The sequence below is a fragment of the Lissotriton vulgaris genome, chromosome 6 (genome assembly GCF_964263255.1).
Source record: "Lissotriton vulgaris chromosome 6, aLisVul1.2, whole genome shotgun sequence".
Taxonomy (NCBI): Eukaryota; Metazoa; Chordata; class Amphibia; order Caudata; family Salamandridae; genus Lissotriton; species Lissotriton vulgaris.
Window position 1 is genome coordinate 1,067,213,045 of NC_141694.1, and position 72,089 is coordinate 1,067,285,133.

Below are 72,089 nucleotides of genomic sequence, written 5' to 3' on the forward strand. Positions count from 1 at the left end.
TTCATCTTTCTATTATATCCACAAACTGGGGGAACCAGGTGAAAGAACGTAGCAGTTCTGGTCAATAATCTCTGGATCTACTGACTTGTGAGAATCCTTGGAAATTGTAATATGGTTCTTCATCTCTGTCACCAACTGGTACACAAGGAACTTGAGGAACTTTATTGACATCCTACCAGATACATAGGTCTTGCAGGCTGACATACACCTACCTTTGGGTGTGTCCTGAAAGTGGACCTTATTGTCCTCTGTCTCACCTGCCAATCAGAATGTTTTGTGAATTGGTACCTGGACCAAATGCTTAGCAATGGACGCCTTTCTTTAAGACTAGAGACTCTCTCTTTGCCACACACAAGTTCACCTTCTCCACTTTTTCTGTATTCATGATCCATTTTTGCATAGATATGATTAAATATTTGAGATCCAGGGTGGATGAGGGACACTGAGAAGGTTGTCAATGATGGTGAACAATGCTCAGGTGTTGTTATTTGTTAAATTAGATTTGTGAAGCTAAAGTTCTAATGGTTGCTATTAGATTTAATCCACAAAGTCTCAAATAAAAGCAAGCTGCTCTTGGATGAATGCCACATCAATCTTAGCGTCCACTCACTTAAAGGAGAAATGAACTGCACTGGCATTAATAGCCTGTTTTAAGACTCAAGTGATAGATTCAACAAACACATTAACAGCATGCTTTCACTTGACATGCCCACAACAATCCTACCTCAGTTCCACTTAGATCAGTGGTTCTCAAACTGTGGCCCGTGGACCCCCCGGGGTCCATGACATATTCCCAGGGGGTCCACAGCCAGCAGTTGTAAAAGCACTGCAAAGTTCCTTGTTGAATGATCAGTTTTTGGTCAACAATAAAGTGTCAAGATAACTCTGTTAACTCCGGTAATTAATGTACCTGCTGGAGAAAGATGGGAGTTTTGTCTAGTGGCCGGTTTGATTCGTCTATGGTAGCGCAGATGCTTAATATGCCTGCTGCAAAGATTGTGCACCATGCATTTTAAAGAACAGTATTTTATGTGCATAGCTCAAGGGGTTACTGCGTTTGTCACAGAGATTCTTTTGTTACTGTACAGTTCATAAGATACAATCGTAATCTAGTACAGTGAGCTATGAACTGCCAACACAGAGCTGCATGAAGATTGCATGGTGCAAGTCAGTAAGTTATATTTTTTCCCAGACTTTTATCCTGATGCTTCTTAAAAAGGTTTGTTTGGATAGAAATAAATTCTTATTATGAAAATCAACGCTAACTACTGTGTTATGTTCAGAATCCTGAGTTTGTGCTTCTCCAGACCAAGCACTCTTAAAATGTGCTTGCCAGTATGGATGAAATATGAATCCTACACCCTGAAGTCTCCTCTGCCTTATGTGACATTTTCTATACACTGATTTACACGTGTGATTCATTGTCTCTGTATGTGTGTGTGATGTAAAGTGCTCTGACACCCTACAATGGTATGAGGAGTGTTATAAAACAAATAAAATACATGTGAGAGATGGTCTATGGAGAGATGAGAGGCACTGTTGGAGGGTTATAGTGAGGGAATCATTGAAGAGTCCTAGCTTAGGGGGTCATTACAATGGCGAAAGAACCGCCACCGCCAGCCGTGCAGTGGCGATCTGACTGCCATCAAACGTGGATTGACCGCAGGATGGCGAGCGGATCCACACTATGACCGTGGCGGATGCAAAGACTGTCCGCCACAGAACCACCGCAGGCAATCGGACTGATTGCCTGACGGACGGTCCGGATAGGGTAAAATGGTGGCCTAGCAGGCACCGTCCACCATATTACGAAATGGGCGTCAGCAAGCCTTTCCATGGCAGTAGAACCGCCATGGAAAGGCTGGTGGGGATTGGATTTGGGGGCCCGTTGTGGGTCCCTCTTGGGTTGGGGGAGGTGTTGTTGTACTGGGGGGTACTGCGTTTCCCTGCACTGAGTGGCAGGCACTGCATGGTGCCTTTCACACAGTGCAGGGAAATGGAAAACGTGCATTTTTACTATTGTGGCGGCTGCTGCAGCCAGCAGCACCCGCTGCAATGGTAAACATGCACGATGCGACTGCCACCTTGGCAGTCGCATCATAATTGCATGTGGGGAACCAGCATATTACAACATATATATCGGAGGGTCTACCACACAAAGTACGCTCAATATGTCCTAACAGGGTGCCCTATAACAACTTCAAACTATATGTATCTAAAAAAGGATCATCCCCATGGTGATCAAGGAGGGATGCCCATCAGTCACCACACTGAACCGCCCTTCATCATTTGGGATTCCACCAAGACCACTACTGGGATAGCCAGTCAACTATCACGGTCGGGGTCCAGATGTAGGAAGGAGCTCCACCGCCGATCAGTGAGGTCTAACTCTGGTCTTGCTACTCAAGTTCTGAGGATTTGAATATCAAAACTGGGGGACTGATGTTGCAGTGCTCAAAAAATGTGTAATATTTGTATTCACTATCACCTAATTGCAGTAGCTATTAGTAAATATGGTCCTGAAGAAAGCAACAACGAATCTGTCATTAGTTTGCTGAAACATGTCGACCACATAGAACATCCAGACAGTCTATATATTTTTGACTGTCACTGACAACTACTTTTTAACATTGGAAAGTTGGGTAACACCTGAATAAAGTTATAAGTACCCCCCTATCCTATTTTATATTCACAATTTTTTCTTATTTTTCTAATTTTTCACATTTTTTGAGCACTGCAACATCAGTCCCCCAGTTTTGATATTCAAATCCTCAGAACTTGAGTAGCAAGACCATACAGACCGATATACATGTTGTAATATGATTGTAGGGAACGTATTGGAGCCTGGTCTTTAAAATTCCCATTGGTCCTTATTACCTGTTTATTGCTTGTGGGGAACCTTCGCAACGATGGATATCGGATGAAAGTCCGACCGCCATCCTAATCGGCTCCTTAGATTGTCGAATCCTGGTGCATAGTAAGGTCATTGTTTGCTATGCTTTATAAACGAATACAATTCAATATATAATGACAAATGTGTTGTATAATATGCCATTGGTTCCCAAATGTTCTTAGGAGGAGAGCCCTCCAAAGCCCCCTTTGTAGTGTTCAGGTTCACTTGCTGCACTTGGTGTGTACCGTTTGAGGAGCGACCTGACAACATTTTCTAGGGCTTCTTTGGGTTTCGAGTCCAACCCTGGCAAGAGCAGTAGCCTCATACTGCGAAATTAAAACCAAACATTGAATAGTTAGTCGCTGAGATGCCACACCAACCTTCCCATTACAATTTTTCGATTTTTGCTGTTTTTTTCAATATAAAATACTACAATCTTTAATGATTAGAGAACTTGTTTGGTGTGCGCACATGTTTTGTTTTTCAAATGCCTGTCTTAATGTTTGAAATTTAAATCGTACAAATTGCTTGGGGGTCCCAGGCTTCCAATAGTTACTCAATGGGATCCTCAAGATTTCAAAGTTTGGGAATCAATGGACCTCATCATCAGGTCTTCCTATGCGCTTAGAATTAAAAATACATACTTTAAATATCTCAGAATCTGGATATCGATTGATCCTTTGACATTCTATATGGGCAACCTAGACCCACTGCTGCAAGATCTTAGTGTAGAGATTCTGCAGTAGAAAATACTATCACTCTCCCTGTTGGGGCATGCAGCATCCCAAAGGGGAGACAGCACTTTAAAACTGTTTGTAGATATTACAAAATATGGCTTACGCCATATCACATCATTTCAGATCTAGATTATCTCGTAGAATTGTTAATGTGGAAATAAGACATCACCTGTATTACATTGGCAACACTTATAAGAAATACCTTTGATTGTGGGGTAACCATTCCTAACACTAGGACGCACTGTAAAGCAGCTCTGTTCATAGCACCACATCACTGGGCATTCACCTCATAGGATTACGAAGCCTTTAGAATTTACAGACAGGCAATAGGAAAATAGGGATATACCCCCTTACTATATGGGGACAAATGCCAAATGAATCACCATTAGGCACAGAATCTATGATAAAAACCTAGACTAAACTCATAAAGGAGATAGACTTGAAAGGGAAACTGACAGCAGAAAACACTGTTAGCGTTAGGAACTAGATGATTCATTATTGGCATATCCACATTAGGAGATTTGTGTGGCATCACAGATGTCACACCATTTCGAAATCTAACGAGTAAATGCTGAACAACACTCAAGCGTTCCAATACATGCAGAAAAACACTGATCTTCTTGCATTGGATGAGAGAAAGAAACACACTAGGGCAGTTACCACTGGAGGTCAGGCTACTTATCACAAAGGAAGAACTAGTAGGCCTTATCTGTCACTGGGGAGAAAACATAAGCAATACAGAAGATGGAAAATGAGAGGAGTACTCATGCATCTCTTAAGTATAAGTGAATTCAGGTGTCCAGCTAATACAACTGACGATTCTCCACAGAGTAAATCTTGCAAGGGTCCAACTAAGGGAATTCAACTGATCTATAGAGGCAATTTCTTCCACATTCTTCCAGGCTGTTTGATTATAGAGACATACTAGACACATGTCTTCAGGAAGGTAGTGCTAACCGTGTGACTGCCACTAGGAGATTGGACTCCTGCCACACTACTGAGGTATATAAGAGATTTCCAGGTACCGGAGATCATTCATTAACCAAGGTATTATTAAGAGAGATCCAGCACATCGCGGGAGTGGTCCTACACCCCTGTAGATGGATGAATGGAGCTTCAATATGGACTGGTGTATGAAAGCAGTCAACTGTAAATGTAGGTACGTGCAGCCCTAAAAAGATTTTATAGAGGGGGATGGCTAAGATGATGGCCGAGTAGGACCTCACATGCTTTGCTCCACAGCCCGTTTGCAACAGCAAGCAGTTGCCGCCAACCTGCCGTTTCCACACCAACCAACTGGTACAGAGGAACATCTCCAGAATCCCACTGGCACCTGGTGGTTATCAGGCTGCTCCAGCTCAGCGATTACAGACACAAAAGCACACCCACATGTGTGGCCTGCTAGTGATGTGACAGTGGCTTCCAGGCTGGTACACGGAAGGGATTGTCCTTATCTTGGATCATCTCTGCTGGGACGAATCCTCAGGAGGCTGTGTGTACCTAAAAATAGAGCATTCCATGATATCAGCCTCCTGGGGCAGTGCGATCATTGGAGGAGGGAGCTTGGCCCAGCATTTCAGGCTGGTGACCAGGGGAGGCCTAGGAGCACACCCAGGAGGGAGACACTTGCCAAAGCAGACATGAGCCCACATGCACCAGACAACTTCATTGCTACCACTGCCATCTGCTGCCTTCCACACCAGATGACCATTGCGGCTCCAGACATTGTGCACGGAGGCTGGAAGTGAGTGCATCCTGCAGCATCAACCACTGAACCACAACAAGCATTGGTCTCTTTCAATTGATCAGGCTGTTCCTGGTTTATATTGGTGTAGGCACCCAACTAGGCCCTCCCAACCTTGGATGCACTCACAGCAAAGCTACACTGGACTTTGATCCTCTTCTGCTGACGACCTCCGGGGACTGTGGTCATGTGCTGGGGGTACAGCAAATCCAAATAATTTCCCTATAACATGCGCTGGCAAACTCCGACCACAACTGCAGGGCCTAGATGTCAGGAAACACACAATTGCCTCAGTCCTGCACCAGCAGTTACACACTTCTCAGAAAAGAAATGGAGGGATTATCAAACCCAGTGTGGAAAATCTTTGATATAACATCAAATAGACAATCACCCATTACAAGATGGCCCCTGCATTTGTGGTAATTATGCACTCTTAGAAAACGCCTGCACAGTCTAGTTCTCAAGGGAAGTGCGCGCAATTCTAGCTGCTCACTTCAACTGAGTTTTGTCACCATTAGCATCTAGTAACCGTTTCCCTGTGTTTTGTGAAGAACGGTTTGCATTATTAGAGTTTTAGGAGCGGAGGAGTTATTCCCGCTCTTCACAGGCTTGAAAACCTCAATTCAGGGTTTAGAGAGGTTTCGAGGAGAATTGTATTTGAGAGGAATTTTCACCTTCGTCACTCGTTTGCTGTCTCAGCAGACTAAAGATTAAATTCCCAGTTAACCCTAGGGAAAAGCTTCCCTCCCTGCTTTGGAGACGCCCGTGGAACAAACTGGATAATGTCCCGTTTGAAACCAGACTGAAAACATTCCGTCCAGTCTGGCTTAGCAACATTGAGGAGGCCGACATAGCTTACAGGGAATGGATAAATGAGTCACTTGACCATTTCATCCCTATGAAACGGTCGAGGCCCAAGCGTGTGCAGTCCAATCCGTGGTACTCTGAGGCACTTGCAGCAAAAAAAAGCAATGCAAGCTACTGCAGCGCACCTGGAGGCGATCATATGATCACGGGGCCAAAACTAAATTTAGATCTGCCACTAAAGAATACCAAGTTCAAGTTCAAAATACACTTTATTCGATTTGGTTAAAATCATAAAAGCCAATAAAAATACAGTAATATTTACAATTTAAAAAAGTACATACAGATCTTCAGGGTGTGCAACACTTTAGACAGTCATGGATAACGGAACAGAGATGTCAACAATCAAGTTACAACGTTACCCTTTTTCAACCTCGACTTGATTCTAAATGCAGCGACTAGAAAACTAGCCACAGAGTATGTAAGAAAAATATTACCTAAAGACTGTAGGTACAACATAGCAGGCCTGACTTGTATAAAACCGGCATCCTTTAAAACAGGTACTAAATATTTGTTTCTTGGCTCCCTAAAAAAACTGCAAAACATCATGAAATGCAACGTGTCCTGTGTTGAAAATTCATCACATTTACATGGGGCTCCAGATTCTGGCGTGCTCCAAAGGTGGAAGCAGCCCAGCACGTAGGGAATCTAGTTAAATCTTAATTTAATAAGAAGATGTCTATGTAGTGGTTCGGTAACAAAGGTAAGATAGGGCTCTATGGATGGGGAGGATAGCAGCATATAATGTGATCTTACTGATTTTTTAGTCAGCTCGTGTTCCTCCCGGGCTAACCTTGCATTCTCCATAAAATATTTTTTAGCCCATTTTATATCTTCAACCCTAATAGAAGATGGCAGGTTAAAAAGGCCTGGGCGTCCTAATTTTTCAAACGCCAGGCGCACGTATTCTAACCAGGGAATATTCTTCCTTTGATCAAGGGACATGACATCTTTCAAAATAGCATGATTGAGGGATAATTCTTCATTCAACCATAAGTTTAACCAGCACGTTAAGGGAGCCAATTTCAGCTTATCAGAAATATTGTCTAGACCCAACTCAACATGCAATGAAAAAGTGGGTGTTGATTGAGGAACAGAAAGTAATTGACGAAGGAATTTGTTTTCAGCCCTTTGTAGTAGATCATTGGACAGGTACCCCCATAGGGCCGCGCCATATGTAGCTATAGCAATACATTTTGCGTTATATATTTTTAGAATGGCCTCCATTGGTCTTCCTCCCAGCCTGTTTGTAAACCCTACGAGAGCTGAAGCGGCTCTGGTCATGGCCAGCTTTTTTATCTTGATCTGTGGACCCCAGGTGCCCTTTTCGTCAAAGGTTACGCCCAGATAGGGGAACGATGTTACTTGGGACACAACCTCACCTTTACATTGAAGGGACATAGTTTTGTGCTTCTTACGGGACACCACCATGGTATGGGACTTCTTAGTGTTGATCTTAAGGTTTAAATGGTCCATAAAGTTACCAAATGAGTCTAACAGGCGTTGGAGGCCCACCCCGGTTCTGGCTATCAGGACTGCATCGTCCGCGTATAGGAGAGCTGGTATTTTCCTCTCTCCTACACGCGGAACGTCCCCCTCCACGGCCATCAGATGTTTCTCAAGCCCGTTTATATAGATCGTGAAGAGGAGGGGGGCTAGGATGCAGCCCTGCCGAACCCCTCTCTCCGATCTAAAACAGGTGGTACACCTGCCCTCCTTCGTCACTCTCACTTTGGCAAAAAAATCCTGATGTAGGGAGGCTATAAAATTCACCAAAGAGCCGTCCACCCCCATCTCCAGCATAACTGCCCAGAGTTTTGTCCTATTGACCATATCAAAAGCCGAGGAGAGGTCCATGAATGCAAGAAACAAAGACCCCTCCTTGGCGAGCGTATACTTAGAAATCAATAGTTGCAGGTTGAGGCATTGGTCCACAGTTCCCCTCTTATCCCTAAAGCCGTATTGTAAGTTTGACAGTCCCTCCCCCTTCTTGATGTTTTCTCTCAGTTGGAACAATAGGACTCTGCCCAGGATCTTGATCGCAGAGTCCAAAAGGGAGATGGGCCTGTAGCAACCTGGGTCCTCGCGCTGGCCCTTTTTAAATATTGGCACGATGACCGCGGTTGCCCAACTGTTGGGAAAAATGTTCTTATTGGCTGCTTTGAAGACCTGACTTAGGACACCTGCCCACAGTTTAGGAGCGGACATGTAAAAATCACCAGGCACCCCGTCCGGGCCTGGGGCTTTCCTTTTAGAGGTCTCTAGGATAGCCCTTTCTACTTCTCCTACAGTGAAGACCAATGGGTCACACACCAAGGGTTCCCACATTTCAGTTTGATTGGTCATCTCCCCAGAACCATAGATTGTGCCAAAGTGGGATAACCACTTGTCATCGGGTATCACACAATCCATGGGACAATTTTCTGACTCCGAGAGAAATGGTTGGTTCACAGTGGCCCAAAACAATGAGCTATCCCGGATAACTACTGATGAAATTAAGTTATCCCAGGCTGCTTCTTTGAGCGCTTTTTTCCTCCCAATAATAGATGCTTTATATACCCTTCTTGCTTCTGAGATTTTATCCCTGTCTCTCGGGCAACATTTAAGTGCCTTCATGAGTGACCTATGGGCTTTTGAGCACTTGTCATCAAACCACCTGTGGGGTTTAGGTGGACCATGGGTGCGATTAACAGTCAGAGCGGCTGAAACCTCTGAACAAATTGATTCGAAACTACTCATAATAATTTCAACAGGTGTGCCTGCCTCCTGACAGATCGCTATATGGGGCCCAATCTTTGGTAGGATTTCCTGCATGAAATTCTCAGGGACCACGTTTGCCCATTTTAATCTGCGTCCTTGATCTATGGGACGTACTGACAGTCCCGGGACATCCCCTCGTGACTTAGTATGCAGCCAGTCTGCCCCCTGTATCATTGGAGGAGGGAGCTTGGCCCAGCATTTCAGGCTGTGACCAGGGGAGGCCTAGGAGCACACCCAGGAGGGAGACACTTGCCAAAGCAGACATGAGCCCACATGCACCAGACAACTTCATTGCTACCACTGCCATCTGCTGCCTTCCACACCAGATGACCATTGCGGCTCCAGACATTGTGCACGGAGGCTGGAAGTGGGTGCAGCATCAACCACTGAACCACAACAAGCATTGGTCTCTTTCAATTGATCAGGCTGTTCCTGGTTTATATTGGTGTAGGCACCCAACTAGGCCCTCCCAACCTCGGATGCACTCACAGCAAAGCTACACTGGACTTTGATCCTCTTCTGCTGACGACCTCCGGGGACTGTGGTCATGTGCTGGGGGTACAGCAAATCCAAATAATTTCCCTATAACATGCGCTGGCAAACTCCGACCACAACTGCAGGGCCTAGATGTCAGGAAACACACAATTGCCTCAGTCCTGCACCAGCAGTTACACACTTCTCAGAAAAGAAATGGAGTGATTATCAAACCCAGTGTGGAAAATCTTTGATATAACATCAAATAGACAATCACCCATTACAAGATGGCCCCTGCATTTGTGGTAATTATGCACTCTTAGAAAACGCCTGCACAGTCTAGTTCTCAAGGGAAGTGCGCGCGATTCTAGCTGCTCACTTCAACTGAGTTTTGTCACCATTAGCATCTAGTAACCGTTTCTCCGTGTTTTGTGAAGAACGGTTTGCATTATTAGAGTTTTAGGAGCGGAGGAGTTATTCCCGCTCTTCACAGGCTCAAAAACCTCAATTCAGGGTTTAGAGAGGTTTCGAGGAGAATTGTATTTGAGAGGAATTTTCACCTTCGTCACTCGTTTGCTGTCTCAGCAGACTAAAGATTAAATTCCCAGTTAACCCTAGGGAAAAGCTTCCCTCCCTGCTTTGGAGACGCCCGTGGAACAAACTGGATAATGTCCTGTTTGAAACCAGACTGAAAACATTCCGTCCAGTCTGGCCTAGCAACATTGAGGAGGCCGACATAGCTTACAGGGAATGGATAAATGAGTCACTTGACCATTTCATCCCTATGAAACGGTCGAGGCCCAAGCGTGTGCAGTCCCATCCGTGGTACTCTGAGGCACTTGCAGCAAAAAAAAGCAATGCAAGCTACTGCAGCACACCTGGAGGCGATCATATGATCACGGGGCCAAAACTAACTTTAGATCTGCCACTAAAGAATACCATAAACTTATTAAGTCGACCAAAGCAAAGTATTATACTGACTTGATCAACTCCAGCACCAACCGCTCCAAAACTATCCTTGCCTTAGTGAAGGACCTGACCAAGGCCCCGAAGGGAACAGGCAATTTGATAGTATCGGACGCACAGTGTGAAGAGCTATCATGTTTCTTCCTGGATAAAGTAAACCTATATTAGTAAACCTATATTAGTAAACCTAAAACTACGACCCCCAGCCCCACCATAGGTCCAGTTGCCCTTCCATGTTCACTTCAAATCCTGCCACCTATTGAGCAGATTGAGATGGAATCTCTGGCCTTTAAGGTAAAGTCCGGCTCCCCGGAAGATCCCGTAAAACCTGATCTGTTCAGAACTTTCAAGGACTCTATCTTGCGGGAGGGGCTGACGCTGATCAACAACTCACTTCAGTTAGCAGCCATCCCTAAATCTTGGAAACATGCTAAGGTAGTCCCCCTCTTAAAAAAAACAACGTTAGACCCCGCTAGGCCGGATAGCTTTAGACCTATCTCCCTACTACCATACCTTGCTAAGGTGGCGGAAGCCCATGTGAATTCTATTCTGACCACCAATTGGAATCTAACGGAATTTTGGACGAGTCCCAGAATGGATTCCGTGCCAAACACAGCACGGAGTCTGCCTTACTTGCTGTTACGGAACATCTAAGGGAGGTGCAGGACCAGGGCGAGACCTCCTTTCTGGTTCTGCTGGACTTGAGTGCGGCCTTTGACATGGTCTCCCACAGGATCTTGCTTGAGCGACTGTGGGAGATCGGAGTCAGAGAGAGTGCCTTGGACTGGTTTGTGTCTTTTTTATCTGACCGTTCCTTCCAGGTGCATGCCCCGCCGTACTCGTCCAGCAGGCACTCTTTGGAGTGTGGGGTCCCGCAGGGCTCTGCGCTCAGCCCCACATTGTTTAATGTGTATGTCCGCCCCCTGGCTTTGTTGGCTCGAGAACATGAGATTAGATTAATATCGTATGCGGACGATACACAACTTATTTTCACCTTCTCCAAAAACACAGAGATGGACCAAACCAAATTCCAAGAAGATATCCTGGCCATATCAAACTGGCTGTCCCAGAACTGTCTTCAGCTAAATTCCTCCAAAACGGAGGTTCTTTTAATAGGTAATGAAACTCAGAGATGGGACAAACACTGGTGGCCCCCCACACTAGGACCCCCACCCATTCCTAAGGAGGTAGTTAAAAATCTGGGTGTGATGTTGGATAGTTCACTCTCTCTAGAGTCACATGCAAAAAAAGTGTCAGGCACCTGCTATGGTCGCCTAGGCTCCCTTAAACCCATTCTTGACTTCTTTGAGCCTCCCACTCGCCAGGTTATAGTCCAGGCTTTAGTCTTATCCCATCTAGACTATTGTAATGCTCTTATGCTTGGCTCTAACCTGACAGTGATAAATAGGCTACAAAGAGATCAGAATGCTGCCGCTCGTATTCTGTTTGCATTACCAAAAACCTGCCATACCTCCCCGATTCTTCGACGCCTGCATTGGCTGCCAATTAAACAACGCATCCAATTTAAAACTTTATGCATAACTCATAGAATTCTGTATGGCTCCAGTCCACAAATTCTGCAGGGACTCTGTACCCTGTATGCCCCTACGCGTGCCCTCCGCTCAGCGGATCTGTCTCTCGCCGGCACAATCAAGATCTGGAGGAGTAGAGCCGGTGGCCGCTCCTTTAGGTACCTGGCTCCGAAGCTATGGAATTTGATCCCCCTAAAGGCTCGGGACACCACTAACCACATGCTCTTCCTGAAACAGATCAAAACTTGGCTGTTTTCTTCCATTTAACTCTCTCTCACTGACCGCGCTGTTGCACCTTCTGATATGTCCATAAGCGCTGGGACGCCCCGTTGCTGGGGTTGCTATGCGCTATATAAATAAAATTAACATAACATAAAGGCAGTCGTCAAGTGATACCTCAGAGTAGTTCGAAAGAAGGACAGAAGCTGCATACTTCCTTCCGACCGGAATACCAGAGCAGCGAGATTGGAAACTACGACTACACTACACCAAAAGTAAGACCTTTCTGGAAATAACAACAATATTCTACGCCATTATAAGCTTGGCAATTCTGTAATTGCGATTTCCCTCTTGGCGCTTTTCCTGTTCCTTTCCTTCCCTTTCGCTCCCTCCCTGTACCTTCTTGCGTGCACCTTAGGAGGACTTAGAACTGGCAAAAGACTAATTCATCGTCAAAAAGACTATCGCAAAGACTAAGAAAGAATTATAAAGGATTAGATTCAACGTGGTATTGGTAGAGATATGAGGTACCCGTCAGGCAGTGCACACATAATAGTAGAGAGTTGTTAAAATCCCTTGTTGTTTCCTTTGCAGATAGTGGAGTTACTCCAACACGACACCATAATACTCACACACAATAGAAGAGAGGCTAAAACTTCGAAGACTGCTGGTAGGAAGAAAACTAATTTAGAGTCAAAACATATTCTAACTGCATAGTAGGCTGTTGTGTTTATGTTTATTCCCATCTGTGTATTAGGCACCCATTGCGCAACCTGGAGCATTACCACAGAAGAATCCTGCAGTACAGTGAGGGTGGTAGCTGTTGACGGAGTGTCTCTTCTTTCTATCCCATTCCCCTTTTCCCTCCCTATTGGTGACGTTGCTTGATTCAGTAAAGCGGTACAAAAGGGGGTGGTGATGGACGGAGCATCTGAATCAATCAAACACTCACACCCAGTCAAAAGATCTGGGTTTAATCCATCACCGTTCTTTAGCCCACTCTGCCACCCCAGTTCAGACATGGCTATATGCAAATCAGTCTGACCCTGTTGCCTCATGGGAACAGTCCAGCCCGAACTGCAAAGCCATGTCTTCCCTGGACCGGAAACAAGCTTCCGAGGACCGGTTTCTGGCATTCCAGCCGTCTTCAGCGCGGCTTGCTTGAATCCAGTGGCAAAGTGAGCAAGGGACTCACGTCTGAGTATACCCTGCCACACTTATGGTGGCCAAAAGCGGTACAAAAGGGGGTGGTGATGGACGGAGCATCTGAATCAATCAAACACTCACACCCAGTCAAAAGATCTGGGTTTAAACCATCACCGTTCTTTAGCCCACTCTGCCACCCCAGTTCAGACATGGCTATATGCAAATCAGTCTGACCCTGTTGCCTCATGGGAACAGTCCAGCCCGAACTGCCAAGCCATGTCTTCCCTGGACCGGAAACAAGCTTCCGAGGACCGGTTTCTGGCATTCCAGCCGTCTTCAGCCCGGCTTGCTTGAATCCAGTGGCAAAGTGAGCAAGTCATTCTGGGACTCGTCCAAAATTCAGTAAAGCGGCAGCACCGGTGGGCGGGCATAGGGAACAGCATCTATTCTGCTTCTGCAAAGACTGAACGGTTCCTGACACTGGACGACCAGGTTGTAATAGCGTCAACATGCAACAAGGCCTCCCATGCAATAGTTGCCCACACAGCAAGGCTGCGTCCAACACCCCCCCCAACCCCCCCCCCCCCCTTGGCTGCCTGTTGTGGTTGACCCATGAAGACTACGCACAGACAGCAAAAGGTAAAGACAACCCAGATGGCGGTGCATAGTACAAAAAATGATCCAACACTAAAAGAAATGCTCACCAAAGCATCCACCAAGAAACCTGACCCATTGTAGGAACCCCCTATGGATGAGCAGTCTTAACTACCTATCTCACAGTCCAGTGTAGACCACGATGACTCAGAAGCCCCAATAACACAATCCTTCTTTGAAAACCTCTACAGCACTCTTAGACACGATTTTGCCACTCTGAAAGATAAAATAGCAGTAGATATCAAAGACCTTAAATGCAATATAGTGGAGCTGGTTCAGCAACTAGCTTCCTTTTCAACACTGCTGCTCCCTCAGGGAGGCAACTAATTTCTGATGTGAGAAGGGAAACCAGTGCAGATAGGGGCCCCCCTTCAACCTCACCTTGGTCTGGGACAAAGAGACATGCATGATACACACAATGGAAGAAGCTTGATCGATCCTGGGCCTCAGCGGACCAGCTGAGGACACAACTCAGCATCCAACGCGTGCATGCCATCTGTGATTAGTTGTTGTTCCTCGTGGGCCCAAAGCCTACACACCCTCCGCTGACAAAAGCTGCAGAGAATGCTTGGTGGTTCTGTAGCAACTGCAACAACGCAACCGTACACCAGCACTAGAAACCTAAGAACTCTCCTGTGGTGGCATCTGGTCACCTCCAACCCATCTCTGGCTAGATGTCCCACTTTAATAGCCGCTGAGACTGTAAGTATATTTTGCTTACAATTATGTTGGTGCTTGAGGAGCCCAGCCACACAAGTTAAATTGTGGCTTACCACCCAACCCCAAGCCACAGATCCTGCTTCAAGAAATGTCGACAATCCCCCCCTGAGGACTTTGAGTTACCCTATTCACCCCACACTCCTACTCCTTAAACTATGGTAAGTCCATTGCAGATCTACCCAGACGATCCACGGCAAGCTTCGCAAACACAGGGTTGCATGGCACTTTGATGCCGTGACTGGCAGTTAGATCCTTCCTACCCACACCCCTATGGTTAAGATTCTCACCCCCCACAAAATGCCATGCAGTACTTTCACTACTGAGGGACTCAAACTACGACATCTACATATTGTAGGAAACCCACATGCTCAAGACAGATTGGAAACAACCACAGTCCAAGTGCCATTCCACCCAGTATCTTTTGTGGGACCTAATAAGAGAGCAGGTGTTACAATATTTCTTGCTCCCAAATTCAGCTGACAGGATTTGAGGGACAGTCAGAAATCCTGGGCAGACCCCCCCCCCCCCGCAGATATCCGTGGGAGCATGCTCATTTGTCCTGGGTACTCTCTATGTCTCTTATTTACACCAGAAGCAATTTATACTCTAAACCTTTAGTTGATTACTCTCCACCACAGATAAACATTTTATTATAGGAGGTGCTTTCAACCTACAACACCCTCTCCTAGGTAGGTCGATCCAAGGAACCAGACATGGTGGTGCATTTTCTGATAGAGGCCTGCAATGGCTTCGAGACATGGGTCTGATTGATGGCTGGCGAACATGTAGCCCCCGCAACTAGAATGTTCACCTTCTTCTCTATCTCACATCAGTTGTGTGCCAGGCTAGACTATTTTCTTGTCTCACCCTACACTATGGCAACAATCAAACTCATTGGCATTGGAACTGCTGGCTTTCGGATCACTCCCCCATCACACTAACCTTTACAACACCCAGACCATACTACACTAACCACCCCTGAAGACTTAACAACAAGCTGCTCACATACACCAACACGCAGCAGGAAATTCGAGACATCATTTAGCAGTAATTCCCAATGAACAACACAGCAGGCACTTCTGTCTCATTATTGTGGAAAATGGTGAAGGCAGTGGTCAGAGGAACACTATTGCTGTCTCCTCCTGGTTCAATACAATGAGACAAGATAAGTGCCCAGCGCTGATGTGAAAAGTACAAGCATTAAAAGACGCCCATAAACACACAGGTGCCCATAAAACACATATAAAACTGACCTTAGCCAGAAAACAACTCAAGGCACTTTACCTGTACAGAGCAGAATGCACTCTTCTGCGCACCATAGATATTATCTGGGGGCAATAATACTTGGCAACTACTAGCCTGACAAAATGCAGCGAAAAAGAATTGTTGAGATACAAACCCATGACAGCATTTCCGCTACTATAGATGATGGCATTGCTCTAGCATTTGAGCACTTTCACACAGCTCTCTGCACTGCAGAGGAGACACAATTAGAGTAGACCCACACATATTTATTGGGAACCTGCATTCCTATCCTGCAAATCATGGATGCACACACCCTTGACGCAGACATCTCGGAGGACGAGATCTCACAGCTGTAGCTAGACTCCAGCTACAGTCAATCCTGTGAGGACTGCTCAAGCTGCACAACCATATTTGGCTACACAAGGCATTACCTTATAGACTATCAATGTTGTTATGAAATTCCCACCAGACAAGAGGAGATTCTGTTCTGGATTGCGCAAAAACCAAGTCAGCTTGAAGCAGTGTCCTCCCTATATGGGACCATAGGAAAAACACAGAATTCTTACCATATGCTTGCCAATGGGGATGGTTCCCCCTGTGGAAGACTGTTCCACATGGGGCACAATCTTTTCTGCAGTATATACCAGGACTCATGGAACACCCTCATTACGTTATTACATTTTATAAGTATAATTTCCATATGGGAAGTTATTCCCCTCCCTGCCTGCATGTAACCACTTCACCCTTCATCCTGTATACCTAGCAACCAGTCTGTGCTTAATTTATAAAAGAATACATGTTGGGACGAAAGTTTTGATCATATGTCAGTAGGCTGCCCTACAGAATATCGGTGTGCTAAATACCAAGGCTGCTTAGTCTTGGTTCCACCTCATGGCTCTTTAATGCCCCACCAGACATTAGCTTCCCTTTATTTCAATTTAGCAGATTCCTGTTTTCTTCTTTTCTCACGTTTTTTCTGTCTTTCTCTTCTTACTTCTTCCCCCTTCTGTGTTATTCCATCACTTGCTCTGGGTTAAAGCCCAATTAACAATTAAGTGCCAATCCTCAAAAAGAGTGCTTGTGCCCCCACATGAAACCACTGGCTCAGACTAAGCACTGGAATTAAGGGGGCACATTTCCTCCCCTTGGTCTTTGTTAACCTTTTATTCTATCCCACATAGTAAAACCTTGCACCCTCCCACTCGCACCTGCCGCTCTTTGAACTCCTCAGACTAAGGCAACCAACTGCTTTCTGTCTTTACCTTTGCTCCCTCATACCCACATCCATCTATGTGGTAGAGAACTCTATTGCTATGTAGCTCAGCTCATAGTTTAGAAACCACACATGTATACATGTATACATAGAAGATTTGTGCTAACTCATTGTGATCTTATGATACTGTGCTTATACATTGAATTACTATTTGAGAGACAGAGTTAGGTAAAGACAGTGTAGAAGGCGTCTTTATATGATTAGGAGACTTGTTGAACTGATTGCCATGTTTTGTGGCACTATAAGAAATTGGGTTGTTGGTTGACTGGGGAGGGAACCCTCGTCAAGTAGTGACCACAATCCTTGTGAGGGTGAGGCACAAGTCAACCCTAAATTAACCTGTGCTCAACCCTCTGGCAATTTAGCACAGAGCAGTTATGCTTAACTTAAAGTCAATGTATAAAGTATTTGTGCACTACTTCAAACAGTAATAGAGTGAAAACACCACACAAAAAGAATTCCAACTTTCTTTAATAAATAAAACAAGGCCAAAATGACAAAACTCCAAGAAGTAGAACACGATATATGCTAATTTAAAGATTGAAGTAAAATAGCACCAAAAAAACATAAAGCGGCAACTCTGGATATCTGATTGCGCAGGACCAGGAGAAAGTCACACATTCAGGCCACCCGCGATGGAGCACAGGCTGGCTACAGGGGCCCCGTTAGGCCCGCTGAACAAAGTACTTCAAATTCTGGTGGGTTAAGCGTCATGAGGATCTGCGTCAAAGATGCGTTGTGCCGCCAAAGTGATGCGTCAGTTTTGAGATGCAGTGAGGCTGCAGTGAAAGGTCCTGCATCGCTGCCAAAGATCCTTTCGATGAGGGCTTGTGATGCAGTACAGTGTCAAGGATGCCGTTGAGGTGATGTGTTGTTTCTGAGGCGCTGCGAGGCTACGAGCCTGCGATGCAGAGAGTGGTAACATCATTGAGGTTGCCGTTGACACGGGATGCAAGGGCTTGCATCGAGGATGCCTTGCCCAGTGGTGGTTCCGATAGGTTGCGATGCGATGCAGGCATTTGCAATGGGTCAAATCCATTCAGTTGTGACGCTGCGTTGATTCTGCTATGATTTATGCAGCTTAGCAGAGGAAATGCTTCGGGCCCACTGGATCACAGATGATGTCAAAGCATCTTACTCTCACTTCCAAGCAGCAGAACTGGGTTGGAACCACTTGGCAGGGTAGATTCACAGATGGCAGAGTACAGGTGCATCTGCAAGGTTGTTGCAAGCCTGTGAGTCCCTGATGCTTCCGATCAGGAGACCTGCCACCTAACCCTTGGAGTCACTTTGGGTTCTGGGTTCAAGAGATGCAGGTCTAGTTCTTCTCACTCAGGCAATAGGGCAGCAGACAGCAGGTAAGCACAGAAAGGCAGCTTTACTTCAAAGCAGAAGTGCAGCAGAAGGAGTGGCAGTCCTTTCAGCAGGACAGTAGTCCTTCTTCCTGGCAAAGGATCCACAAGTCCAGAATTGTACTGAAGAGTTGGTCTCTGAGGTCCAGTATTTATACCCAGTTGTGCCTTTGAAGTGGGGCGAAGCTTCTAGAGGCAGGCTTTTAATGTGCATAGCTGCCCTGCCTTCCTGGCCCTGGCTTCAGGCTAGCTACAGGGGTTATGCAGCCCTTTGTGTAGAGGCAAAACACAGCCTATTCAAGTGTAAGGGGGCTGGGCCCAGCACTTCCCTCCTATCCTGCCAGGGATGGCCCAACCTGGCACACCTGAGCTCCCTGTTGTGTGTGGTAGTCTAGGAGGAAAACACAAAGCTAATCTGTCAACTACACTGAGCCATGTGACCCAGAGACAGGCTGCAGGTACCAAATGACCAAGGCAGGAACATGTCAACTTCATAAAAGTGGCATTTTCAAAATTGTAATTTAATACCCAACTTCACCATAAGTGAAGTTACAGCTTAATCAAAAGTAATAGGGTAACTCCAATTCTATCCTATGGAAGAGATCCTATGCAGCAGTGAAAAACAAATGTAAGAGGTTTTTTTACTACCAGGGCATGTAAAACGTAAAAGTTCAACTTTTTAAATACACTACACCCTGCCCTCTGGGCTGTCCAGGGCCTACCATATGGGTGACGTACATATATTTAAAAAGGAATGTTTGGGCCTGGCAAAAACTTTTTTTTACCTGGCCGATATGGCAGGTTAAACCTGCCCTCACAGGCTGCAATGGCAGGCCAGAGACAAGTTAAAAGTGCTACTTAATTGGGTGGCAGAATCTGTGCTGCAGGCCCACTAGCAGCATTTAATTTACAGGTCCTGGGAACAGATATTGCCATTTTACTAGGAACTTACAAGCAAATCAAATATGTCAACTGGGTGTAAGCCAAACCTACCATGTTTTAAGGAGAGAGCAAAGCACTTTAGCACCAATTAGCAGTAGTAAAGTGTGCAGAGTCCTGAAAGCCACAACTGGTTCAGAAAAGAGGAAGGCCATGTCCAACAAGCACCAACCATTATTATTTTCTCAATCTGACAATGGTGTTACCTTTGTGTGCACCCTTTGGAGAATGACCACCCTTGTTACTTCTCCCAGTGCATGCTATAGAATCTGTAAAGTTGGAAGGGGTACTGACTGGTGTTTTAATTGTTACATTTTGTTGAGAGCTGAATAGAAAACACCCCTATATTGTCAGAAATTTAGGATGCTTGCATTACTCCTAAAATCTGCCCTGGAAAAGTGGAATCACCATGGTGTCGGTTGCAAAAAGGAAGAAATGGGGACACTGGGTGAGCAGATTCAAAGTTACAGACAGGTAAGAAAAAGTCAGAAATTCTGTTTTTCCACATTATATAGGATCACACACCCCTTCCCAAAGTTTCCTTAGTGGATCCTGGTGAAGAAAATAATTTAATACTAAGTCTCAAAAGTTGATTCAGGGAAAGGCCCCAAATACCTTTAGAAATGGGACCCCCACTACTCACAAACCAGTAATATCATGTGGCTTTTACTTGAAGTAAATTTGAGGCCAAAGAAACATTGAGGAAGAATACTAAATACTGAAGGCAGACAGCTTGGAGAAAAAATGCACAGCTCTGACCAAGCGAAGAACCAATGATGGAACTAAAAGGTGAATTTAGTAAAGCATTGATCCAAATATTACTGTCCCCTCCATTTGCTTTGAGTTGACCTGTCAGGCTGGCGAGGACCGACAATCAGGTCCCTTCAACCTAATGGAGCATTACTTAATAATATCCACTGGGTCCAAAATAAATGCTTGGCAATAACAGCAGGAATTAGATCCCTCACCAGCCCAAAATCTGGACTGAGTAGACGTATCTGTCTCTATGACCATATAGTTAATAAAACTTGTGTTTCAACCTACAAAACCGTTAACTGGTAGGAGCATGAGGTGACCACTGTTCCGGTTACAAGTCAATTGATTTCTATTTTCATTAATGATTAAAAGGTGGTTTTAAACTGTAACAATTCCCTTTCTGTCACTGAAACTAAATTCGGTGTTCTCTCAACAGCACACAGACGATGCACTTCTGTTGCAAGGGGATCTGGATTCTGGCCTCTTGGGTGTCATAGTGAGATTCTTGTATGATGAGGTTTATAATGGGGATAAGTGCATGGTGGTGCACTGATGTCAGCCTGCGCAGCATCTGAAATACACGATAAATGCATAAAAACAAACCAGACAATGAATCACTGGTGGTGCGCGCGCACATTAGCTTGACAATATACTTGCACATGCAGTTCTGAGTCCCCAGTTCATGCGTTTACAAATTGCAGGTAACTTATAAAATATGCAAATTATTTGATCTGTCCAATGCAACTGTGCTAGCCATAATACTATATTGTGCCATTTTGGAAGCTTGCATTTATGTTTATGTTACCACATTCTAAAACTGGCTATACATTTCATATGTCAAATAATTCTGTTATTGGTATATGAGAAGGACCTGCCCTTTTAAAACCCAAAAATATATGGAACTTCATAGGATCCTACTATATAAGGGATCAGATAAAGTAGGTTTCCGTTTTTGCACAGTATCGAATCAGCAATAATGCATAAGCCGGTCTTCACAATCTATGGTGCAAGCTTGTCATGGCCTCTTTGTCCCAAACCGTCACCAGTGAAGATGGGTTGGGTGAGCGGAATTTGCGTAGTGGTGTTACGCAAAGTTCCCCAAAACGGTAAAGAACCTCCGCGAGCTACTTAGAATTCCGCGAGCATGCGGAATTGCTTGTTCCGCCCATTCGCGAAGTGTTTTTCCTGTTCGGGGATGCTGTTTGCGTGCTCGGGGGGAAATATCTTGCGAACTTGCCCATGCGGTCGACAATTGGCGCGGCCATCTTGTTTCACTTGTCCTGCCCGCTCACGATGCGTGTTTCCTGTTCGCGAATGCGGATGTCCGATGGCGCATCCGAATGACGTGTTCGCTATCACACACTCTTGCTGGATAGCGCGGCCAGCTACCAAAATCTCAGGGCGCACGCAAATGGATAGGAAAACTCATTGGCAAATGCAGGGATCCTGGTAAGTCACTACCGCGCACAAGAACACGCATTTTGAAAGCGCAAACAAGTAATGAATTCCACTACGCCGTGAATCGCGTAATTTTTGGCAATTCCATGTTCTCTGCGGAACGCGGAATTGCCAAAGTTCATCAAATTTCACGAGCAGAGACTAATTTACCGGCTAGGCCTATTAGTAATGGATCTTTACCTCACAGGGAAATACTTCTCACAAAAATGTGGCAAAGGGTAGACCCAGAAATCAGAGGAGTTCCAGTTATAAACCTCGTTTGACTCTAGTTGGAGAGCACCAGAATGCCATATCTTTAAGGTCATATAGTAGCCATGCCAGGAGGAAATTAAGGCCCTTGGGATAGGCATTGAAGTGCCTGAAGCACATGAACAAGGATGAGAATAGACGCTTTGCATGCCCTCAAAAAGCTCATTACAACTCTGTTTTGTCCATATGACATAGAAACGCGATCCAACGGAGATGGTTTCTAAGAAAATTCAAGATATAAGTTGAGTTGAGCTGCCTAAACGCACGCAGGCTGGAGGTCAGCGGCAACTGTCACCCCACAGTCAGAAAAAAACATTCTACAGAACATATTGCATCAGGGTTCCATTACAGAATGCAAATGTGCTCCAGAGAAACATACTCTCGGATACTACATAACATTTCTCTTTTCTTAAAAAAAATATTAAACAACACCTTGCTACTCCGACAAAACAACACAGAAGAAAAAGATAAACAAAAATTAAAAAAATATATCTGTATCTGAGGGGCGCTCTCTTCCTCTGGGAAATTCAAGGAACTGTTGAGTTTCTCAGTACAGTACTCCCAGAATCACTGCCTTTTTCAGGTCAGGAAGACACCTCAGGAACCAGTTGGCTTTCACCATTGACACCTATTCAATCTGATAGCATTTCCAAACAGGTTGTCTACTTTGACAGGATCTCCAAGTTTGCGCACAACCTGTTTACTTTGTATATGTAGTGAAGTTGATTTCACCTCTTTTGATCATGGTGCTGGTTTTACCTTTCCCATGCAGACTGTACATTTGCTCCTACACTAACATGAAGATCCTTAACTGAGACATTGATTACGGCTCAATTGGACATTCACCAAGGACAAAACTTGGTAGCAAATCTCTGGGGCAGAATAGCCTTTAGGGCAAACAGGCGAGCCAGAAGGGCTAGTATGACAAGTCAGTGTGTGGTTCATATTTTGTCTCTTTGTGTGCCTGTTTTATGGTCTGGTGTGGCGGTTTTTGTTGTTAATTGCCTTGATAGTACCACTAACATTGCCTGCAGGAAAGTCAAATGCATAGTCTTCCATACCTTGCAAAACATCTGTACAGGGTGTAATTTCAACCTGAAAACTGCCCTGATTTGGAAACGTAGGCCACTTTTTTAGCTATCTGGTTTACAAATGGAAGCAACTTTTATGTTGGTACCTGGGGCCTATTTTTGTCCCAGTCTGACTCGGGCCGGTCTTCTTCCGCATAACAATTTAAATAGGTAAGCACTGTCACAGAAAGAAGTGTAGTCTGATAAAACCAAATCATTGATCTCAATGATTTGGAACTACATAGTTGTTGGCTACAGCCCATTGTATGAACTTACCCAGCACCCTATTCATACGTTCAACGAGGCCATTAGTCTATACATGATATAATGAATTCCTGAGATGATTCACCTGACTCAACTTGAGGAACTCAGATGCTTCCACATAAACGAATTGAACTCTATTATCCAAAACTAAGCTTCCAGGGAAACCTTCTCTCAAGAAGACATCTTTAAGAAAATACACAACTACCCTGGAAGTCGCTTCACCCATGAATATGAGATCTGGACGGAACTGGACCTGCTGAAGAAGTAGAGTAAAGCTGGAAGGAACCCTTGATGAATTGAATGATCCAGCTAGGTCAATTTCTATCTCTTCTTTTTTTTTCCAAAGTCTTAAACAGGCGTTCTATGGGTTAAAGAGAAGACGAAACTACTTTTAGTCTTTTATCACATCTGACACGTAGTACACATTCATTGACAACTTGTTTAATCTCCCAATCCAATAAAGGCCACGAAGAGACTGATATAACAATGTGGTTTAAAGCTGGTCACTCCTTCCAACTCTTTCTCAATCACAGCAATGTAACTCAGCATTCCTGAGCACTTGCGCATATTCAAAGGTAAATTCCACATCGCCATACTTCTGCACGACAATTCCTCCCAATCCCATGTTACTGGCATCAATAGCGAAAATATAAGGTAGAACTGCAACCTAAGGTCTTAATGTCTTAAAATGAATCAATTGATTTCTAACCATTCTAGGCACTTCCTGACAATCCAAATACCACAAAAGGCGTGCCTCTTTTAAACATATTAGACTAAAAGGCCTAAGCTTGGAAGCATAGTCTGGGATGAAACATGCATATATATCACTAAGCTCTAGAAAAGACTTCCGGCCAGCCTTGTCACAGAGAGGTTCGGCATCAACTATCCCCCTAACTAAACTTGACTTAGGTTCCACACCCTGTCATGACACAACATGTCCCAAGAATTCAACTCTGTGCTTTAAGTGTACACATTTTAATCCGCTGCTCCTAAAATTTGACTAGAACTTCGTTTAGTATCGCGTCAAGTCTCTCACATACTCTAGTGAAGATAAGAATATTCTCCTGAAAACTAAAGCCCCCATCAATGTCCTTCAGCATATTGTACATGATCCCCTGAGGTACAGATACTGCCAATGCTAAACCAAATGGCATACAGCAGTATTGGTAAGTTCCAAATGCTGTGAAAAACACTTTAAATTGGCTAGAATCAAGATCAACTTTGACATAAAACAGACAGAGGCAATATCCAACAACCACATCACCAGTCTCAAACCTTCTAACAATTCCATTATATTGGGCAGATGAGAGTCTATCATGTCTCTATATTAAGGCTATGAGATCCAAACGTACACTTAGATCTCCACTACATCTGAGGCCACCACTAAAGATGAAAACTACAAGGTTGACTCTTCCGGTTAAATAATACTTTCATCATATAAAGAAGTCTGCTATTTTTCCCAATCACTGTACACACTAAAAGGCACACCCCTCGTTATGTTTGACTAGAATGGCTTCCTCTTTAATCTTGATTTTGTGCCTAAAATGCTTGAAGTTTTCCAAATCAACAGAAACTACACCAGGATATTTGATCATTGCACTTCCATTAAAATGTCACCATGAATAACTCATACCAGGTCTCTATACAAAGTCCCAAAATACCTTTTTGAAACCACCCAAAACTATTATATGCCTTGATTCACCCATAAACGTTTCCAAAAGTGCATCAGACTCTGAATGCCAACAAATCTTTGAAATACAACAGCAGGTCTATTTTGCGACCATAATAGGACACCGGTGAGTGATTAGGTGTCTCTATCACTATTTAAAACTTTCATTCCACTATGTTTGATGTTCTAGCACACATTGGCAAAATGTCCTAATGTGTTGAAATACCTGCATGTCACTTCTTTTGCAGGGCATACTTTCCCACTCTTTTAATAAGATTAGTGACCACAGCAAAAACATATATTCTGTTGTGAAAAGAAACCCCATTCAACTTGAGGAACTCATATACTCACTCCCAGAATCTTTACCTTTCCCAGGTCAGTTCTGAATAAATGTGGGCTCATCTTTCTACACATGACCTGTTTTTTTATATTATGTACCAAATCTCCCACATGGATAGAAATTAGTCTTACCCCTTTTTTTGATCAGAGTACTTGAGTTTCCTATCCAGTCTGTACATTGGCTCTCACACTAACATCATCAGTCTTAACAGAGGCATTACTTTTGCCCTTTGACACTTGGACATCTAAGAAGGACAAAACTTGGTAGCAGGTCTCTTTCCCCACAAGAATTCAAATGGAGACAAGCCAGGAGAAAATGAAAGAGGCTCTCCCAATTCGGGTTGAGTCAACGGAAAGGCGGAGCAGCTAGGGTCCATGGTCTTGGTGATGATCCCCCTGTGCTGTTGATGATGACCCAGGGAGAGGTGAGGCCACAGACTAATCACTAAAGTGCTTCCAGGGCAAGTGGCATTCACGGGATAGTGAGGCAGCGAGCGGGTCTCTTTGTTTCCCACTCACCACCAGAACAAGTTGCTCTTCTTAACTCTCACACTTGAAAAGGCACCCGCCCTGCATCACAGTGCTGGGCAAGTGGCAAACATTGGAGCTATTTCGCATGCTGGTGGCCCTCTCAATCTGGCCAGAGCAGTTCCACAATCAATAAGTGGTATTCTGGTTAGACAACATGACTATAGTGGAATACATCAACCAATAAGCGACCAAGTGAAAGACAATCTTGAGACTGCTGAAGGAACTCATACTTCTATGTTTGAGGCTGAATGTCAATTTTCAATCCAAACAGGTGCCTTAAGATTCAGGCCTTCAGGGACTACCACCCAGAAGCAGGGGAGTTCCCTTCACCATTCCGGGACCAACTTTGCCGGCTAGGTGCCCCAGCCTACCAGACCTTGTGGCTGCTAACTTAGCGGCAAGGATGAGACATGCCAATGAGGGGGCATTTTACATGTTACCCAGGTTTCAGGAAAGCAAGGGCATTAGGGAATTGCTCCCGCCCAAGTTGGTAATTGCATTTCTTGAGGCCTTGGGTGGAGAAGGGGGATCAGTGTCAAATGCTTGGCAGCACACTCTGGCAATTTCCTTTTTTGCAACAATGCTAGGACACGCAGATGGGATAAGGGTTTTCCTGGTACAAAGGGCACTGAAGGGCTGGCAGAGTTTGGAGGGAGGCAGGCAGGATTCAACGCCTCCCATAGATGCATTGAAACTGGCTGGGATCATGGCCAGCCTTGAGAAGGTGTATAGGTCACCATCGGAGGTTCGCCATTTCAGGGTAGCGCTCTTGCTGGCATTCTAATGGGCACTAAGGGTGGGTGAACCAGTGGGAAAGAGCAAGTAGAACAGAAGTGAACGTTTTCAGCTAGCAGATATTCAATGGCCAAATGGTTCCCTGGTAGTTACCGTTGCCTGCTTTAAGAACGGCAAAAGGGGTAGGCAGGAACATATACTGCTGTACAGGGCCCTGGGGAAGGAGTTCTGTCAACTGGGGAATTTGGAGGTTTTTATGGCTCACCAGCCACAGGGGGCTGTGAGTCCCCTTTGTTCAGATATATGGGACACCACTCACAAAGTTCCAATTTTCCAAGGTGCTCTGAAGGGCCCTGGTGTCAGCAGGGTTAGATCCTGCGGATTATAGTTCACATTAACTTCGGATTGGCACAGGCAGCACAACAGCAGGCATGGGGCTCACGGCACGAGCAGTTCAAAAGATGGGCAGGTGAAAGTCTGACTGCGCACGTTAACAAAGAGAGAGTAAGGGTATTTTAGTTCACTCTCTTACCCCTAATGAATATTTACTAAACAACAGAAGAGTGAAGGTACCAAAACACCACTTCAAAAGAGTAGATGTTACTTTTGACGTGTTAGGGAAGGGAAAGTGAAGAAAGAAAACAAAAGACTGGTTAAATAAGAACCCTCACTCACCAACCTAGTGGTGACATGCTTCATCACTGGGTTCCCACTGGAAAGACCTAGTGTCTTTCCAGTGTGCTACAACGCCTGTTTACAGCGGAGCTGGTTCTTGTGTGTGTTGAGGGTGCAAAAAAGTAAAGCCAAATCGTGCTAGGTGAGTGCAAAGAAAGGTTAAAAAGTGCGTAGTTGTGACTGTCAACTATTTTATTAATAGTCCAACCTGCACTGGTTAAAAACAATTTAAAGTGGAAACATAGGGTAGGTCTCAACAAGTAGAGACACCTAGTCCACAGTGAGAAAAAGGTTCAGGTCGACATGTTTCTGCTTATATGAGCCCAAGTCGCTCAGCTTTCATCAGGACCAAATTATGTGATCCTCAGGTGGTGTACACGCACTAAGGTGCACCCTGCCGTGAGGAGTTTAGTGTGAAAAAGGTAAAAAGGATGGGTTATCCAAAATACTTGCGGCTAAGTGCCGTTGGGACCCTGACAGCTATTTGGTGGGGTCAATACCTGTAAAGAATAAATGTTTTCCTGTGATCGAGCCATCGGCAGAATCGGAAGACTCGGGTGCCCAGGAACACTGGCCAGAACCTCTAGGATCTTTTTAACAAGAATCGAGGGAACCAAGTAACTTGAATGTCGGCACATATCAGAAAAGACTCGGCGAGGGGGAGAACAAAGCTGACCTGTGCCTTGGGTGGAGACGCCGGGAAGCCATCGGGCAGAGCCGTGAGGTAAACGGCAGTGATACTTGGCAGAAGGGAGCGCCGGGAGACTCCCTGCGACTACAGCCCCCAGCAGCCTCTGGGGCGGCGCGCCCGTGACGCGTGGAGAGCGCCCGGAGGCGCTTGAAAGGCTGACACCGCCCAGGAGCCCCGGGGGAGAACAAAGCTGACCTGTGCCTTGGGTGGAGACGCCGGGAAGCCATCGGGCAGAGCCGTGAGGTGAACGGCAGTGATACTTGGCAGAAGGGAGCGCCGGGAGACTCCCTGCGACTACAGCCCCCAGCAGCCTCTGGGGCGGCGCGCCCGTGACGCGTGGAGAGCGCCCGGAGGCGCTTGAAAGGCTGACACCGCCCAGGAGCCCCGGGGGAGAACAAAGCTGACCTGTGCCTTGGGTGGAGACGCCGGGAAGCCATCGGGCAGAGCCGTGAGGTGAACGGCAGTGATACTTGGCAGAAGGGAGTGCCGGGAGACTCCCTGCGACTACAGCCCCCAGCATCCTCTGGGGCGGCGCGCCCGTGACGCGTGGAGAGCGCCCGGAGGCGCTTGAAAGGCTGACACCGCCCAGGAGCCCCGCGAGTCGGGCGGGAGGCGCAAGGGAGAAGCCCGGGACACGGGCGGGGCCGTCTGTGGCCGTCCGGGGCAGGGAGAGGCAGGGCAGGGCCACGTTTCCTGTCCGTGATATTTGGCAGTCTAGATATTGGACCTATTCATCGCCTAGTGAGTACCTAACACCCTGTTTACTCTGCGTATTCATTGTTTCTATTGACACCTTAACTGCGCTAATGGCTAAACTGCGTTCCGCTAAAACACCAGTCCTACCCGGGCCCTTGGATAATTACATGGTTAAAATGGTCACTAAAATCAACTCTGCCCGTCGTCTGTCACTCGGCAGGGCTAGCCCCCCTGCTTCACCACCAACTGACCTTCTTGTCCTAGATCAATCAATCAATCAATCAATCAATGACATTTATAGAGCGCACTACATACCCGTAGGGTCTCAAGGCGCTGGGGGTGGGGGGGTGCCGCTACTGCTCGAACAGCCAGGTCTTCAGCTTCTTCCTGAAGGAGAGGTGGTCTTGGGTCAGGCGCAGGTCGGTCGGGAGGGAGTTCCAGGTCTTGGCGGCCAGGTAGGAGAAGGACCTTCCTCCTGTAGTCGCTCTTCGGATGCGGGGGACGGCGGCGAGGGCGTGGTTGGCTGATCGGAGGTGGCGTTTGGGAGCGTAGAAGTTGATTCGGCTGTTGAGGTAGCTCGGGCCTTGGTCGTGTAGGGCTTTGTGTGCGTGGGTGAGGAGGCGGAAGGTGATTCTTTTGTTGACGGGGAGCCAGTGAAGGTCTCTCAGATGTCCGGAGATGTGGCTGGTTCGTGGGATGTCGAGGATGAGTCTGGCTGAGGCGTTCTGGATCCGCAGGAGTCTCTTCTGGAGCTTGGCGGTGGTACCGGCGTAGAGGGCGTTGCCGTAGTCCAGTCGGCTTGTGACGAGGGCCTGGGTGACGGTCTTCCTGGTCTCGGTGGGGATCCACCAGAAGATCTTCCGTAGCATGCGTAGGATGTTGAAGCATGCCGAGGAGACGTTGTTGACTTGCCTGGTCATGGAGAGGGAGGAGTCCAGGATGAAGCCCAGGTTGCGTGCATGGTCTGTCGGTTTGGGTGTGGTGCCCAGGGCGGGAGGCCACCAGGAGTCGTCCCAGGCGGAGGGTGAAGAGCCCAGGATGAGGACCTCCGTCTTGTCTGAGTTCAGTTTCAGGCGGCTGGTCGTCATCCACTCGGCTACCTCTTTCATCCCTTCGTGCAGGTTGGCTCTGGCGGCGGCGGGGTCGTTGGTCAGGGAGAGGATCAGCTGGGTGTCGTCGGCGTAGGAGATTATGCTGAGGTTGTGTTGGCGTGCGATGGCCGCGAGGGGGCTCATGTAGACGTTGAAGAGGGTGGGGCTCAGTGAGGATCCTTGAGGGACGCCGCAGATGACTTCGGTGGCCTCTGACTTGTACGGTGGTAGGCGGACTCTCTGTGTTCTTCCGTCAAGGAAGGAGATGATCCATTCCAGCGCCTTGTCCTGGATTCCGACGTTGCTGAGGCGCTGTACTAGGGTGCGGTGGCAGACAGTGTTGAATGCCGCGGAGAGGTCTAGGAGGATGAGGGCCGCTGTTTCTCCGTTGTCCATCAGGGCTCGGATGTCATCGGTGGCGGCGATGAGGGCGGTCTCGGTGCTGTGGTTGGCTCGGAAGCCAGACTGTGAGGGGTCGAGGGATCCATTCGTCTCGAGGAAGGCGGCCATCTGCTTGTTGACGGTCTTCTCGATGACTTTGGCTGGAAACGGGAGGAGCGAGATGGGGCGGTAATTCTTGAGTTCGGTGGGGTCCGCTGTGGGTTTCTTGAGTAGAGCGCTGAGTTTGGCGTGCTTCCAGCTCTCAGGGAAGGTGGCGGTGTCGAAGGATGTGTTGATGATGTCTCGCAGGTGGGGTGCGATGACAGCGTCGGCCTTGTTGAAGACGTGGTGAGGGCAGGGGTCGGTCGGTGATCCGGAGTGGATGGAGTTCATCGTGCGGATGGTGTCTTCGGTGCTGATCGGGGTCCAGGCGTGGAGGGTGGTGGTGGGGGGTGGTTGTTCGGTCTTGGTGTGCATTGGTTGGTTGTTGAAGCTGTTGTGTATGTCCGCGATCTTGTTGTGGAAGTATGAGGCGAGGGAGTTGCAGAGGTCTTGCGATGGGGTGATGTCGTTGTTTCCTGCGCTGGGGTTGGATAGCTCTTTCACGATGTTGAAGAGTTCCTTGCAGTTGTGTGCGTTGTTGTCCAGCCGGTCCTTGAATGCAGTTTTCTTGGCGGCGCGGATCAGCTGGTGGTGCTTCCGGGTGGCCAGCTTGAAGGTGGTCCTGTTGTCCGGTGTAGGTTCCCTTCTCCAGACTTTCTCGAGGGCTCGGCAGTTCTTCTTGGAGCTCTTGAGTTCGTCGGTGAACCACGGGGCTTTCTTGCTGCCGGGTCTGCTGGGCGGGGTCCTCAGTGGGGCGAGCTCGTCTGCGCAGTTGCTGATCCACTTCGTGAGGTTGTCGGCGGCCTGGCTGGGGTTCGCTGAGCTGGCAGGAGGGTGCTGGCTCAGGGAGGTGGCGAGCTGGTCTGCTGTGATCTTGTTCCAGCTTCTGCGGGCAGCCTGTTGCTGGTGGTGGTGGGTCGTCGTTCTCTTGAAGGTGAAGTGGGCGCAGCTGTGGTCCGTCCATTGAAGCTCTGTGGCATGGCTGAAGTCGATGTCTGTGCTGGAAGAGAAGACTGCGTCGAGTGTGTGTCCGGCGAGGTGGGTGGAGGTGGACACCAGCTGCTTGAGTCCAAGATTGGCGAGGTTGTCGAGCAGGGTGCTGGTGTTGCGGTCGTTGTTGTTCTCCAGGTGGAAGTTGAGGTCCCCCAGGAGGATGTAGTCAGCGGAGGGGAGGGCATGCGGGCTGACGAAGTCGGCGATGTCCTCGCTGAATTGTGTGCGTGGTCCCGGAGGTCGGTAGATCAGGGTGCCTCTGAGGGTGGTGTTCGGGTCGGTGTGGATCTGGAAATGCAGGTGTTCGGCGGTGGTCAGGGTGTTGTCGGTGCTGGTCGTGAGACGGATGGTGTTCCTGTGGATGATGGCGATGCCTCCTCCCATCTGGTTGGCGGTGCGGTCCCTCCGGACGATCTTGTAGCCCTCTGGGATGGCGATGGCGATGTCGGGAGCTGAAGAGGCGTTCATCCAGGTCTCTGTGAGGAAGGCAACGTCAGGGGCTGTGGCGTCTAGGAGGTTCCAGAGTTCGATGGCGTGTCGGTGGACGGAGCGGGTGTTGAGCAGGATGCACTTGAGGTGGGTGCTGCTGGTGTTCGACTTGGCGGGTGCTGGTGCGAGGCAGGTCCGGATACAGGTGAACTTGCAGGCGTGGCAGCTGAAGGGTCTGTGGGTGCGTCGTGGTGTGGCTTGGTGGCATCCTGGGAATCGGCCGGTGTTGAGTGCGATGAGGGTGGCGGCGGAGTACGTCAGGCGGGTCGGTCGGGGTCTTCGTGGGCCAGGGGTCCTGGCGCTGGGCGCGATCCGGTCCCGGACGGGCGTAGACGGGCTTACCTTTGGCGCGCCTTCGGCGCACAATCGGCGCGTTCGCGCGGTCGCCATATATGGCGAAGTGCGCGGGTGGGCGGAGCAGCTGGGAGGCGGGAGCGGGGAGGGAACAGAAGGAAAAAAGGGTCGGGGTCAGCAGTGGTGGCGGGAAGCGGGGAGTGGGGAGGGACGACGGAGGGCGGCAATAGGCAGGAAAGATACAGGCAATACAGCGGGGGAGACAACAATTCTAACAATAACAAACCTACTCAGGCAATACAGCGGGGGAAACAACAATTCTAACAAAAACAACTCTACTCAGAAAATACACCAGGGGCACAGGAGCGCCGATCACGGACCACGCCGCTCGGAGGAGGGGGCGTGGTCACGAGGCGGCAGTCGGGCAGTGAGGCACACAGGAAGGGAAGCGCACGCAGCAGCTGGTGGCCGTGCGGCGCGGGAGCGTCCTAGGACTAGGACTAGGATGATATCGACAATGTGAGTGAGACTGTTCCATCTGTTTCTCCCTCCGAGGAGTCAACCTTAGACACTGCTTCTACTTCAGCGGATATTCTTGTTAGCACAGATCTACTGCCACCTTCTCCCATGACAGTTCCATCCTTGGTCCGCCGCCCAGTTAGGGCATGCAGAAGACTGATAAATAAGCGTGGAGGGCAACGTAAAACGAAGAAAATCGCGACCTCCCAGCCCACGCAGGCGGAGTTGACAAATGATAACAGTAATGAGGGGGGTACTGAATCTGTTAACAGTGATCACCTTCAGCTACTTGCAGATATGCTGACCATCAAACTGGAGTTAATGATTAAACCTCTAATGGTAAAAGTTGACAAAGTGACAAAAGAGGTAGCTAGATTAAGTACACTCCTGTCTGCACCTGCACAAGCAATCGCAGAAAATAGTATAAATGTAAATCTAAGTGATACTTCTGAGGGTGCTGTAGTTAACGGCAAGGGGGTTGAGGACAAATTAAATCAAGTCTCAAAGGAAGTCTCTAAACGTGGGTGCCTTTTATCCACACATCTGTCTCGGATTAAACCCCCCGAGATTATTGGACCGGGAACAGCTGCCATGGTAGCGGCCTCTGGCTCCAACAGCAGCAACAGCAGCAGGGTGGTTAACGGAACACCTATGGGGCCATCTGTAAGCACTGCGCAACCTCTGTCAAAGCCTGACACTATAGCTCCCATTTTACAGAAGAAAACCGTAGCTAATAAGTCAGGTGAAAAAATCCTGGAGGGGGCACTGGGGAGGAAAAAACCCGTAGTCAACTTACCCCCTGATTGTGCACCATACACGGTAGTCCTGACCAATGTCCCGAAGGTTGACCCAAACTCATTTGAAGCCCGGGAAGAGCTGAGTAGTTCTCTAGGACACAAAGTCATTGCATGGCTAAATAAATACTGTGGGTTCCCCATTGCTTTCTGGAATGACATAGTGTCAGTGCGCAGGGTTGATTGGATTGGCACCTCAAGAAAATCCTGCAGAGGCGACTGTGTTATCGTAAATCTAAGACATCCGCAGCACGTCGCAACCGTATTGTTAAGGGCAGCCTCCTTACCGGTCACCGAGGATAACATATGTGTTCGCCCACTGGGGTATTTTTACAATCATCTTAGTGTGACCCCTAGTCCAAGCTCTCATCCTGGCTACCTGACTCCTACCTATCCCACACAAAGGCAGGCTTTCTTTCCTAGGATGCCACAAGAACATCAACTGCCTGTGAACATGGATTCATATTGTTATAATTTGTGTAGGCCTAATCCACAATCGGTTCCAATTTTGCCCTTGTTTAATCGGTTTTCACCGCTATCATCTTTAAGCGACAATGATTGACTGTCTACTAACGAGGGCGCATCAAACCAACACTGTCGAATATTGACTTGGAACATTGCTGGTATTAGGGCCAAAGCCGGGAATGATGAATGGATTAAACTTCTCGACAACGCCAACGCCGGAAACAACGACATCACCCCTTCGCAAGACCTCTGCAACTCCCTCGCCTCCTACTTCCACAACAAGATCGCGGACTTACACAACAGCTTCAGCACTCAACCGACGCACGCCACGACCGAACCACCGCCCCCCACCACCACCCTCCGCGCCTGGACCCGGATCAGCACCGAAGACACCGTCCGCACGATGAACTCCATCCACTCCGGATCTCCGACCGACCCCTGCCCTCACCACGTCTTCAACAAGGCCGATGCTGTCATCGCACCCCACCTGCGGGACATCATCAACACCTCCTTCGACACCGCTACCTTCCCGGAGAGCTGGAAGCACGCCAAACTCAGCGCTCTACTAAAGAAGCCATCAGCCGACCCCACCGACCTCAAGAACTACCGCCCCATCTCGCTGCTCCCGTTCCCTGCAAAAGTCATCAAGAAGACCGTCAACAAGCAGCTGGCCGCCTTCCTCGAGACGAATGGATCCCTCGACCCCTCTCAGTCTGGCTTCCGAGCCAACCACAGCACCGAGACCGCCCTGATCGCAGCCACCGATGACATCCGAGCACTGCTAGACAACGGAGAAACAGCAGCCCTCATCCTCCTAGACCTCTCTGCGGCCTTCGACACTGTCTGCCACCGTACATTAGTGCAGCGACTCAGCAATGTTGGAATCCAGGAGAAGGCACTGGAGTGGATCATCTCCTTCCTCGCCGGAAGGACACAGAGAGTTCGCCTCCCCCCGTTCAGATCTGAAGCTACCGAAGTCATCTGCGGCGTTCCTCAAGGCTCCTAGCTCAGTCCAACCCTCTTCAACGTCTACATGAGCCCCCTCGCAGACATCGCACGCCAGCACAACCTCAACATCATCTCCTACGCCGACGACACCCAGCTGATCCTCTCCCTCACCAACGACCCCGCCACCGCCAGAGCCAACCTTCACAAAGGGATGAAAGAGGTAGCCGAATCGATGAAGAACAGTCGCCTGAAACTGAACTCGGACAAGATGGAAGTCCTCATCCTGGGATCCTCACCCTCCGCCTGGGACGACTCCTGGTGGCCCCCCGCCCTAGGCAGCGCACCCAAACCAACAGACCACGCACGCAACCTAGGCTTCATCCTGGACTCCTCCCTCTCCATGACCAGACAAGTCAACGCCGTCTCCTCATCGTGCTTCAACATCCTGCGCATGCTACGTAAGATCTTCCGGTGGATCCCCACCGAGACCAGGAAGACGGTCACCCAGGCCCTCGTCACCAGCCGTCTGGACTACGGCAACTCCCTCTGCGCAGGAACCACCGCCAAACTCCAGAAGAGACTTCAACGGATCCAGAACGCCTCAGCACGACTCATCCTGGACATCCCCCGTCGCAGCCACATCTCCGAACACCTGAGAGACCTGCACTGGCTCCCGGTCAACAAGAGAATCACCTTCCGTCTCCTCACCCACGCTCACAAAGCCCTACACAACCAAGGACCAGGATACCTCAACAGCCGCCTCAACTTCTACGCTCCCAAACGCCAGCTTCGATCGACCGGCCATGCCCTCGCCGCCGTCCCCCGCATCCGAAGAGCCACCACAGGGGGACGGTCCTTCTCCTACCTCGCCGCCAAGACATGGAACTCCCTCCCGACCCACCTCCGCCTGACCCAGGACCACCTCGCCTTCAGGAAGCAGCTCAAGACCTGGCTGTTCGAGCAGTAGCGGTTCCCCCTCCCCGAGCGCCTTGAGACCCTCTGGGTGAGTAGTGCGCTATATAAATGCTTTGATTGATTGATTGATTGACTTCTGAAGTCCTTTGATATTCTTGCGTTCCAGGAAACTTGGGACTTAACTAACAGTTTTTCCATGGATGGTTACACACATTTTTTCGTTCCTGCTACCAGTGGTGGGGCTGGTAGACCAAAGGGGGGTTTGTTAACCTTTTTTAAAACATCCTTGAAAGGGGTATTAACTCAACATTATTCAGGCTCTCAAAATTTCATGCTAGTTGAACTTAGTCCCCCTTCTTTCTCAAATATTTTGTTCATTAACTTTTATAATTCTAGTCCTAATGATGACACTAGGCAGAATTTGGATATTATCGAATCTTTTTTGTCAGTCTATAGAACCAAGGTAAAAGAGTTTGAAATCATCCTTTTAGGCGATTTTAACATACATCCCTGCAACCAGCCATGCACAAGTCTTTCAGAAGAGGGGCCACCCCACTCATTATTTACACACTTTGAGCATTCCAACATGGGTGAGGCACTTGAATCTTACTTGGATGCATGGAATTTGTATGAATCTAGTTGTGGGGAAGTTGATAGTAGAACTCCTACCTTTAAGGGCAATGGCGATGGTACCGTAATTGATTATATATTTATGTCTTGTCAGATTTTAGAGAGGGTGGTTCACTATGGTACTATGGTCTCAGTATTTTGCGACCACAACCCTGTAGTAGTAGAGGTTTTGTCAACTGTCTTTTTAAACCAGGGCGGGTCAGGAGGGAATAGAAGTCAAGATGTGGTGTTAAAGGGCCAGGGTCGCAGACTGAAGTGGTCTAGCGTTGTCCCAGAGAACGTTCTGAAAATGATGTGTTAACTTGCTTGGACACAAGGGCATCAAACCTCGAAGTAATGTCTGCCTTTGACAATATTTGTAAATCTATCGACATCACCTTAACAAATAACACAAAATTGTCCAGGCCCAGGGAGAAAAAATGGTTTGACCATGCATGTTCAAGAGCTCACGCTGATTTGCTCAAGGCCCTTAAAGCGATCCCTAAAGACCGCGTATTAATAACCTCACTAAGATCTTTATATAAAAAAGCCATACAAAATAGGAAAAAGGAGATCAGGGAAACTGCCTGGTTACAACTGTCTGATCCTGAGGTCGTTAAAAACAGTGCTGACTTCTGGAGGGTAGTTAACCAGCCTTTCTTTTCAGATAAGGATCAAGGCTCCCTTGAATTAAATATCCCGGATGGTGATTGGATCAATTACTTTGAGGCAATATACTCGAGCAGTTTAGATGATGATCTGTCACATAGTTTCCCTTTTTCTCAGGAAGAGCAGGGTGTTGTTTTTGAGGTTTGGGAAGTTGAAAAGGCCATCGATCAGACCTCAAAAAACAAGGCCCCTGGGCCGGATGGAGTCCCTGCTGACTTCTTCAAAACTGACCCAAAGCTCTGGTCGAGGGTGTTGTGTGGGGTTTTTAATGCATTAACCAGGAACAGTATTCCTGTATCCTGGAAGGAGTCTGTAATTATCCCCGTCTTTAAGAAGGGCAGTAGGGTTGACCCAGCATGTTATCGCCCTATATCCCTTATTGATTCATCAGTAAAAATCATGGGCAGGGTCATCCTACATAGACTCCAGGCATGGCTTGACGATCGGGGGGTCCTATCTAATCTACAGTACGGCTTCAGAACTAAACAAGGCACTATGGACCAGTGCCTTAATCTGCAGTTGCTAGTAGATAAATATACCAGTGCAAAAGACGGGTCGTTATATTTAGGGTTCATGGACCTATCTTCGGCCTTTGACCTTGTAAATCGTACTTAATTATGGCATATCCTAGCCGATTTGGGTCTTGACCGGGCACTGGTAAATCTCCTTGCTGATCTCCACTCAGACCTCCAGGCCTCTGTTAGGGTTGATTCGGGGGGGCGACGAACCAGTCGTTTTAAGTCCAAGAGAGGGGTGAGACAGGGGTGCATTTTGGCACCCCTGCTCTTCACAGTTTACATCAATGCCCTCGAATCTGAACTAAAGACAGCAACACCGGACATACCGCGTATCGGGGAGACTTGTGTTCCTGTCCTCCTATACGCGGATGACGCTGTGCTTCTGTCTCGTACAGGGCTAGGGCTTCAGCGGTTATTAGACGCGTTTGGCCTCTTTATGACCTCACTAGAGCTTAAAATAAATGCCAAAAAGTCACAAGTGATGATAGTGGGTAAAGGCGCACGCTGTAAGAAAGCTAGAACTTTCTACTGCAGTAAAGCAGAAGTGCAAAGAGTATCAACATTCCCATATCTGGGGGTCACTTTTGAAGACAAGGGAAATTGGGGCCCTCAAATAAGAAACCGAAATAGTGCTTTAGTAAGATCATCCTCTGCCATTTTAAGTTTCAGCAAAAGGCTGGGGGCTAGGCCAATCTCAGCCCTTATGGCAATTTACAATGCTAAGTGCCTGTCTGTTGCCACCTATGGCTGCTCCCTATGGGGCTACGGACCAATAGACTGTCTTCAAGTTTCTGAAAACAAATTTTTCAGATCAATCCTATCTGTGCCCCAGTCTACCCCTTCTTACTCCATTCATTCTGAGCTTGGGGCCGATTTTATAACAGACAAAATTCGAGTGGCCCCTTTAATCATGTGGCTTAAAATTTGGCTAAATAATGAACTATCTCTAAATCAGGCCATCCTGAAAGACTGTCTCTCACTTGATAATGCCTACAAAATCAAGTGGTTAAATTATATAAAAAATGGCTTCAGCGCCCTGGGTAGACTTAACCTCTTTTCCTCACCGGAGTCAATATCCCGGAACGATATTGTTAAAATAAAAAATGACATGCATATGAGGTTGTCCCTAATAAGAGAGGAAAAGGAGCTCACAAAACCATCTGTTAGAGCGCTCCTTTTGGTTGCAAATCCGCCTGGCCCAGAATTTTACCTTACTTTGGTTAACCGCCCTTTTCATAGGTTTTTATTAACTCGTTTTCGCCTAAACATGATACACCTGATATTAGGTCAGTATACAACGTGGTGTAAACCAGATGAATTTTCACATTGTTCTTGTGATAGTTTTTCTATTCAAGATACTATGCACTTCACCATGTTTTGTGGGCACTTTATAATTGAAAGGAGGAAGTACTTTGTGCCAATTCTTAAAAAGTCAGGGTTTCTGCAAGTTAGACCAGCACTTTTCTATCTGCAGTTATTAAATAACCCCAGCATTGTCTCTCATGTAGCCAATTATTTAGTGTGTGCGGTGCGCACAAAGAAAAGACTCATGGGGAATGGGTAATTGGTCACATGGTTCCGATGCTTTACACCTTGCACTTTACTGGTCAAAATGGCACTTTATATCAGGAATTAGGCTGTTGGAGGAATTATAATTTTTAAATATTTTATGATAAAATTCTTATGAACTTAGTGATTATTTTAATATTTTTTTACTTCTTGTTGTCTTTGTCTTTTTGTAAACATGCCTTGGGCTTTTTAATATTTTTTAATATTGTATAATGTGTGTTTTTATTGTCATTGCATATTTCTTTTTGTACCGTGCCTTTTTTTGATATTCATTTATCGAAATAAAGATTTTTTGACTTGACTTGACTTGAAATGTTTTCCAGTTAAAAACAAATTTTTCAGTTACAGTGTATTACCAGTACTTTCAATCAAAAACCCTTCACCAAAATTAACCACCCAAGTAGTGAGAAATCAACAGGTGGTGTTTGCTTGTTTGTAAGTAGCAAGCATTTCCTGAAGCTTATATTTAGAAGTCAATTGGTATTAATCCAACTTCAGGTAAATTAGTGTAATAGCTTTTACTACTATCATTCAGGTGGCATCCCCGCGATTTTGTATATTAAGAAAATACGGGGGGTATATTATAATACTGGCTATTAGCCAAACGTGCACTCAATTGAAAGAAAAACGAAGTCCAACTATGCTCCAAAGGGTATGGGGTTCAAATGGTGGTATAACCCCTGGAAGATAAAGGTTCGAACTACAACTCACATTAAGAGGAGGATTCTCACTCTGCATGGGCATACGCGGTGGAGGGTGTACTTCACGTCGCGTCTCTGCTGAATAAGAAGCCATGCGAACGTTAAAAAGGGGAAGCAACCAATGCCATGCAAGAGCTTTGGACAGGAAAACGAACTTGCTAAAAGTCAACAAACTTGTTAAAAGGAAACGTTTTCGTGTGGATATAATGTACCCTATTCAGTAAACAAACGCATCCGTCACTTACATGAATGCTGACGACTCCCCGCCACCAACCTATTCAGTCGACACCGCGGCCCGGAAGAACGCCGAGTCTGCGCGTTGCCGACAGACGTAGTCTGTGTTGTGGTCACGTGGGAGTCATGTGACCGAGTGTGCTTGGAAGTAACATTGGGATTTAAAGGGACCTTGCTGATGTTGTTCAAGCTCGCTTATTTGTATTGCCCGTCTAGTGGTTCCCAAAAAAAAAACTTTCTCAAATACGGGACGTTGGAATTGGGCCGATGTTGAATTAAATTATTCATAATTAGACTAACAACCAGTATGATGTGAATCATAGTCCTGCATCGAATTCGTGATGCTGGTGACTCCGGGAAATGCCCTGCATTATAGATATTATAAGCTACTGTGTGTACCCAGGGATTAATAGTCCGGCTACTCTTGATATACAGAAAAGAGATGTCCGTGCTCTATTACTGTAGAAGAGTTCATCTCGGGGTAATGACCCTAGCCTGAAAGATGTTTCTGAACAGTCTAGAAATGTGGTTTATTTCAAGATATTGAAGCAAACCATATTAGATTACAAATGTTGGATCAAAGTAGGGCGAAATCCCTTTCTTTAAAGGGGAGGAACATCTCGGAGAAGTGGAATTGAGATTATATAGACCTATTTCTATAAGGCTTTATGGATTGGATGTACAGGTCCTTTTCAGGTTTCAACGCCTCAGTACTGATCCCCATGCAATGTCGTCATTGAGTCCCTGTCTATGGCTGGATAAGCGATGAATCCACCGCTGTTCCTTCTCAAATAGCAGTTTCTCGTCGCCAAGAACATGCTCCACCACAGTCCACCGCATATCATTCGGTGTATGATTACTTGCAATAAAGTGGTTTGTGAGCTTGGTCGCATTGCGTTTGCACCGGATACTACTACGGTGCTCGCATATTCTCAGCTTCACACGCCTCGTGGTCATACCAACATACTTCAAACCGCAGGTACAGATGATCAAGTACACAACGTTGCTGGTGTTACAAATGGTATGGCCACGTTGTTCCCACTGTTTGCCTGGGTCTAAATTTAGGAACTTCGTATGGGTGGTAAGGTGGCAGATGCTACAGTCTCCACAGGGAAAATGACCCTTCACGGCCGGAAGTCCCCAAGTGGATAATACAGTAGATTCTTGATTGTTCTGTTTTATAGCTGGGCGTGTATGGACTAAAGAATCCTTCAGACTGCTTGCTCTCTTGTAAGAGAAAAGAGGTTTTTCCCACTTTAGTTTGCTGCTCGTCACGATTTTCTAATTTCTTTGGATACTCCGGCTTACCATGTTAGACATGGTATTGTATGTTGTTACACATGTTAGAGGAATTTCTTGAAGTGCATTTCTGGGATATGTCTCCAACAGGGCATCTCTGTTCTGATTGAGAGCTCTCTTCCGGCTCTTATGGAGTATTCTCTTAGGGTAGTCACGTGCCTCCAATTTCTCTGTTAACTCGTCTGCTTGTTTTTTGAAATCAGATAGATCACTTCAATTTCGTCTTATACGAAGATATTGTCCATAGGGGAGATTCTCCCGTAATGGTCGGGGGTGGAAACTACTAAACAGCAAGAGGTTGTTTTTTGTTGTGGGTTTGTAGAATGTCTTCGTATGGAGTAGATGATCTCTCTTATTGATGGTGATATCAAGAAAAGTAATACTTTCTTTAGCGTACTCATATGTGAATCTCAAATAGGGATCGCAGGTGTTGACCCAAGTAAAGAAAGGGAGTAGGGACGCTTCATCTCCCTTCCATAGCAGCAGGACATCGTCAATGTAACGTTGCCATAAGACCATGTTGGTGCTGAAAGGGTTAGTAGGGGCCAGGATGTATTTCTTTTCAAAGCTGTACACGTACAATCCTGCCACCGAAGGGGCAAAAGTGCTGCCCATGGAAGTCCCTGTTGTTTGGAGATATATCTGATTCTCATATTCAAAATAATTCCTCTTTAGGGCTAGGGTGGCACAGTCTACTACAAAGCCCTTAGGTACTGAGAAATTCCATCTAGTTTGGTCTAGAGCCTCTGCAACTACTTTGATGGTGTCATCCTGCGGTATGCAGGTATAGAGGCTCTCGATATCCAGGGTCACTAGAAAGGTGGGTTCCTCTGGTAACTCGATGGTTTTGAGCATGGCCAACAGGCTTTTAGTGTCTTTAATGTAGAAAGTCTGACTGCTACAAGCTATATGTGAGACTGAACATCTTGTTATGTTCTGGCATTAATTTTTCCCCATCCTTAATAGAATTCTCCTGTCAATGCAGGTGGAGGACATGATAAGATGATGCAGCTGCTGGATACTTAATTGCCTTCTGTCAATGTGGGAGCAAGAGGTGTTACAGATGTGCAGATGTTGGGTCACTCATACATGAGACATGCAAAGTTTTTTTATTCTGCAGGTGACTACGTGATGTGGAAAAGGAAGGCTGGATTTCAGATGACCTGATGTGCTCAAGAAGGGCTGCGCTTTGTCAACTTGAGAACTGCATTGAATAGAATGATGCCCCGAAGGCTTATGATTCCAGGGGTGTTAATCCTATATTTGGGAAGCAATGACTTGGCCAAGCTAGGGGGCAAAGACTTATTTGAACTGATTGTCTCTAAAATGTGTTGTCTCTCTAAGATATTCCAGGAGGCCAGAATAGCATGGTCCAACATAGTCTCAAGGTTGAATTGGAAAGGTGGCAAGTAGATCAGGGCCCTTAATGAGCCGGCAAAACGGTTGAACAGGAAGGTTGGTAAGCTATTAAACATAGCCGGTTTATCATCTATACCACATTGGTGCATGAAGGGGAAGCATTTTTTCTTACAGGACAGTGTGCGGTTATCACAGGAAGGTAATTCAATGTTTATGGAGAGCTTGCTCGCCTGGCTGGGCCAGCGTACATGGCAAATAGTAGGGGAACTATGCTGGTCTGTGGCGCGTAGGTCATGATTGGTGGGGACACTTGGGGGCCCCTACGGCATTCCTTTTCTACCAATAAACAACATTTGCATCACTGGACCCTCAAAGGGGTGCTAGCAGCAAGTCGAAATTAGGTTACAGTGCATAGGGGACCTGGGGTGGTCGCTGACTCGCAGTCCTTACCTGTCAACCACCAGCACAGGTGCAGTTGGCGCAAACTAGCACAGGCCCTTTGGGGCCCTAAGAACTCTGATGTAGGGAGTGCCAGAGGTAGGTATCCTAAGTGCAGCCTGGCCCCCTGCGCAAGGTCTCTCAGTATGGGAGAGCTCCCGGTGCAGGAGAGGGAAGGTGGGGACCTCCCATAAGGAGGGTCCCATCCTCTGGTCAAAGGGTTTAAGAGGAAGGGTCACGGAACCAGTCATGATCTCACTCAGGAAAGGTTATGCTGTTGGTTGCACAGCAACAAACTAGTTATGGTTAGGTGACTTCCATGTACTAGAGCCTCTGTTAAGGTTAGGTTTTCACTTGTATGCAATATGTTAATAATGTGGTTGCTGTGCAGGCGGGGTTTTTTGTAAGAGTGAGCAACCATGGGACATCGGTGCCTCCCTGGCCATGTTAAAAAGGCTCTCCCTACTTGGGAGAACCAACGGTATGGTGGGGGAACCTGGGTCCTTGATCTTGGTGGCTCTTGCCCTGTGCCATTGAGGATGGGCGGTGGGGGAGCTGGCCACAAACCAGTTGCTCCGAAAGCACTAAAGTGCAATATGCAATATGTTAATAATGGTTACTGTGCAAATTTTAATGCCAGATAAAATTGTTTGGTGTGTGTACAAAATATGTATGGGCAAGAGATCATACAATCTCCAATCCAAAGAGCTGGTCTCAGGCGCGGTCATTAATGGTTGGGTGCCGGGCGGGCGGGGGAGTTTCTGAGGGTGGGCAACCATGGGACATCGGCTCCACCCTGGCCATATCGAGATGGGCATAGTGCTTGCAACATGAGAACAAGGAGGAGGAAGACAGTCTCCTCCCATGCCCATAAAAAGTGCAATACAAGTCATCCCAATAATTGTAAGAAATTGTATTTTTAAAAATCAGGAAATGGCAATTGCACTCTTAACCAAATGTGAGCTATCCAATATGCGGCAGATTTACAAATCTTTCACAGAATGCAATGCAGCAAGGGAACATACTGAGGTACACAAAAGAAAGAGAGCAGAAATTCACCATATCTTCTAGGATATGACACACTTCTGCTCTCTCATAGCGATGATGCACTTCAGGCAGCCTAGCGCCAACGTAGGCATTGTTGCACCATCATGCTAGGGTACCTCGGTTACAAGTATGATTGGTTTTGTGCAGGTAGTAATACCTGTCTGCTCAAAAACAATCCACCTAGGTATTTTTCTTTCTATGTATGATTCAGAATGTAGCACACATAGAAAGAGGAAGCAACAAGGAGAAATGAAGATATTTCTCTTTTTTATGCCAGGCTCTTGTTGGCATACCATTTTGGTGCAAATCCAGGTTTATTACCATCAGTAAATCTGGATTTGTGGAAAAATCAATGGGTGGATGCTCTGGAAACCCCATGGTCCACCCATGGAACGCCTCTGTGAGGAAAGGTAATACAAGGTAGTGCTATGAGCAGCCTTGGGTTACTTTTAGGATAAAGCACCATGCAAAGAGAAGCAAATCTTTATTTGTGTGGCTTTGTAAATTTCAAAATGGATTTTACGTCAGAGTGCGCCACAAAAATGACACATCCACTATTCAAACTCTAAGTAAATTTGGGTCTAAATTCGATGCACAACTAAGAAGTAAATGTGTAACAGTCCGCGGATCTGATTTTAAACATTTATGTATTGCCTGTTGTTGACATAAGTCCAGACAGATAAGACATTGCTGAATGATGGAAGTGGGGTAAAAGTGTAATACCTGCGTAAGCCAGACTGCTTACTAATTCTGAGTTGTGCCGGTGGGGAGCCTTTTATAATGAGGTAAATTGGACCCATACCCAAATATACATCAGACAGAGTGGGATTTTTTTATTAGGAACACGTCGTGGAGCAGCACATGCTATGATATTGAATATTCTAAGACAAAAATGAGTGCAAAACATGAGTACCAGAATCTACGTGTTTATCCACTGCTCGGGACCTCTGGGGGAACAAAATACATCTGCTGAGAGATATATGGAAGGGATGCATCTCATGCAATAAATGCCCTACAAATGAATCCATGAGAGAAGCACTCTTTTGATCACCGTGGGCAACTGATAAACAAGAAAGAGGTATCAGGGTCTGATGAATCTAGATAATCGGGATAAATATCTGATTCTCAATTTGAAGACAGTGTGTGTTAGCATCTAAAAATAAGCAGTGAGAGTCATGGGCATTATGTCACAGGTTTTCAAAGAGGATATCCTAAAGGATTTCATTTAACCAGGGTCAACGGTCTGGGTAAGCCAAAAAGTAAACCATGTGCCACCACTTTTATAAACTCATCGTCAATAGGTGTAGCTTGTTTTTCTGATATGCTGCCATTAAAAAAAGAATAGAGTAAGCGTGTAATGGATTTCAGTCTTGTGCCATTAGGTAAGACATCTTAGGGAAACAATTACACATGTGGGTGTGACTGGAGAAGGACTTGAAGAGTTGAGTTAAAGTTACACAGCAATGTCCTATCTTGAAAAACTGAGAGTGATCAATAAACACATCAGGAAGACAGAATTAAATTAAATAATATAACTTGCAATTTTTCAGGCTCTTTGAGGAGATAGAACTACAATCAGGAAGTGTTCTCTGGCAGCGGTTTTAAAAACATCTACAAATTTTTTTTTGACATTACAGAGCTCAATTCCAATGCACCAATTGTGAGCCAGAGAACATGCTAGCATGGCTAGTGATTCACCACTTCAATAAGATAATAATAGTTGTAGAAGCAGTGGCATAACGCAAAATGATGGGGTTCTCAGCAGAATGTAAAGAGGGGCCCTGGCATCTCTCAGATTGCACAGATATTCCTTGTTCTTGTACGAAATGGGGGTGGCTACCAGAACGGTGCCCACCCACTCTCCTCCTACACTGCAGGGGCCTGCTCGGTATAGCAGAGTGGCTTTTCCGAGTGTTTAGCTATTTCTCATTCCTTTCCATTGCACGCAAACTGCAAAGCATGCAGTGGCATGACTTAGAGGGGTATGGGGATCCTGGGGGGCTCCCACTCTGCGGTGGCTGCAGGTAGGGTGACCAGATCTTGAGAACCAAAAACCGGGACATTTTTCAAAAATAGAAGAAGGACCACAATTTTACAACAACGGCGGGGCGCAGAATTACATCTCTCATCAACATTGGAACACAGAAGAGACACTAAGAAAATAAATAAAATGTAATTTCTAAAACCAGCATCATACCTGTTAATTTAACTGTTTACTTACAACAGCTGCCAGCTAGCACAGATTTAAAACACCTAAACGGTGATTTCAGTTGACCCCCCTCTAAAAACTGGGACATGAGCAAAAATTGCTGAAATTTGCCAGAACAGCTGGTGAAAACTGGGACTGTCCTGGTCACCCTAGCTCCGGGGCGTCCGCTATGTCCCTGTGTAGAAGATACTTAACTAATTTTAAAAAGAAGAATTAGAAAACGTCTTGGTATTTACGACCAGCCATGGACTGCATGAGCATCAAGTAGAAGCAGCAGAGTGACTGAAAAGGTGTTAAAATTCATGATGAGTCCACTGAGCTGGTGGCCTTCATCTTGACACTAGAACCTCACACAGGGCATTTTCAACGCCCACAGCAAAAGGCAAAGGAGATGCCCTTAACTGCAAAAGATGAAAGGCAAGTGACGGAGAGAATATATGTGTGACAAGAAGTTACTAGCACTTACAACAAACAGATCAAGAAAAGGGTAGAGCACCACTGCAAAAGAATAAATAAAGATTAAATTGAAGCTCGCTATTGGAGGATCAAAGAGTGGAAGCACTGCAGAATCGTAGGCATTGGAAGAAGACAATAAATCCTGCAAGCCAACGCTAAACATTGCAGAAAAGAAATGAGGGACCTATCAAGTTGTGCAATGGAGACTAAAAATCATACGAAACTATCATCCTCAGGCTCTCTTTTAAGAAAAGGGACCTTATAAATTTGGAGCAACAATTCAGATAAGCATTGTTGAACACATGCATAGTCGTAAATCTGTATATTTGAGGGTCCCCAAATTATGTAAGGTTCTCCTGAAATCCATCCTACAATCCACAGCATAACTGATGACTGATAACTCGTAGGCTCTTTTTTCTAGAGCCTGCTAGGTGGAGTCTCTAACTCACAATCTGATAATCTCTGGTGTTCACAAATCCTCTCTAAGTCTGTAAATTGTCTAGAAAAAGAACCCTCAATTTCTGAAACTGACGACTTTGTCATACATAATCTTGTGGCTTGCCTACAGAGGAGCAGCTGTGGCAGCCACTCCTCTGAAGGCAAAGAGATCTCTGCAGAGCAGACGGGGAGCTCTAAATATGGAAAGTGATCTTTAACCAGGGTCAGAAATTGATCACCTCTGCAGCTTGCCAGAATGGTGGGCCTCTTGCCAAACCCTAAATAAGGCCATTAGAGTGTTGGTAGCTGAGCTGCGGGTATCTAGGAGTATATTCTTTGTATTCTTGTTTCATTTATACTTAGGTGTGGGTTTAAAGTAGGCATGGGCGGAAAATCCGTTCCGCTCGCGGATTTTGCGGATTTTCGGGAAATCCGCAATCCGCGAGATTTGCGAATTTCCTGAAAAATCCGCAAATCCGCGAGCAGCGGATTTTGCTCGCACTGCTCGCACTGTTCGCGTGAGTTCGCGCCCCGCGAATAAGTGCGAAATTGCAGAAATACGATTTTAGCAAAACTGAAAGTAACTACTTACCAGGTTCAAAAGTTCAGGCTCATCATTAGTAGCCATTTCCTGTAGTGCTTCCTGAGGGGCCCCTCCAGAGTTCAGTTGCCAGTTGCAACTATTATGTGACCCTGCTCTGAACCTCAGAATAGTTACACATATGCCACAAAGGTCCTGAATTACAGCTAAGGGAGACAAGCAGGAGCCAGGCTGGAAGTTAAAATCCATTAATCAGCCCCTAATTCATTATTGTCAGTTGGGGCAGGGCAGGTGTTGTAACTAATTTTGCAACAATGAAAGCACTTAGCAAGTGCAAAAGATCACTAATCAGGGCGCACTAAGGAAGCAGGTGCCAGCTAAAAAAATATTCTGTGACACATTAATCAGCCCCAAATTAATTCAGGTCACTTGAGGCAGGGAAGGTGTGCTTTGCTTTGCCAAAAATAATGTACACTGGACAACCAGAGGGTGTGGTGATGAAACAGAGGGTGGCATGGGTGGGCCAGAGGGTGGCATGAGTAGTCAGAGAGTGGCAGTGGTGACAGAGAGTGGCAGTGATGAAGAAGAGTGTCCCAAACAGGTTGGACACGTAGAAACAACAAGTTCGCAAAACTTGCGACCCGACAGGTAAGTTCGCAAATTGCGAAATTGTAAAAACCCTCGCGAACTGGCAGAAACACGGGCGAACACAAAAAAAAAAAAAAATCCGCAAATTCGCGGGAATTCGCGGATTTTGCGGATTGCGAGTTTGCAAATCCGCAAATTCGCGGATTGCCAATCCGCAAAATCCGCTCATGCTTAGTTTAAAGTATTGGCTCACATTAGAGACGTTTAATGGAATTATTAGTTAGACCAGTCTATGGGGTTATTCGGGATTACATGGGTGGTGTTTTCTATAATCAAATACAAGATACCTTCATTATAATGAGTTTTTTTGAGCTAAAATTCAATAAATTAGCTTGCAGATAAAGGAGAGTGCAGCAACAATTGCAGCCGTAATTTAATCCCAAGCAGTTTAAAGTCACCCCTGCAGTCTGAGATCTTTTGAGGGATAATAGTGTGTTGATGGTGAAGTCTGTCTGTTCCGATGCCAACCAGCCCAACACCGCTGGAGTGAAGAACGTCCCAATCCTCTACCCTCGCCGTGACCCCCAACACCCGCAATTCAACCGGGTGGTGGAGAACACGACACCGGGAGAAGGTGGGTAACAAAACAAGGGAACCCAAGGTCTTGGGGAACACAGCTCGTCTCCTCTGGTTTCTAGGCAGCTGACAACTTGACTCAGACGAGACCGCTATAAATGAAAAAAGGGGACAAGATTAAACACACCCCTACTAATATTACCAGTGCCAAGTACACACACGAACCACCGACCTCCCTGCTTACCCCAGTTAACAAACGGGAGTGGCCTGTTATGAAACAGGATTTCTTCCACCGCAATCATATTGGTTGTTTTTTGCGTAACCCCAGACCAACCACGCCCCCTCGGGAAACACCGAGAATGTCAGAGGACGTGAAATACACAAACATAAGACAAAAAGGGACAGGGGAAAAAAGGCATCAAGAGAATTCGAAAGACACCTAAAAAAAAACCTGGAGTCTGATAAAAAACACGAAGGTAGCACAAGAAAACGGCCGTTATTCAGCTCCTTCGTGACACCACCCAAACAATATACAAGAAGGTGGTTTGGATACAAAAAAGGGGTAAATAACGGGACGCTAGAACTCTAGGAAACGCAGCCGCGAATCCAGAACATCACCGTAGATCAAAAACAGGTCCCCAATAAGGTTCAGCAACACCCAATGGAATAAGAAACAGGGTAACAGGGAAAAAAGGGAATCAACACCCAGCACTTGAAAAGACCGCTGGAACAAAGCTCGAAGGAAAGGGAACAAGGTAGAACAATGGGAACAGGAAACACACGGCAAGGGACCATTGTAGAAACCAAGCACCTGTTTCCTGTTGGTCGCCTCCTTTTAAAGCGAGCCCCAGGGAGCGTCCATAAATTCGCATATGCACTTGGCACCTTAAGCTAAAACCAATGAACGGGAAACTAGACAGAAGGCACCAGGCCCCCCTGAACCCCAACAGTACCCCCCCCCCGAAAGCCTTCCCACTGGCCTAGGTTTCCCAGGGGGCAGGCGATGAAACAGACGAACCAGCCGGGCAGCACGCACCCTACTTGCCGGAACCCAAGAACGGTCCTCTGGGGGATATCCCTTCCAATCAATAAGATAATGCAGCTGTCCCTTCATCCTCTTGGAATCCAATACAGTTTTAACCTCGTACTCCACGTTATCATCAATCAAAACAGGAGGAGGAGGTGGCAACTCTTGAGATGTGATGACATACGGTTTCAACAAAGAGGTATGAAAGACAGGATGAATACTATACTCAGCTGGTAAAGACAACCTAATCGCAACTGGATTCACCACCTTCTGGACAGGAAAGGGACCCACAAACCGAGGCTGTAACTTTCTTGGACCCGGCAACTTCAGATTTTTCGTTGCTAGCCAAACCCTATTCCCTACTGCATACAGATGAGCTGGCCGTCTATGCCTGTCTGCCTGTACCTTCATGGCCTTCTTGGACTCAATTAGTTGCTGTTGGGCTTTCTTCCAGATATCAATCAAACCCCTACTCGGGGAATCCACTGCTGGCACCCTCTCAGATGGCTGAATAGGAATGGTCTTGGGATGGAATCCCATCGAACAATAAAACGGTGACATACCTAGTGCTGAGTGCATGCTGTTATTATATGCAAACTCAGCCACAGGAAGGGCTTGTACCCAACTGCCCGTCAGTGACGTTAGCAAACAGCCCAAATACTGCTCCATGGTTTGATTGGTGCGTTCTCTTTGCCCGTCGCTCTGTGGATGGTAATCTGTTGACAAACGTACCTTCATCCTTAATGACCGACACAGGGCAGTCCAAAAATGTGAAACAAACTGTGACCCTCTATCTGAAACGATAGCAGTAGGCACCCCATGCAATCGGATTACTTGGGCCATAAACACATCAGCCAATTGTCTGGACGTAGGTAACCCTGGCAAGGGAACGAAGTGTGCCATTTTAGTGAATAGATCCACTACAACCAAAATGGCCGTAAACCCTGAATCAAGCGGCAAATCGGTCACAAAGTCCATACTGACCGTATGCCAGGGGGAGGGAGGCACTGGCAAAGGGTGCAACAACCCAGATGGAGACATGTGCGAGGACTTACTAACAGCACACACTGGGCAAGAGGCCACAAACACCTGTACATCATGGGCCAGAGAATTCCACCAAAACCAATGCATACACAGCTCTTTGGTCTTATTGACCCCAGGATGCCCAACCAAGGACGATGAATGACAGTATGTAAGAACCAGTGTACGCAACTCAGGGGGCACAAACAACTTCTCTGCCTGATACAATAACCCATCCTTCAACGTAAACCCAGGTTCCGACAACCACGGAGCCAGATCCAACTGTTTCATTTCATCCTGCACTTTAGCCATAAAGTCATCTATGGAGGCACAACCAACAATCTTATCACTGGGGATCATAAAACGAGACTCCTCTGCCCTCTCTCCCTGTGATGGATCCGCATAAATCCGAGATAATGCATCAGACTTCGCCTGTTGAGCAGCTGGCCTATACGTGATGGTAAAATCGTATTCGTTAAAAAATAGCACCCATCTCGTTTGTCTGGGAGTCAAAGCCCTAGCGGACCGGAAGAACTCCAAGTTCTTATGATCCGTATAGATAGTAATGGGATGACGAGCCCCCCAAAGGTAATGGCGCCATTCCTCAAAAGATAGCTTGATGGCCAATAGCTCCCTCTCGGCCACCGTATAATTCTGCTCAGCCGGTAGTAGTTTCTTTGAAAAGAACGCAATCGGATGCATCATTCCAGATTCACTGTCACGCTGAGACAACACGCCCCCAACTGCTAGCTGGGACGCATCCGCCTCTACATAAAAGGCAAGGGTAGGATCAGGATGCATCAACACAGGAGCAGGTGTAAAAAGCCCGATTAAACTTTCCAAAGCCAACTGTGCTGCAGGCGTCCAATCAAACACCACTCCCTTCTTCAACAATGCCGTCATGGGCGAAACAATATCAGAGAAATGACTGATAAAACGCCTGTAGAAGTTGGCAAAACCAAGTAGCACCTGTACATCCTTAACACATGTGGGTATGGGCCAGTTGACAATAGCTTCAATCTTCCGGGGATCCATCTTAATACCATCCGCAGAAATCAAGAATCCCAAAAACTCAACATGTGTCGCACCAAATGTGCATTTATCCAGCTTGACATATAAACGGTGTTCCAACAACTTAGACAAAACCTGCGAAACATGAGCATCATGTTCCTCAAAGGACTGGGAAAAAACCAAAATGTCATCAATGTAAACAATCACACTGATATCCAAAAACTCACGCAAAACCTTATTAATAAAAAACTGAAAAGCGGCAGGGGCGTTACACAAATCAAAAGGCATAACACAATACTCAAACAAACCAAACTTGGTACGGAACGCCGTTTTCCATTCGTCGCCCTCTCGGACGCGAACGAGATGGTAAGCACCTCTTAAATCAAGCTTTGTGAACACCTTGGCAAGTCGCAGCTGATCTAACAACACCGGTATGAGAGGTAATGGGTACTTGTTCTTTATCGTGACCTTATTCAACGCTCTGTAGTCCACGCAAGCGCGAAGATCACCCTCCTTCTTAAATATGGAGGATGATACAGGCGAAGAAGAAGGTTGGATAAACCCATTCTTTAACATCTCAGCCAGATATTGCCGTAGATGTTTCTCCTCCGGGTCCGACAACGCATAAACCCTATTACAGGGCAATATGACCAGATCAATACGGCAATCAAAAGCCCTGTGTGGTGGCAAAACACACGCCTGATCCTTATCAAACACCTCCTTGTATGCCACAAACGAAGGAGGCAAACTGTTCTGAACGCAACCACTCGCTGCACAAGACAACGGAGACACCCAATCAGTCGCCTCACAATAACAGTGAAGAAGGCAATACTCCGAATCGAGCGCGACCAACCTCCGCGCCCAATCGATTCTGGGATTATGGGCCTGTAACCAGGGCACCCCGAGTACCACCCCAAAAGCTGGTGCGGCTATCAGATCGAAACAGACTGTCTCAGAATGCCCATTATCAAATGTCATCAACAGAGGTTCGGTTTGTCGAACAATCGGCTCAGAGGTTAGCTCCGTGCCATCAATAGCCCTCACAGGTTCAGGTTGTCTTTTCATCACGCACAGAACCATAAACTTCTCGGCCAACCCGATATCCATAAAGTTCCCTGTGGCCCCACAATCTAATAACACCGACAAGGAAGCTCTACCAGTAGATGAATACGCGAAGCAAGCCGACACCGTGAAATGATGCGGGACATTTTGAACCGCCCCTTGTACATCATATGGATTACAATATTCCCTCTCAAGGACAGAAGGCCTCTCACACCCCCTTCCCACGAAAGCCACAGCCTTATTCACCGGTCGCTCCCCTTTGGTTTTCGCCAGTTGTTTTGCCCTAAATTTGTGCTTGTTTCTTTTGTGCCGTGTGATCGTTTCTTTTGCTGCTTTCACCATTGTTTTGCCCGCCATTTGTGCTTGTTTCTTTTGTGCCGTGACATCGTTTTCCTTCCTGTTTTTTCCTTTTATTTTGCCCTCCATTTGTGCCTGTTTCACTTAATGTAACCTCTGTGCCGTGTTTCAGTTTCCTTCCTGTTTGCCCGCCTACCTCGCCTCCCTCCGCTCTCCCTCCCCGCTTCCCGCCACCGCCATTTGCCCCGCCCCTTTTCTCTTCTGTTCCCTCCCCGCTCCCGCCTCCCAGCTGCTCCGCCCACCCGCGCACTTGGCCTTAAATGGCGACCGTGCGAACGCGCAGCGGTCACGCGCAGCGGGCGCGCCGATTGTGCACCGAAGGCGCGCCAAAGGTAAGCCCGTCTGTGCCCGTCCGCGACTGGACCGCGACCAGCGCCAGGACCCCTGGCCCACGAAGACCCCGACCTACCCGCCTGACGTGCTCCGCCGCCACCCTCATCGCACTCAACACCGGCCGACTCCCAGAATGCCACCAAGCCACACCACGACGCACCCACGGACCTTTCAGCTGCCACGCCTGCAAATTCACCTGCATCCGGACCTGCCTCGCACCAGCACCCGCCAAGTCTAACACCAGCAGCACCCACCTCAAGTGCATCCTGCTCAACACCCGCTCCGTCCACAGACACGCCATCGAACTCTGGAACCTCCTAGACGCCACAGCCCCTGACGTTGCCTTCCTCACGGAGACCTGGATGAACGCCTCTTCAGCTCCCGACATCGCCATCACCATCCCAGAGGGCTACAAGATCGTCCGGAGGGACCGCAACGCCAACCAGATGGGAGGAGGCATCGCCATCATCCACAGGAACACCATCCGTCTCACGACCAGCACCGACAACACCCTGACCAGCGCCGAACACCTGCATTTCCAGATCCACACCAACCCGAACACCACCCTCAGAGGCACCCTGATCTACCGACCCCCGGGACCACGCACCCCATTCAGCGAGGACATCGCCGACTTCGTCAGCCCGCATGCCCTCCCCTCCGCTGACTACATCCTCCTGGGAGACCTCAACTTCCATCTGGAGAACAACAACGACCGCAAAACCAGCACCCTGCTCGACAACTTCGCCAACCTTGGACTCAAGCAGCTGGTGTCCACCCCCACCCACCTCGCCGGACACACACTCGACGCAGTCTTCTCCTCCAGCACAGACATCAACTTCAGCCACGCCACAGAGCTTCAATGGACGGACCACAGCTGCGTCCACTTCACCTTCAAGAGAACGACGACCCACCACCACCAGCAACAGGCCGCCCGCAGAAGCTGGAACAAGATCACAGCAGACCAGCTCGCCACCTCCCTGAGACAGCACCCTCCTGCCAGCTCAGCGAACCCCAGCCAGGCCGCCGACAACCTCACGAAGTGGATCAGCAACTGCGCGGACGAGCTCGCCCCGCTGAGGACCCCGCCCAGCAGACCCGGCAGCAAGAAAGCCCCGTGGTTCACCGACGAACTCAAGAGCTCCAAGAAGAACTGCCGAGCCCTCGAGAAAGTCTGGAGAAGGGAACCTACACCGGACAACAGGACCACCCTCAAGCGGGCCACTCGGAAGCACCACCAGCTGATCCGCGCCGCCAAGAAAACTGCATTCAAGGACCGGCTGGACAACAACGCACACAACAGCAAGGAACTCTTCAACATCGTGAAAGAGCTATCCAACCCCAGCGCAGGAAACAACGACATCACCCCATCGCAAGACCTCTGCAACTCCCTCGCCTCATACTTCCACAACAAGATCGCCGACATACACAACAGCTTCAACAACCAACCAACGCACACCATGACCGAACAACCACCCCCCACCACCACCCTCCACGCCTGGACCCCGATCAGCACCGAAGACACCATCCGCACGATGAACTCCATCCACTCCGGATCACCAACCGACCCCTGCCCTCACCACGTCTTCAACAAGGCCGACGCTGTCATCGCACCCCACCTGCGAGACATCATCAACACATCCTTCGACACCGCCACCTTCCCTGAGAGCTGGAAGCACGCCGAACTCAGCGCTCTACTCAAAAAACCGACAGCAGACCCCACCGAACTCAAGAACTACCGCCCCATCTCGCTCCTCCCGTTTCCAGCCAAAGTCATCGAGAAGACCGTCAACAAGCAGATGGCCGCCTTCCTTGAGACGAATGGATCCCTCGACCCCTCACAGTCCGGCTTCCGAGCCAATCACAGCACCGAGACCGCCCTCATCGCCGCCACCGATGACATCCGAGCCCTGATGGACAACGGAGAAACAGCGGCCCTCATCCTCCTAGACCTCTCCGCGGCATTCGACACTGTCTGCCACCGCACCCTAGTACAGCGCCTCAGCAACGCCGGAATCCAGGACAAGGCGCTGGAATGGATCATCTCCTTCCTCGACGGAAGAACTCAGAGAGTCCGCCTACCACCGTACAAGTCAGAGGCCTCCGAAGTCATCTGCGGCGTCCCTCAAGGATCCTCACTGAGCCCCACCCTCTTCAACGTCTACATGAGCCCCCTCGCGGCCATCGCACGCCAACACAACCTCAGCATAATCTCCTACGCCGACGACACCCAGCTGATCCTCTCCCTGACCAAGGACCCCGCCACCGCCAGAGCCAACCTACACGAAGGGATGAAAGAGGTAGCCGAGTGGATGACGACCAGCCGCCTGAAACTGAACTCTGACAAGACGGAGGTCCTCATCCTGGGCTCTTCACCCTCCGCCTGGGACGACTCCTGGTGGCCTCCCGCCCTGGGCACCGCACCCAAACCGACAGACCATGCACGCAACCTGGGCTTCATCCTGGACTCCTCCCTCTCCATGACCAGGCAAGTCAACAACGTCTCCTCGGCGTGCTTCAACATCCTACGCATGCTACGGAAGATCTGCTGGTGGATCCCCACCGAGACCAGGAAGACCGTCACCCAGGCCCTCGTCACCAGCCGACTGGACTACGGCAACGTCCTCTACGCCGGTACCACCGCCAAGCTCCAGAAGAGACTCCAGCGGATCCAGAACGCCTCAGCCAGACTCATCCTCGACATCCCACGAACCAGCCACATCTCCGGACATCTGAGAGACCTTCACTGGCTCCCCGTCAACAAAAGAATCACCTTCCGCCTCCTCACCCACGCACACAAAGCCCTACACGACCAAGGCCCGAGCTACCTCAACAGCCGGATCAACTTCTACGCTCCCAAACGCCACCTCCGATCAGCCAACCACGCCCTCGCCGCCGTCCCCCGCATCCGAAGAGCGACTACAGGAGGAAGGTCCTTCTCCTACCTGGCCGCCAAGACCTGGAACTCCCTCCCGGCCGACCTGCGCCTGACCCAAGACCACCTCTCCTTCAGGAAGAAGCTGAAGACCTGGCTGTTCGAGCAGTAGCGGCACCCCCCCTCCCCCAGCGCCTTGAGACCCTACGGGTATGTAGCGCGCTCTATAAGTGTCACTGATTGATTGATTGATTGACCGGTATCCGGGACGGTTTAACTGGACACTCTCGTGCGAAGTGTCCACCCCTCCCACAATACAAACACAACTGCAACAACCGTCTCCGCTCCTTTTCCTCCTTGGATAAGGGACCCCGCACCCCACCCAATGGCATAGGTTCGGGATCGGTCTTAACACCTCCATTTTCATTTATTTCTCTCTTGGTTACAGTTGTCTTTGGGGGTTGAAACCTGATCTTTTCCCCTTTTCTTTCACTCATTCGATGGTCGAGTTTTACAACCAAATCGATGAACTCAACACAATCTTCGGGGGGGTCTACAACCTGTGAAACAATATCTTTCAAGTCCTCGCATAAGCCCTGATAAAAAAGAGAGGTTCTCTTTGCCATGGGCCATTGTGTCTCTGCTACTAAGCGATTAAAGGTAGCCACATAACCCAGAAGATCTTGCTTACCCTACCGTAGCTTTAACAGTTCAACATCGCTTGCCTGCATGAACGCATGCTTAGCAAACAGACTATGCATCTGGAGCTTGAAGGCCGGAAAACTACTTAACACAGCGTCATTGTTTTCGACTAAGGGGACCGCCCAACCAGCAGCAGTACCCGAAAGATATGAAATCACAAATGCTACCTTAGTAGTATCATCAGGAAAAGCAGCTGGTCGACACATGAAGTGCAAATGGCACTGGTTCATAAAGATAGCATATCTGCTACTGTCCCCGGAAAACCTCTCTGGAGCTGCTAGAGGCACCAGCACAGGAGTGTTCACTGTAACAAACAAAGGAGAAGGAGACCCACTCTGCCCCCCACTCCTCTCATATTTAAATGTGGCTGGTTGAATCAAAGGGGGCCTAGGTTTTACTGAGGGATCCCTCCCTATTCTCTTAGTGCTTTCCTTCACCTCACTCAGTGTCACCCGTAACTCCTGATTCTCTTGACGCAGGGATTGGACTTCCCCCTGCATGAGTTCTATGGCCTGCATAAGTTCCCGCATAGAAGAAGCCCCCCCCCACTGCCTCCTCAACCATTCTTCACTCAGGCGGCGTATTAATTAAGGGGCTTGGTTTTCTGTTCCCATGCCGACCAACCCAACACCGCAGGAGTGAAGAACGTCCCAATCCTCTACCCTCACTGTGACCCTCAACACCCGCAATCAAACCGGGTGGTGGAGAACACGACACCGGGAGAAGGTGGGTAACAAAACAAGGGAACTCAAGGTCTTGGGGAACACAGCTCGTCTCCTCTGGTTTCTTGGCAGCTGACAACTTGACTCAGACGAGACCGCTATTAATGAAAAAAGGGGACAAGATTAAACACACCCCTACTAATATTACCAGTGCCAAGTACACACACGAACCACCGACCTCCCTGCTTACCCCAGTTAACAAACGGGAGTGGCCTGTTATGAAACAGGATTTCTTCCACCGCAATCGTATTGGTTGTTTCTTGCGTAACCCCAGACCAACCACGCCCCCTCGGGAAACACCGAGAATGTCAGAGGAGGTTGAATACACAAACATAAGACAAAAAGGGACAGGGGAAAAAGGGCATCAAGGGAATTCGAAAGACACCTAAAAAACCCCTGGAATCTGATAAAAAACACGAAGGTAGCACAAGAAAACGGCCGTTATTCAGCTCCTTCGTGAAACCACCCAAACAATATACAACAAGGTGGTTTGGATACAAAAAAGGGGTAAATACTGGGACGCTAGAACTCTAGGAAACGCAGCCGCGAATCCAGAACGTCACCGTAGATCAAAAACAGGTCCCCAATAAGGGTTCAGCAACACCCAATGGAATAAGAAACAGGGTAACAGGGAAAAAAGGGAATCAACACCCAGCACTTGAAAAGACCGCTGGAACAAAGCTCGAAGGAAAGGGAACAAGGTAGAACAACGGGCACAGGGGACACACGGCAAGGGACCATTGTAGAAACCAAGCACTTGTTTCCTGTTGGTCGCCTCCTTTTAAAGCGAGCCCTAGGGAGCGTCCATAAATTTGCATATGCACTTGGCACCTTAAGCTAAAACCAATGAACGGGAAACTAGACAGAAGGCACCAGGTCCCCCTGAACCCCAACACTGTTCCTCTATAATTGTTTAAATATTACCTTGAGGTTAGGTTTGGTTATTTGGATGTTGAAGCATACACATTCCACTGTTTTAAGGAGGGGAGAGTATGTTTTCCATTATTATGTACATATTATTTAGAGGTTGAATCCTGTAGTCATGAATTCAAGATGCCACTTCAAATAATAAGGTCGCTCCAGTTTTGGAAAAGACAACTTTTTATTGGTGCAAATTCGAGCATTGACAGCCGACACGTGTTTCGTCCTCTGTGGCGATTGGCGCCAGGGCTTTCTCAAGGCTATTTCAATTGCGTTTGTACATTCTGTTAAGTTCTCTAATTTACATCGTTATGTGTATGCGACAACACAGGTTACTGGAATCATTCAATTTGGAGGTAAATCCCCTGAAGTCTAAGGTGTCTTCACGATGGTGCCGTATGTGGCAAAAAGGTCCTTACACTTCTGATGGTAGGCCATCTGGGCCTGCCGCTTTCCCCCGACTCATCTTCTTCATTTGCGCCCTCACTTCTCCTTCTGTGATCTCACTAGTTAGTAAACTCTTAGCCTCATCGGGTAGTTGAGGCAGATCTATCCGGCCCAGCCAGGAATCCACTGCCTCTAATTCAATGCCACCGGTCTCTTGGTAAAGGTCCTTAAAGAATCCTCTCGCTTCCTCCCTATTCAAACAGTTAAAAGCAATCAGGTTGAACTGAACAGCCGACGCATTTCGTCCATACACATGGACTTCTTCAGGGCATCAATAAGGCATCCTGACGCCACCTGAAAGGAGATGTTCCCGGATCGTGGTTTCTTGATTCATCAAGGTCAGAACTGGTATTGCCCTTGATATAGGGTCCATCTTTTTCTGCTGTGACTGCTGATATTTACTTTCTGGATTTATCTTTTTCCTGGTTTATCTGATCCACGTGAAGTTGAACACGCTTTCTCATTATTAAGTGGACGGGATCATCATTTTTTCCTGTTCTTATCCGCCACGGACATACTGACGTTATGCTCTAGGAATGTTTTATTAATGCCCTGAAGAAGTCCATGTGGACGAAACGCGTCGGCTGTTCAGTTCAACCTGTTCGCTTTAAAATGTTTGAATAAAATGAAGAATTTAAAGAAACATCTTGGATATGGTTCTGACATTTTGATGTGTATCTGTTTATCATTTTGTGGTGCACCTTACCTTGAATTAGAATTTTTTACATTCCAGTATTAGATTGCACCGTGTCAGTGGATGTGTTAACATTGTGCACACAACTCATTGGGTATTTTCCAATATATGCACAATAACTAGGGATAGCAGGTCAGGTGCTGTTTTCTTTTAGGGGTACGTGGTCTATGTTTATTCTTCAATAACTGGAAATTTAACTATTTAAATCTGTTTAAAAATGATGAACATAATGAAAGCTCAGCCACATTTCTGGGAAGGCGGAAAGGAATCGTGGTTAACATGCATTCTAATTTTAAGACTTGCTGTTAGTGAGAAGGCCAATTATGTTAAGAGTCTTCTGCTTTAAGTTCCATTCCATTCATTATCTAAAGACCTTTGTGGGAAGCTATTCACTTTTTAAGTAAATCACAAACTTCTCTGCAAAAAGGAACTAGAAATTTGGTGACCCAAGGTGGAAACCTTTAACTACACTTTCATGGCTGCTATTCTTCTATTAACTTTCAGTTATCAAGCAAGCAGTCTACCTATTACCCAGGAGCAAGAGATTCATTTCTGTGACAAAATCAAGAGTATCCTGCATTGACTGTCTCTTCTTTGACATTGAAATGAGAAAGTTGCTCCATTGACAGCAGACAACGATAGGGTATCTTCAAGCAGTGTCATTGCATTCTCCACAGAGTAGTGCAGATACACTCTCTCATCAAGAACAGAGTTCAAGGTATGCCCTTTCAGCTACAAAAAAAGCTACCAAGTGTCACCTTTGTTCACTCTTTCACATACAAAACATACTCTATCTGATCTCAGTTTGAACCATCCGGACACTTACAGAAACACCAGCCATTCAGGGGGCAAAGTACTCGTCAAGTAAACCCACATGCTTTTTCCAATCATGAATCATATCAAGTTCACAGAAGAGGCATGACATTGGCAATGACAAATTTGCCTCCATCAGCATTGGCTGTTAGTGAGCCTCACCCTGAAATGGAAAGGTTGAAGGGGAAGTACCGGTTTCATATCATACTGACATATAAAGTATCTGGCCAAGAGCGGGACTAGAATGTGTCTGTCTCCTGTGCTCAAGTGGGAAGTCTTGGCACCTACCCTTCTTTACCAACTTCTGCGTTACTAGACTACGCATCAAAAGAAATATCAACACTCACTTTTAGGAGATGCACTGAAAAGTGAGAAACATTAAACACACTCTTTATTTAAAGTACCTGCATTAGTCCATCAACCTCTTTGTGACTTTCTCAGAGTGGGCTGACCTTGCAGTCAGTGTCATAAACAGAGGAACACAGCAGTGGTTGAGATGAACTAGGAAAGTCAGGGTCAAAAAAAGTAATTATTTGACAATTCCTGACCATGAATATCACTAACATCAGTGTCATATGAAAAAAGAATGATGAGCTCAGAATCAGAGTGTATGCTTCTCTTCATCCAGTGGTAATAAAGTACTAAACATAAGGCACAGTAGGGGTCAGGATAAAAATATGAATTTTCTTTATGTGACCCTTTTCCTTTAATCAGAACCAGCTCTTCCTGAATGATGTGTGATGTCTAGGCTTTCCTTTTCTTGCTGGCATATATCTTCATCTTCTGATTTTCTGTGTTGATCCACCTTGTTCTTCAAAGATGTCTTGTACCTTTTTCCTTGACGACGAGGAAATCGGGTGCAAATTTTCTACATATAGAGTTGCTTTGCCTTCGATGCCATGAGTTGTAGCCTGATAATCCCAGTGACTTGCAGAGTATGTGAGAAATTGGTCAAGTTGCCACCTGAGTGACCTGTATGGTTTTATTCAATTTGGTCATGAAACGTTGAAAAATCCCATAGCTTGTGGCCATGGGGGCATGCTTTTCTGATCATAAGATTATGTATGCAGCAATGTCAGTCTTCAAACTACTTGCTCTGAAGGAAGGACCAATTCTACAGTTTCTGGAATGCTGATGATGTGATAGAGATGGCGATCAACTGAGGAGTAATCATCGATTACAAGCATCAGATATTGCCCAGTGACATTTGGGCCAAAAGAACTGGCAGCTACATTTTCCTAGTTGATAAGTGGTTTTAGAGGCATCTTCACGGGTTTTGATACTGGTTGCTTTCCAATGCTCTGACACATACAACACAAGCTAAGCAGCTCCTCTATCAGTGCACCAGCCTATAGGAATTATGCTTTCTTACTTAGAAGTGTTTTGTTGACTCTGTGCCACAGTGACACTTGTGGCCATATCAATGACCAAATGGTTGCCTCTATGTATCATTTCACTCCTTCGATGGGTGACACCAGTCATTAAATTTCTGGTGGATTGTGCACTGTATCAGTGGTTCTTAACCTTTTGACTTCTGTAGGCACCCATTTAATCATTCCTAGATCATGGGGTACCCCACTGAATCATTAAGGGAACTGGGGACACTGTGTGATTACTGGAAGCCGGGTAAAGCAATCTCAATGATTAAACTGCAAAATATTACAGATAAAATACAGATACAAGCATTCAACAAACAAATACACAAATGATGAAATATTTTATATTATTCACAAGCACCTAGGTAGAGCCATCTAGTCAAATGGCATCCATTCCCCATTAAGTATTGTAAATGTACCAGTGCTTGTGTCGGGGGTTCTTCACCAGTTTCTGATGTATCGCATTATGGTGGCATGTAGTAGGAACAGAGTGTTCGGTACTTCCCTCTCCTCTACAAAGGTATCATGATTCATCAGTGTGTTATCTGCGAACAACATCCCAATAGTGTCTACACCCGCCTCCGCCCACGTAGAAATGTGTCTTTGCGAGACCGTTCCCAGCAGTGTAGTTATACCAAGCAGTGGTATATTAGGTGCACATAGGTATGTGTCTTCGTATAAGTTAGTGGCCTCTTCCAGTATATTATTGCTACTTTCAGTAATTGGAAACGGATGGCGCAATCACTCCACCGGCAGCAGCGCTTGTAAGGTGTCTCTGTTCCATTCTCCCTGTGTCATTTTTTAGGTCTCGCCTGCCAATGCTCTTGCGCATTGCTGGCGAGAGATATAGAGGCTAAACCAAGCTCTGAAACCATCGCAGATTTCATCGAATGCATGTGGTCCTCGTGCACGCGCTTGCCCGAGCCTCCTGCCTCAGAGAGCTTAGCTTCACTTCAAAGGGATCCGCTCCCCCGCCCCCTGCTTCACACTTTTCACGGCCGCCAGGCCATGTCTCGCATTTCTCCTCCCCCCCTCCCCATAGCAATGCCAAGAGCTTTAGCCAAGGCTTGTTTATTTAAAAATGTTGTTTTCGTTACGATTTAGTGTGATACGTGTTTGTTAAGCTTTCGTGTTTTGACTAGCTAGTTTGACTTGAAGTGCTGCTGCTGCTTCCGCAGTATAGCCGCAGTGCCTCGCTGACATCTCATGGGTGAATCATACAGCCGAACATGGGCTTTGCCCGGCAATAAGTTGTTCTATGTTGCTTTCATTATGTTTGAGCGTGATGCCTTTTTGTTAAGCTTTCGTGTTTTGACTAGCTACTTTGATTTGAAATGGCGCAGCCGCCTCCGCAGTGCAGCCGCAGCGCCCTGCTACTGCTGTCCCACCGACATGTGAATTTTACTATCAGTCACCGGCTTTGCCTGGCAATAGGTTGTGACAAGCTCCTCCCCCACAATAGAATACATCATAGGAGCCCAAAATGGCAGAACCGCATAGTCCCGTCCTTACAGCGCTGGGCGGACTAACCATCACCGTCTTGGCAGTAGTTTAGATCCCGCCTGACGGTTCATATTCCTGGCAGCTGCAGCCACATCAGTCTCAGCCCCAGGACCCGGCTCATCCCCAGTTACAGCAGCCACACCCCCACTCTCGGCAGCCGCAACCCTATTTCGCCAACAACATGTGGCTCTCTGAGACCAAGGACAACAAGCCCAAGCACGTGAAAGGCAAGAGGGGCATATTGGCAAAGCATGGCACTGCAGCCAAGCGGTTTCCATGTTGTTGTAAAGTGCAAGAGCCTGTCCTGGGCCTTGAGCTTGCATAGTGTAGCAGCTAAAAACCTACAAATGTGCTCACTTGCTCTAACCGATGCCTACAGTTTGTTAGGGTGCCCCCACGTAGACTTGATATTTTATGTGCATATATTGGGGGCATGGGGAGGGTAATGGATTTTTGTGTCCTTCTGCCCTCTGTTAGACTAGTTTTTCCCTTGTTTTTCTGCATCCCCCAGCATCACCCAGCGCCACCCCAGCATCAATCAGCGCCACCACAGCATCACTCAGCACCACCACAGCATCACTCAGCACCGCCACATTATAACTCAGCACCACCACAGCACCACTCAGCATCACTCAGCACCACCCAAGCATCACTCAGCATCACCAGAGCACCACTCAGCACCACCACAGCATCACTCAGCGCCACCACAGCACCACTCAGCACCACCCCTGCACCACTCAGCACCACCACAGCATCACTCAGCACCACCACAGCATCACTCAGTGCTACCCCAGCATCACTCAGAACCACAACATTATCACTCAGAACACCCACATTATCGCTCAGCACCACCACAGCACCACTCAGCACCACCACAGCACCACTCAGCACCAACACAGCACCACTCAGCACCACCACAGCACAACTCAGCACCACCACATTATCACTCAGCACCACCACAGCATCACTCAGCACCACCACAGCATCACTCAGCACCACCACAACATCACTCAGCACCACCACAACATCACTCAGCACCACCCCAGCATCACTCAGCACCACCATAGCACCACTCAGTACCACCACAGCACCACTCAGCACCACCACAGCATCACTCAGCGCACCCCAGCATCACTCGGCACCACAACAGCACCACTCAGCGCTACCCCAGCATCACTCAGCACCACCACATTATCACTCAGCACCACCACATTATCACTCAGCACCACTCAGCACCGCAACAGCACCACTCAGCACCACCACAGCACCACTCAGCACCACCACAGCACAACTCAGCACCACCACAGCATCACTCAGCACCACCACAGCACACTCAGCACCACCACAGCACCACTCAGCACCACCACAGCATCACTCAGCGCAACTCCAGGTTATAGGTGTCACATTTGAAAAAGTTATAACTATTGGCATTGTAAATGACAAAGCTATGAATTTAGCTATTTTCAAAACCAACACATAAATAAAAAATTGTCATTTACAAGACCAATAGCTCAAACTTTCCTAATGCGAGACCTATTGCATTGCAAATGCTTGTATTTCCTGGAGATTGCGCCCTACAATCCAATATGACAACCACTGTAGTTGTCCTGCGTAGCAATATGCCCTGAAATCCGGAGCCCCCATACCCCACTTCTACTAGACCGTTGCAACTTGGCTAGTCCTATTCTGCGCCAACCCGGGCCCCAGATCAGCTCCACCAATAATGTATCCAGCAACTTGAACACGCTCATTGGAAGCACAATTGGTAGGTTCGTGAAATAAGAAAGTAACCGTGGAACCATCACCATTTTGGCAATAACCACCCTGCCGGCCACTGAAAGGGGGAGGGACGTCCAGAACTTAATTTTGTCTCTCATTGAATTTATCACACGGGTTACATTGCCATTGATGGCATCCACTCCACATCCACACGTTAATACCCAGATACTTAATCGTAGTCGGTGCTACCTGGAATGACCACTGCCCAAATTGTATGGGGCCCTGCACCAACCATATCCGTAAACGCGAAGGCATATGACTTAGTTTAATTTATAGCAAGCCCTAACAGTGAGCAGAGCCAAATGTTTGAAATTGCACAGGGAGGTGCGAGGGGTCACCACCAAGGTTTGTGAGATATAGGATAATGTTGTCTGCATAGGCTGAGACAACATGCGTATCATGGCAATGTTAGCCCAATGCTTATAAGCCTTGGAGTTAGAAAAATAAATATGCTTTCTCCCAGATATGCTGTGTTACCCTTTTGTTTGTACATGTTGATGTTAAAACAGTAATTTTGGGCTGTCCCTAATTTTTTTTCTTACCCTCAATGTTGAAACATGATTGAGGTATTATAGTAAATGTCTTTACAACACATATGATTTGTTACCCCAGTCTTGTATGTTTTGGCATTAGATCACTAGGTCTGTACCATTGATACCCCAATTTGTTTACACTTTTGAGTTAAAATAGTAAATATGCTGTACCCACATTTTTGTATGTTAGGAATATGTATATATGCCTTGGAGTTAAAGTCTTTAACTGATTTACTGCATTACCCAATGTTTGTGTACCTTGTAGTAACAGTAGTAAATCTGCTTTTCCCTGATATTCGATGATGCCCCAATGCTTATAGACCTTGAGGTAAGAATAGCAATTCTGTACTTTCCTAAATTTATTATGTTACCCATCTGTGTGTAAGTCTTGAGTTAGAGTAGTAAATCTGCTCTCCCCCAATTATGATGTACTACTCCAGTGTTTTAGACATTGAAGGCCTGATTCACAAATGGCCTTCGCACTCTTATTGCGGAGATTCTGCCCAGAGTGCGGTAACTTCCCCACAACTACGGTCCTCTGCCACAAGTGTGGAGGCCTTTTGTGAATCAGGCCCTGAATTTAGACTAGCAAATCTGTGCTACCCCACATTTATTGTGCTACCGCAATGTATAAAGTCTTTGGAGTAGGAATAGTTAATCTACACTCCCCTAATTTATTATCTTGCCCTAATATTTGCATGCCTTAGAATTGGAATAGTACATCTGCTCTTCAAATATGCTTTATTTTCCCAATTTTTGTATGTCTTAGTTAGAAGAGTACATCTCCACTCCCCTAGATTTATTGTTTTACCCAATGTTTTTAGGCTCTGAAGGTAGAACAGCCCATCAGCATTCCCTCAGATTAATTGTGCTATCCCAATGTTTATAGGCCTTAGAGTTAGAACAGTAGGGCATAAATACTCCCCCACATTTGCACTGTTACCTCAATGTTTGTATGCCTTCAAGTTATAATAGTAAATTCTCACTCCCCCAAAATGATTATTATGTTTGTAGGTCTTGCATTTGGAGTATTGAATGTGCAGTACTGTCAGTATATGTTCCTACATTAATATTTTTTGACTTTGGATGCAGTATATTTAATATGTCTGTCCCAAAAACTATGTAGTTATACAAAACAAATATGCAGTAGGATTTACTTTACTATATTAAAATAATTGAAACATTTATATAGAAGGAATGAGTTGTACTTTATCAAATTTAAAATAATAAACGTAGAAGATATTTTATATTTAAAAAAAATAAGTAGACATTTACAGAAATGTAATTTATTTAGAGTTATTACATAACTGTAACCATTATTACTAATATAACTTAAAGAACTATTTATTTAGCAATACTGTAATTTTACAATTATTCTTTAAGCAATTAAAACCAGCTGTTATAGTGCTCCCTTCATTAATTAAGGTACTACATTTTAATTTATCTTTACAATAGTTCTTACCACAAATATGCTATTTTTATAATGAATTCAATTAATCTTGATTCAGTTCATATCATAAACAATAAACCATAAAAGCAAATAATCTCAATACAAATCCATCAAAGATAAAAGAGAAAGAGTAATAAATACCTTAACTATATTCAACAGCCTTTTCCTTGTTATTACTACATTTACAAAATATTTTGCAAGTGCATAACAGACCTTAGTCTTCATGTCCATCAAAAATTGAATGCCTCCCGGTAGTCATGCAGTCTTTCACATAAAAACAGAGGTTTCAAATGTTTCTTCTGCATTCATGGTAAAATGTACAGAGAAGAGTTAAATTCAGTCTGGATTGTTCCGAGAAATTTGCACATAGGCATTTAACATAATATGTGGCCCACTTTGCCCTGCTCAGGAAGGCAACCATTTGATGGGTTATAGAGAATGAGAATCTTGTAAAAAAGAAATCTGTGGTGAACATTTCAGACCAGTGTGAGACAACCTTGCAAACCCGGGCAGCTATATCATGGTATATAAGTCGTTATGGTACTTTTGGTTTCATCGCTTGATTTAATGATATGGGCCCTCCTTACCTATAGATGGTGTTTTAGGGCCATTTTTTGGAACTGTACATTTTCTGGTGTCTCCCACATTCTCTTTTCTTTGGCATCTAAATGTTACAAGCTATTTCTAATGTGTAACAACCAGGGTATTTTATGGACATGTTTCATTGCCAGACAATCCCTTAGTATTGCTTGATAAAATGATCCACAGGTTTTGACCAGACCAAATGCAATAATAGCAGGGGTTTGACATCTATGATATCCGAGATGAACGGATGCCCAATTTCATCTGTATAGCAGTTCCTGGGGTTGAGTGTGGTACTGCCTGTAGTCTTCTAAAAAAATGTGCCCTCCTGGCTACATATAATTTTATTGTCCAGCCAACCCCCAGACCCCTGCACCATATGTCACAGCAGCTATCGTCTTGGTGTCATAGAGTGTTAGCATCTCTTTTATTGGTTTGGTCCCAAATTTGACAGCAAATCTAAAGCTCCACTCATTATACCTTAACATATTTGTAATTCTGTTTTCCCTATTCACATTCCAGTCTCCATCTGCAGAGAGTAACAAAAATGCTTTTTGCTCGAAATCGTTCTACCATTTAAAAGGAAGGGATAAGCCTTCCCTTTCCTAAAGGTCGAATTGCAACCCACAATCCCCCACATGCATCATTGTTGGTATTTGCGATTCCTAAATTGCGAAACAAGCCAAAACCTTAATGCACCCCAAGAAAGGGATTTGAATTCCCAAACGGACGATTTTTTCGATTCGGACCGTTTGCGAATGCAAAAACCCTTGATGCATGTGGGCATGTGATTCTGTATTTTGCAATTCGACCTATTAACCCCTTTACTGCTAAGGCTATTTTACTTCTTTAATGTAATTTCCATTGAAATCAATGGAAAGTCCATGACGAGTTACCCTTGTCATTAGCGGCGAAGAGGTTAATACATAAGTCCACTTGCTGAATACTACACTGATTGGAAAAACACTGGTCGCAGATTGCAGACAATATTTTGCGACCAGTTTTTAGTACATCTGACTATGTGTTCTTCACTGTAGATTTAGCCATTGTATGTTTGAAGAGGTTGCCTTTAGAAAGGTAGGGTAGTGAAAGTGAGCTCTTTAGACATATTGGTATTTGTATTTGTTTTTGAGATATTAAAAATAATTCTAGCATAAATTCTTCTTATTTAATTTAATCTATACAATTGCTTACATATGTCCTATTCAATTTGTTACCTATGTTTTCCAGTTGTTTTGTTATTCGGATGCGGAGTTTTCAAGGGTACGTATTTCAATTTTTTCCTTCTTGCTTTCTTTGGAAAGTGGTCACTGATTGTATCTGTAGTGGAACCAGGAGATAGGAGAGAAAAATATATTTAGTTTACCTTTGTTTTTGTAGTATTTGTAAAAGTATGTTTTCTATAGTTTAATAATTGAAAAAGTTTTGGACTTCAGGAGAACAATTTAGATGGGGAGTATTTTCGTTCATTGTGCCGGGGGTACCTTTAAAAAGGACTGTCAGATGCAATGAAGGAAAATGCACTGCATTATGGGGAATGCATTGCCCTCAGGGCAGCCGCAAACTCATACTGCCCTTGGGGCAGCACATTCACGTGAAATACAGAGCGGCTGCTTTGAAGCGGCTCCGTGTTTCACGTGCAGGCGGCAACCTGTTTGCACTTTTAAAGGGAATAGAGATTCCCTTGTAGGTGGAAGCAGTCAGTGCCTTTACCCGCCTGCAAGGGAATTTCTGTGGGGTCCGTAGGACCACCTATGCCCGCTCCAGAGGGCTGCTCTCAGGGGTGCAATGACAGGGATCGACCTTTTAAGTGGCACACTATCAGTGCGCCTGCTGAGGGATTCTTTGCGCCCGCGTCTGTAATACGGCGCAGGCGCAGAGGCAAAAGGATTCTTCCATTTGCATGGGGCATGTCCCTATGCAAATGAGAGAATGCCTCCTTAAAGATAGCGCTGGTCACTTTATGTGCGTTAGCGCTATTGATATTACAGAAGGGGCCGCACAAGCGTCTGCGGCCTCTTCTGTAATACCAAAGCACCTCCAGGGCGCTTTATGTATTACAGCCCCAGATGAGTTAAATGTACTATTCCCACTCCAAACAGCACAACAGTAGGGTAAATGGACTACGAATTTTAAGTGCCAGACAGGATGTGACAAATTTCAGAAAAAGGTTTGGTATTATAAATGAAATAATTAACAATTAATTTTAAGTGAAATAATACGTTGCTGCATTTGGAAATACATCAAAATAATTGCTGCCCAATACTATATGGTGACAAAATACTAGGTCCATGCACGTGCTAACATGCGGCAGGCAAAAACAAGATGGAACCTCCCTGGGATGCTGTTGAGTCTTTAAAGCAAGCTGGAGGAGGAGAGGCAGAAGGCGGCAGGCTGAAGAAGCTTCATAGTGGACTGATTAACCTGGACCAGACTACCGTACAGGTGAGGTAAGGATAATAAAACTCGCAAAATGACAATTCCGATGGTAAAATGTAACCAAAAGCATTGCCAAGTGAATCTCTCTTTGTCGTTATACTTTACATACCTAATAAACAGAAGATATCTTCAATGTCCACATGAAGAAATTAGACTCTATTGAGAATTGGGAAGGAAGTATAAACATGCAAATTAAACACCTTGGATTGGGACAACAGAAATGGAAGGCCACACCCCCAAACCACCACTGAAATACAACATGTTTCCAGTGATATTGCCACACAAAAACACACCCAAGCTTGATCATGACACCTTCCTTCGCTTCCCAGTACCACAGTGGCAGAAGAGCCACCACAGTGGCCTGGTTAGTGACATCCAGAAGAGATACAGTGACTTGACTTGCAGTTTGAACTTAACCATGGTCATAAGTACTGAGGGGCATATTTACGAGGAAGTGGATGAGCACGGCGTTAGCCTCCTTGGTTTAACGCTACGTTCCGCCACTTCCAGAACCCAGGGCTGCACAGTATTTACAAGGAAACGGTGCAGCCTTGCTTTTCTCCCTGTGCTGGCGCTAATTTAGCCAACTAGCGCCAATGCAGACAGCCTTGCACGATAGTGCAAGGATGCCTGTGTTGAGGGGAATGATTGTTTATGTGCAGAAAGATGTCCCTTCCTGCACATAAACAATCTGAAATGGCGTTTTGACACTTCTATATGTTCTGCTTATTGCAGCACACATAGAAGTGGTAAAACGTATTTTTTTTACTGATTATTCATGTGCAGGAAAGGACACCTTCCTGCACATAAACAATCAACATTTTTTTGCTGTTTCTATGTGCACTGCAAAATGTAGCATACCTGGAAGCAGCAAAAACGAGAAGAAATTAAACATTTCTCCTCGTTGCGCCCGGGTAAGACCAGGTTTTCCCTGGTCTTAATTTTGGTGCTACCCCATATTTACGCTACCCTTGTAAATATGGGGCAGCATCAAAATCAATGGGTGTTGCGGTGAAATGCCCCCCACAAAACCCATTGCCCGCGCCTTTGAATGAATGATACATCTTATAAAGAACACGAATACCCGGAGGCGTCTTGGTGCTGAAGAGGTCAAGAGGGAGCAGTTTGAGGCCCATGGACTGCTGGACCACTGGTTCAATAACCACGTTTTCAGGTTCCTTCTAAAGGCCGTGAGCGTGGGTGCAAATTTCAGTTCCAGAGGCAAGGAGTTCCAGAGTAGAGCTGCAATTCTAAAGAAGATTTTACCTCTCCAAGGTACAACGTTTGAAGGGAGCAAGCCTCAACAGGTTTGCTGAGCTAGACCGAAGATTTCTGGTGGGGAAGTAGTGCACCAGATTTGCCTTCAAATAGGCTGGTGCTTTTCTGTGGATTGTCTTGTAAGCTAGATAGAGAGCCTTAAAAGAAATGCAGTGGCAGACTGGAAGCCAGTGCAAAGGCCCTCGCAGACTGATGGTTGGGAACTCTAAGGAGGAAATGTGCTGCTGCATTTTGAATGGTCTGCAGTTTTTTTAAGTGAGCTTTTGGAGAGGCTG